The 70,445-nt window shown below is 34.9% G+C and overlaps 1 protein-coding gene across 1 annotated transcript; it reads right to left on the bottom strand.

The window, feature by feature from the left end:
- Nucleotides 1-7,902: 7,902 nt before the first annotated feature.
- LOC121415138 (scavenger receptor class B member 1-like) lies at nt 7,903-60,058 on the bottom strand. Its single transcript, XM_041608272.1, has 9 exons — nt 59,854-60,058; nt 54,020-54,167; nt 49,306-49,463; nt 39,919-40,060; nt 38,910-39,113; nt 15,394-15,535; nt 11,295-11,364; nt 10,191-10,372; nt 7,903-8,357 (listed from the first exon to the last, which is right to left on the bottom strand). The coding sequence occupies exons 2-9, from the start codon at nt 54,137-54,139 to the stop codon at nt 8,197-8,199; spliced, it is 1,179 nt and encodes a 392-aa protein (XP_041464206.1). The 5' UTR covers nt 54,140-54,167; nt 59,854-60,058; the 3' UTR covers nt 7,903-8,196.
- Between the last annotated feature and the right edge of the window lie 10,387 nt (nt 60,059-70,445).

Here is a 70,445-nt window from a genome sequence, read left to right on the forward strand (position 1 = left end):
AGAGAAAAAATATCAAATAAAGTACACTACAAAAGAAAATAAATTTCTAAATCGATTTTTGACAATTTTTTATGCGAGAAATCTCCAAAACTAATGATATGCAAATTTCATTACGTAATTTGCATATGTAAACAATAATTTCTGTTCGTGAAATTTTGCATATCTCTTGTGCACTACTCGAACAATACATTGTGAAAGTTTCATACAAAACAAGCATGATTTGGCTGAGATATTCTCCCTTGACTTCATGCTATGTGTACAATGTCTGAAAAATGGTGAAATAGGGCCATTTTGTAGTGACGTCATATATTACGTCATTTCGGAGGGAAGACCACGCATAGAACCCGGCAGCAATGCATTTTTGTAAACTTCAAGGTCCATGCCATCCAGCTATGGGGTCATTTGCTTGTCGGCTTTCGGTTGAATAAACCTCCTGGGCTGCCGGACCATTAGCGCATTAAGCTAATTAAGCAATAATTACAACAATAACATTGCTTTAAGGAAAAAGATACTGTCACAAAAGAATTCCTTATCATCGAAAAACTATAGGATAGCTGTATTATTCATTTTTTGGGGAATTCTCACTCAGTATAAATTGACAAAGGAATATATATATTGCACGTATATGTTAATTAGCGCATTATGCTTATTATACTAATTACGACAATTACATTGGTAAAAAGGGAAAAAAATAATGTTAGAAATTAATTCCTCGTCATAGAAAACCATGGGATAGCTGTTTTATTTATGTATTCGGCATTTTCGATATAAAATGACAAAGGAATGTATATATTGCACATATATGGTAATTAGCGCATTATGCTATTTATAATTACGACAATTACATTGGTAAGAAGGGAAATATATATATATAATATTTATATATATATATATATATACTCATAAATGAGTTCCTCGCTATAGAAAACCCTAAAAGGGATGCATTATCTACGTATTGGGATTTTTTGGATAGACATCCGCAAATACGTATGTATTACACTTATGCTAATTATCTCATTATGCTAATTAGGCTGATAACGATAATTGCATAACTTAAATGTTTAAATTATTGCTATAAATCCATTCCTCGTCACAGGACCTTTTAGTAAAATGACATTATTTATGTTTTTAATCTTTCTGGTTTAAGAGAAGTAGCATATTAGATGATTATGCTAATTAGGCTAATTAAAAAAATTTCTCAAGGTTGCCAAGGTGGCAACCAAGCTGAATTTACTTCAATACCCATCTAGAACACAAATCAACAACAAAAAAACCTTGTACTTTTCCAGGTATGAAAAAATTCTACTGGACTAGATTGGGTTATTTTTGGACTTATCAAAGGCTATTGATACTTTTAATCATCGCATATTGTTAAATAAACTGAATGTATATGGGATAAGGGGAATAACACTAAAACTTTTTGAAAGCTATCTTTCAAATCGGAAGCAAATGATAACAATTAACAATGAACAGTCTTGTTTTCAACACATCAGATGTGGTGTACCGCAAGGTTCCATATTGGGCCCGCTTTTATTTCTATTATATATTAATATTTCAAATGTTTCTAATTCTTTACAATGTATACTTTTTGCTAATGATACCAGTATTTTTCTTTCAAACAAAGACCTACAGACGCTTCAGTCAAGATTCAACAAAGAAATAAATGTAATTCTCAATGGTTATATGAAAATAAGTTAACAATTAATAGTAAAAAAACTAGTTTTATAGTCTTTTTAAATAAAAAGTGTAATACTGACGATATCGTTATAAACCTTTGTAAATCTCAAATCAACCAGGTGTTTTCTTTAAAATTTCTTGGTGTAATAATTGATAATAAATTGAAATGGACTGATTACGTTAACCTTATTTGTAATACTCTAAAAATAATAATCTAAAAATATCGGTGTCATGTATAAACTTAAAAACTTTCCTAAGACCATCTTAAAGATGATATATCATTCAATTATACTTCCATATTTATATTATAATATCATTGTATGGGGCATTTCATCTGCTGCCTCCATAGATAGGATTATTAAATTACAAAAACGTCCAGTCAGAATTATCGACCATGCCACATTTCTTGCCCATGCTCCATTTTTATTTTCTTCACTCAAAATAATGCGATTCAATGATTTGTATGTGTATCAGATTGGAATTTTAATGTATCTATGTCATAAAAAAATTCTCCCTGACTCATTATTTACATATTTTGATTGAAATTGTGATATTCATAAACATAGTACTAGGAGTGCTTCTGATTTTCATCCTCCTCTCATACGTACATCTTTTTCTAAAAAATCTGTCATTTATCAAGGACCAGTCATTTGGAATTCTCTACCATCTCCACTCAAGGAGGTTCAATCTTTTAATTTATTTAAGAAGAGATCCAAAGAAATCATTCTTGCTAATTATCATGTGCTGTGAGTTATTTTTTTTTAAATTTGTTTCATTTAGCTTTTACTCCCTGTTGCACCCACAAATGTAATAACGCCCACAAATGTAATAACGCCCACAAATGTAATAACACTTTACCCACAAATGTAATAACGCCCACAAATGTAATAACACTTTACCCACAAATGTAATAATTTTTGATCGCCCACAAATGTAATAATGACTTTACCCACAAATGTAATAAATTTGAAGGGATTTTTGGCGAATCCGTTCTAAACTAAAATCCTATAGTAATGCGTTCATATAGCACAAAAGTGCAGTCTTTTTTTCAGACCGGGTTAATAAAACATCAAAGTACAAGTCCAAAGTCTTTCTTCCAGACCCGGTTGTTTCAAAAATTATAATATAAATCCAAAGTCTTTTTTCCAGACCCGGATGTTTTAAAAAATATAATAAAAGTCCAAAGTCTTTCTTCCAGACCCAGTTATTCAAAATATATAATATAAGTCCAAACTAAGATACGATAATGATATTCCTGTGGAAAAAAGGGGTATAGAGCTTAGTCTTTTCTCCAGACCCAGTTAATTAAAACTGGTGGAATTAATGTCTTTGTTCTTGTTTCAACTTATACGGTGTATATTGTGAATGTATGCACTAAGAGTAAATTGAGAATCAAGCGTAGTCTTTTCTCCAGACCCGGTTACCTGTTATTTAAACATTATGAATAACAGTTTAAAAACAGTATAAAGACCCCATAATCTTATTAATGCTGGATATAGCGTAGTCTTTCAGCCCGACCATTTTTTCTTTAAAAAAAAACGCTAATAGTAAGAATTAAAAAAAAATCAAAGTCTAAGACCAAACAAGCCTTCAACCTAAGAACCTGTTTTAAAAGAGGTTTAGAGTGTTGTCTTTATTCCAGACCTAAAACAGTTACGAAAAAAAAACTTCTAACATAAGACCTTATATTCTTATTCTCGTGGAATAACACGAGTTTTAAAACGTACTCTTTCCTCCAGACCCGGCTATTAAAAAAAAGTAACTGAAAAACTTCGAATCTAAGACCAAATTTCCAAAGTTTCACCCAGTAAAAATATGTTTTTTTTTTAAATAATACTACTACCCCTACAAAACATTGTAATAACGCGTAGGTAAAGCAGACATCCTCTCTCCAGACTTGGTTACTATTTGAAAAATAAAATAGTTTTCACAAATATTCTAAAACGAATACCCAATAATCTAATTACTGTGGAACAATATGAAGACCGATTGTCGAAGATCGACTTTCCTCCAGACACAATTATTTCAGGAATAAAAAATCAATAAAACTCAACCCCTAACAACGAATCTAAGAACCAACAATCCTCCAAATTAAGACCATGCATGTAGAAAAGCACATGTTTAGAGCGTTGTCTTTATTCCAGACCCGGTGATTTAAAAATTATTTAAACAATCCTAAAAACAAAAGACTCATATTCTTATTCTTGTGGAATAACACGAGTATTATGCTTAGTCTTTCGTCTGGACCCGGTTATCTAAAAGATAAAAAAATATTGAAAAAAAATGACAGCTGAGACCAATCTTCAAAATTAAACCCACTTAAAATGCATGGGCTTAGAGTGTTGTCTTTACCCCTCACCGACGTATATTATAACTTTTGAAACGACCGGGTCTGAAAAAAACTTTGGACTTGCATTATAATTTTTGAATTAACCGGGTCTGGAAAAAAGACTTTGGACTTATATTATAATTTTGAAACAACCGGGTCTGGTAAAAAGACTTTGGACGTATATTATAATTTTGAAAAACAGGGTCTGGAAAAAGACTTGGACTTGTACTGTAATATTTCATTAACCGGGTCTGGAAAAAAGACTTTGAACTTTTGTGCTATATGAACGCATTACTATAGGATATTAGTTTAGAACGAATTCGCCAAAAATCACTTCAAATTTATTACATTTGTAGGTAAAGTCACTATTACATTTGTGGGTAAAGTGCATTATTACATTTGTGGGTAAAGTGTTATTACATTTGTGGGCGTTATTACATTTGTGGGTAAAGTGTTATTACATTTGTGGGCGATCAAAAATTATTACATTTGTGGGTAAAGTGTTATTACATTTGTGGGCGTTATTACTTTTGTGGGTAAAGTGTTATTACATTTGTGGGCGTTATTACATTTGTGGGCGATTATTACATTTGTGGGTGTAACACTCCCCCCATTTGTTTTGTTTTGTATTCTATTGTATTATTTTTTTACATTATATTTTTACAACATTTATGATACATTGTAAGGTCGGCCGTTATAAGGGTCTTTTCCTTTCTGGCTGCTTCCTGCCAAGCTTTTTATTTATTGTACCAATGTAAATATTGTATTTTATGTATGTGTATTATGTTATTGTATTTTAATGCTTTGGTCAAATAAATTGAATTAAATTGAATTTATTTTTACCATCTTTGTTTTTTGTTTTTGGTACGATGCTTCACAAACCTCACATTGGCATGATAAGTGAGCATCTAATTTACCCATAATTCTTTTGAAGCACATTCTTTAAAACACATTCTCTATATAAAATTAGTCTCTGTGCCTATTTTTGGCCACTCTTTAACAATTTACGGCAAGTTTTCCACTTTCAGCTTTACCAATCATGCCAATATGAGGTTTGTGAAACATTATACAAAATGGCAAAGGTAATAAAAATGCATCATGGTCAAATCTATTCGTGAAATTCACTTTGACCAATTGCTTTGTAATGACGCACCTTTGAATTGAGGATTAGTGGCTTCCTCTAGAACATAGTTATCTGTATAATTTGAATTAAACTCAATGACCACACAATGACCAATTGGGCCACATTAGACAATGGTGAAGTATTTGGCACATTTTTTTACTCAAGGTGAGCTTGTAATATTTCCACTTGAAAAGGATTGAACGCATTTCCACAATTGCTCCTGTCATGTTTATTTACAAAAGTCTTATATGCGATAAATAGTCAAAATGGCCAAAATGGTTACAATATTTTATGTACTATTAGTCATATCATATTGAAATCAATAATTGATATAACATATCTTATTAACAATATGGAGCGACAACAAAATTTGAATCCTTTTTGATAATGCAAATGTGATTGGTCATTGTCGGGACCAAAATGAACACTAGCTCATAAATAGTCATTAAGACTAATATATTTGGAATCATTAATCTACATTAATCTACAAAAATGTCTTAACATAACATGTAATCGATGCTAAAATGTCTCATTCCTGAATTTACTACTGCCCATATTTGTGAGGTTTCCATAAACATTTACTGTGTGGTCAAGATGGCTAAAATCATGTAAATGACCACAGTGCATGGTCAAACAACCTTATGTATGCTCGATGTAAAGGATTTTATCACAATTATCAACACTCTTCACCGAATATTGCCCTTGGTAGCTCATGCTGATAATGATACTCACCAACATTTGAGCCCTTTTTTGAATCACCAAAGCATAACTTGTGGTCTGTCTCTTAGCTGATCCCTCCACTATTTGGAGATTCCTAGGGACCATGGTCACTGGTCAATATTGAGGGAAACGTGGTCAAAATGACCACAGGGTCCAATAGTTGGCCAATAACACTGGTCTGTGTGGAATCATTTCATTGATTTCCACCAAGAAGCTTTCAAACTTTCCCCATTTAACAATTGATGCTAATATTAACGCAATCCAAAATTTCTCCTCACCGTCTTCGATATAACCTGAATTAACATACACAATGAGCAGGGCTGGCCGGGGGGTCAAGGTGGCCAAAATGACCAAGGTAGTCAACTTTGGGGATGCTCAATTTCAAGGATTCATTCACCAGTGTTGGGTTTCACAGCACACCCTTGTTAAGAATCTGGTAACATTCGAAGTATTTTTTGATAAATTGAACTGATATTATTGGCCATTAGAAGGGTAATAAGTGGCCAAATGACCTTAACCTGTTGGATAGGGTCATAAAGACTGATATATTTGGAATCAGAATCAAATTTTACAAGATGGACTTTTGAATGCATTTTCATTTTATATGGGAAGAAGATAAAACACGCTGAAGACCTCAAATTCCTATACATATATATTTTTATGCAGTTTATTATGCAAAACTGCGTGAATGGTCAGTTATGTCTAAAGTACGCCAAATGGCCTCATAGGTCAAAACTGATGGAATAAATTGCATGAGGTCAAAATACGTTGGAGATGTTTAATTTAAAGGATTAATACACAAATATTAGGTGTCACAGTATGCCCTTGTATCGATTCTGGTAACATTCAAAGTATTTTTGGATAAATTGAACTGATGTCATTGGTCATTTTAACGGCAATAAGTGGCCAAAATGACATAAAGCTGTTAAATAGGGTCATTAAAATTGATATATTTGGAACCAGCATCACATTTTACATAAGATGGACTTTTGAATGCATTTCCATTTTATAAGGTAAGAAGATCACGCTGATGACCTCAAATTCCTGCCTATGTGCAGTTTGTTATGCAAACTGCATGAATGGTCATTTATGTCTAAAGTACCCCCAAATGACCCTCATAGGTAAAAACTTATGGAATAAGTTACATAAGGTCAAAATACTTTTGAGATGTTCAATTCAAAGGATTAATACGCCAACGTTAGGTGTCAAAGCATGCCCTTGTAACGATTCTGGTGACATTCAAAGTATTTTTGGATAAATTGAACTGATGGCATTGGTCATTTTGAGGGCCATAGATGACAAAAATTACAATAATCTATTAAATAGTGTCATTAAGACTGGTATATTTGGAATCAGCATAAAATTCTACACAAGAAGGACTTTTAAATGCATTCTCATTTTACAAGGGAAGAAGATAAAACATGCTGAAGACCTCAATTTCCTGCCTATTTGAACAGTTAATAATGCAAAACTGCGCGAATGGTCAGTTATGTCTAAAGTACCCAAAATGACCCTCATAGGTCAAAACTGACGTAATAAATTACATGAGGTTGATAATTATGATCGAGCGCATATTTTGAAAATAAATGTGGATTTCCAAAAATATCCAATCGTAGCTCTGATCAATATTTGTAACCATTTCGGACAAAAAAATCATGAAAATTGTCATTTTTGGCCAAAATGACCACTGCTATTGTGATTTGGCAAATGAAACCACTTTTTCTGGAATCTGGGTGGATTTTTACTTTTGATAGACCCTTTTATTTGCATGTGGCTACAAAAGCAGTTTGCTAAGAGACCATAAAGAGTGGTCAAAATGGTCATTTTTGGTCAAAAATTTGCCAAAATGGCCAAAATGGCGTCAGTACGGTCAATAAGAGTGACATTTTTGGAATAAGCGCACAATTTTACCCCGGATAAGCTTGTCAAACCTTCCCCACCAAAAATTCTGAATAAACCCCCCTATCTCCTAGAATATATCTATTGTCTCTTTGAAGATAGGAAGCACTTGGATACTTCTGGCACGCTTCTATGGAATGGTGCGACATAAACACCAAAATGTAGGCCTAAGTGTAATTATTTTGGTTATTGCATCATGCAGTTGCATCATGGGAACGGCAACATTGTAACGTCTAAGCGATCGAAAATACGTAAATTGAATATATTATATAAATAGGCGACAGATATTACCCTTGTGCCTTTTTTATCAAAGTGGAGACAATGGGAGAGTGGGTATTCGAATTCACAACCTTGCACAACCTTGCGATTATGAGTCCAATGCTCTAACCACTGGACCACACGACCCGTGTACGGGTTTGCCTTAATAGCAAACAAATCGATACTCCTATCAAACACAAAAGGGAAGATATATGAAATAAAACGTTTTTACCGGTTCAATTTCGGCCTCCAGTCCATGGATGTTAAAGTTTGGTTTCATACCAATGACGTCATCAAATAACATGTCGTCTCCGTAGAGAAAATGTGGTGATGATAGGTAGATGGGTGCTTCTGTTGACCAACAACATGTGAATAATCTTCAGTAACAACATGTTTCGAAAAAGTTTTTCCAAAGAATCTTTAAATACCATCTGGTATCTAAAGCATGCACATGACACGAATCGACAAAGGTGCGGTTCAAATTAATACTATGTCCATTCACCCAAAATGACCTTTGACGGTGATCATGTGACCTAAGACAAGTGCAAAATATTCATTCATACTTGCTTACCCTTATGCCAATGTTTTATGAGCTAGACCCATATTTTTTTTAAAGTCATGATGCCAATTCACCACATACTCCCAATACTGCCAGAGGTCATTAACCTTTCAATAACCTTTGATCTTTGCCATGTTCCTGAAATGCGCACAGGGTATTCAGGGATACATTGCTGTTTTATGTCCTAGCTTCATGTACTAGATCCATGAACTTTCAAAGTTATGATGACAATTCCACAAATACCCCAACATTACCAAAGTTTTTTTTACCCTAAATGACCTTTGACCTTGGTCATGAGACCTGAAACTTGCACAGGATGCTCAAGAATACTTGATTGCTCTCATGTCCAAATTTCATTAACTAGATCTATAAAATTGTTAAGTTATGATGACAATTCCACAAATGCATGTACCAGCAACATGGCTAAAGTTCGTTGACCCTAAGTGACCTTTGACCTCAGCCATGATATTCAGGGAAACTTGGTTGCTCTAATGTCCAAGTTTCATGAACTAGATCCATAAACATTTTAAGTTAAGATGACAATTCCTTAAAAAAAACAACATGGCCAAAGTTTGTTGACCCTAAGTGACCTTTGACCTTAATCATGTGACGTGAAACTCAAGCAGGATGTTCAGTAATACTTGATTAACCTTATGTTTAAGTTTTATGAACTAGGTCCATATACTTTCGAAGTTAATAACATTTCAAAAACTTAGCCTTGGTTAAGTTTTCGATATTGATTTTCCCAATATGGTTTTAGTTCATTGACCCTAAATGACCTTTGACCTTGGTCATGTGACCTGAAACTCAGGCAGAATGTTTAGTAATACATGATTACCCTTATGCTCAGGTTTCATGAACAAGGTATATATACTTTTATGATGACATATCAAAAACTTTAACTTGGTTAAGATTTCAATGATGACGCCGTCGCCGCCATCGGAAAAAGCAGCGCCTATATAGTCTCGCTCTGCTATGCAGGCGAGTCAAAAATCTAGATTTTTCATATAATTGAGCCAAACTTGACAAATAATTAAATTGAAAGTTTGCCTCTAAAACACAGTAAAAAAAATCAACTTTTTGCAGTGTACTTCCTTAATAAAGTGATATCATTATTATCACCAATTGATTAATTATTGATCAGTCATTGTCGTTTGCATTGACAGATTAAACAATAAAAAGAAACTACCATTCAACAATGACAGTACATGAGAGAAGACGAATTTCAAGTTTGTACATTGATTAAACTTCATATTTCAAGTCATCTTCTTCTTCGTAGATTTAAGATCTGGTTGTCATACAAAATATATAATATTTGTTAGAATATAACAAAAAGTCTTGTAATTTGTGTTTCAGCAAATTATAGACTTTGAATGAAATCTGTTTTTTTTTCATATGGTCAGATGAAATTAGAAAGAAATATAAATAATCATTTCTAGTGACTTTTTAGGTCTTTCATGATTGTCTTTTTATGCATTGTTTTTTCCCTACGTTCTTGTCTACATGTTTAAGGCTTTCGTTTGTAAATTCATGCACAGACCTCTTGGAAACAAGTTTTCTATTTCTATAGAAAAAACTAAGAAAAGTGCGAGCTTAGGTTATTTGAAAATGATTCGTTTACTTACGGAAATAACATACACTGACGTTAATCAATCCAGAAGGGGGACAAGTGGTTTGGTCAGGAGTGCAAAAATCAATATTAGGTGGGTGTATACTGGCGTTCGCATACAGATATTCAGGTGCGCTAAAATAATAGAGCCATACACCACGAAACTCTCTGTAGCCTTCAAACAGCAATAGACCAGACCTAGTAAATACATCGATGACGGAATGAACATGTAGGCTATATGATGATAATAATAATGATAACACCAATAATAATAACAATAATATTGATTCATAATAATAATAATAAAATTTATTATGATAATAATGATGATAAGTGAACCCCCACCCCCCCCCCACACACACAAGCACACCCATGAGGGTAACGGATGTGGGTATGGACATGGCGAGCTATGCACACCATATGAATCGAGTGTGTAAACTGAAGGGAAGTTGAACTGTTTAATACGCAAGATTTCACTGAGTGTCTGATGTATCAGACCCGATATTAATGGAATGATTTTATTATTGTTACTGTATTGATTATATTTTCATAACGATAATAATGATAAGAAGGAGAATCATAATAATAATGACAATAATAATAGTTATCATTATCATTATTATTGTTGTTATAATCAAATTATTATTTTTACGATAATGTAATATAATATAACTCAGACACTCGGGGAAATCTGGTGTATAAAACAGTTCAACTTCCATTAGTTTACACACTCGAGTCATAGGGTGTGCATAGCTCGCCATGTCCATACCCACATCCGTTACCCACAAGGGTGCGCTTATGTGTGTGTGTGTGTGTTTGTGAGGGGGGGGGGGGGTCACATGAGCACCTCTAAACGATATTTCATGTATTTCAATGGCGTAATTACTATTTCATTAGAGGGGGGAGACCGAAGAGAAAGCAGTTTTTAAAGATTAAAAAGAAAACTAAATTATATAATCGAGAAAAATGGGTTGTAAAGTGATTGCCCCCTTCCCCCTTCTTTCGCATTTTTCTCTTCACCGAAAGAGTTATTAATATTACGCATAGGGGTCCATAGTAATTTCATCATGTTAATTGGTGGATCATCAATCCATGGGGGGGGGTACATAACTCTACTTACCGACACACATATGTGGAGTAGACATACACTTCTTCGTCTTTATCTACGAATGGATGCATTATCGTTCCATCTGGAATGTATGGCATTTATTAAATTATGCATCGCAATTATAGATACTGAATTACACCTGGATATACATGTACAATATTGATAAAGGTGTGCAATTTCGAACAATGGTATTATTTCCATGATTAAAAGTAACAGGTATACATCAATATTTTTAGTGAACGTACCATGCTGAACTGAATTAAAACAAAGATTTACATGGGGGGGGGGGCTGAAACCTGGGGTGGGTGGAAAAAGGCAAGAAAAGGGGTAAGAAGATGGGAACGAAGTGGCAGACCTTTTAGCAAAAAAAAGAAAACAAAAGAAAGGAGCATCAATAGAACGAATTGAATAAAAAAAAAGGAATGGAAAAAACACATGCCTTTGATTGATAAAGAAATCTGGCAGGCTCAATGGGTATCGTCGTCTAAAGGAAGACATGTATTTGGGTCTCATTCGATATGAAGAGACTATGATGCAGCGGTTAAGACTTGGAAAATGTAAATTGAATTATTTTCTGTATATATGTAATCAACATGAAAATGGTTTATGTTCCCATTGTCAGGTTTCTGAGACAACAAAACATGTTTTATACTACAATGCAAGAAATATGAAAGAGAAAGAAGAACTATGCAAAAAAAAAAACCTGAAACGGAACAAGCAAATATCAGATCTAGCACTATTCTTGGGAAGATTTAAGTCATCCTGAATTATGTGAAAAAACAAAGAGATTCGAATAAGAATATATTCTAATCATCTCTCTCCACCTCTAACTCCCTCTCTCTCTTCCGTTAGTTCTGATGATTATTATTGATATTTTCATTAGTGATGTTAATTCTTACTTAGACTACTAAAATTGAGCTTCGACCTAGCTTCCTTTATAAAATTGCATACTATGAAGGACAAAAACGCACAATTTAATGGTGGAGGTAGCTAATCATAATTATATTGCACCTCGCTCTATGACAGGTCAGACTAGTTTAGCGCCGATGACATTGACACGGGAATTAAGCACCTGAAACGACCTGGCGCAGAAAATCTCTGTAGATATTGGACAGCGCCAACCCAACTCTAACACAACCAACCAACGAGGATTGAAGACTAAGACCGACAAAGATACAAATATTGAGATGAAGGGAAAAAACGAAGAGGAAGGAAGGAGAAGAGAAGAAAAAGAAGAAATAGAAGACGAATAAAAACATGAAGGACAATTGACAGAATAAGAAAATAAGAAACGGAAGAAGTAGAAGAAGAAGGGGTGAGAGAAGAGGAAGGAATAAAAAGTAGAAAAAGAGAAGGGAAGAAGAATAAGAAGAAGAAAAGATGGTAGAAGGAGAACGGGTAGAAAAAAGGGGGAAAGAGATGAAGAAGTAGAAGAAGAAGAAGAAAAAAAGAAAAAGAAAACAAGTTGATGAAGAAGAAAGTCAAGTTGAAGAAGAATAATGTCAAATGAGATTGTATGGAATCAAGCAGGCCTTGGTCTTACTTGGCCTTGAAGATTTTGAGCCTTAAAATTTCAATGCATTTTCAAGACGCTTTGTATTTTGTACCTTCCATTGTATTTAATGTACTAATTTGAATGTTTTAATAGTTGCGTATGTTTAATGAAAAATGACGGTCAATATTTCCACTCAACATCAGGAGTAGAAGTAGTAAGTTTAAGAGTAATGCCACATATCTTATTATGATATTATCATAATTATCACCATATCCAGGATTATCATCATTAGATAGCCAACACCAATGATGAAAAATAACATTAGTAATCATAACAATGAAAATGACACTGACTTGTAATGCCATGATGAAATATGATTTAATGAAAGGTCAATTTATAATAATGATGATGGTGATGATAATGATATTAATCATAATCATTATCATTAGAATGATGATCATCGATTTTGTTTGTCACGTAATTTTTTTTATGTTTTATTGTAATCAAATGAAACCATACCTTTCGGATACTGCTAGAAACAGAAGGATGGGAAAACATCCATGATGATAAAGAATAAAATGATTATGTTAATGTTTCGTATATGAAATAATCTATTCAAAATTTACCCATCCCCGCAACTAAGCCAGTGGTGTAAAGAGCCAAAGAAATTGAGGGCCCCAGATATGGTGAATCAGCATTTTTGTAAGGTTGTGAACGAGTGATCGATAAATTGATTTTATTCGTCAAGAATATCGTAGGATATAATATACAATGAAAGGTAGGAATACCTTGACAGGATGCACCTAAAAAATATTTGGTAACTTCTTTATTACCACGAGGGTAACTATATGTCCAACCAGGTCCATGGTCCAACCAATTTGGGGCAGTATTTTATTGCAGGTAGCATATCGTCAAGTTAGGATTAAAAACAAGCAGCATTTACTTTAGAATGGGCAAAAATTTCATCGCATTGCATCAATAAATAAAAATGCCCCAAAAGAAATGCCAGATGTTGGATGGACAGTCATAATTACCCTCATGGAAAACTTTCACCAAATATATCAAATAACAAGAAAATGTATTAACTACGACAAGTACAAGTACTGTTCGAGTAGATTCCAGTTTTAGGTATTTATTTATGCACCCTTAACGTGAGGAAGTTTTTAACAGCTTTAACTTGATTGTAGGAAGAAAATTCTAAAATTTAATGTCATCGAAGTAAAAACTGTTCTCTATACGACCTTCAAGTTCTGGCAATAATATGAATTAAGTAAGCAAAAGTATTGTCAAACATCAAAATGAATAAATAAGTAAAATTCGTGAACAATCCAATTAATTGACATTTCAAATAAGATCATTCAATTAATTAATTAATCATTAATTACTCATTTTAAATAAAATCATTAATAAAATCATTAAATTAACAAATAAAATTGTTAAATGAATAAATGATAAATAAACAACGAGTGGAATGCCTCTGGCCGCCTCAACTGCATCACGCAGTTCAGTATAGCAGCAGTGCTGACTTTGAAAACTACTCTAACTCGCACAAGATGTTCAGTGATACATGGTTACTCTTATGTCCACTTTTTATGAACTAGATCAATAAACTTACAGAGATATGACGGTTATTCAACAAAAAAAATCCAACATGGCCAAAGTTCATTGACTTTACATGACCTTTGACCTTGATCATGTGACCTGAAACTCGCACAGGATGTTCAGTGATACTTGATTACTCTTATGTCCAAGTTTCATGAATCAGATCCATAAACTTTCAAAGTTATGATGGTAATTCAACAGATACGACCGATTCGGCCAAAGTTCATTGACCTTTGACCTTGGTCATGTGACCTGAAATGCGCACAGGATGTTCAGTGATACTTGATTACTCTAATGTCCAAGTTTAACGAACTAGACCAATAAACTTTCAAAGTTATGATGGTAATTCAACAGATACGACCGATTCGGCCAAAGTTCATTGACCTTTGACCTTGGTCATGTGACCTGAAATGCGCACAGGATGTTCAGTGATACTTGATTACTCTAATGTCCAAGTTTAACGAACTAGACCAATAAACTTTCAAAGTTATGATGGGAATCAAACAGATACCCCCAATTCGGCCAAAGTTCATTGACCCTAAATGACCTTTGACCTTGGTCATGTGACATAAAACTCATGCAGGATGTTCAGTGATACTTGATTAACCTTATGTCCAAGTTTCATAAACTAGGTCCATATATTTTCTAAGTTATGATGACATTTCAAAAACTTAACCTCAGGTTAAGATTTTGATGTTGATTCCTCCAACATGGTCTAAGTTCATTGACCCTAAATGACCTTTGACCTTGGTCATGTGACATGAAACTCTAATAGGATGTTTAATAATACTTGATAACCTTATGGCCAAGTTTCATGAACTAGGCCCATATACTTTCTAAGTTATGATGTCATTTCAAAAACTTAACCTCAGGTTAAGATTTGATGTTGACGCCGCCGCCGCCGTCGGAAAAGCGGCGCCTATAGTCTCACTCTGCTATGCAGGTGAGACAAAAATGAAAATTAATGGATGAATTGATGTTAAAAAAAAGAATGCATCTAAGGAAGAAACGTACCAGTGCCATTTAAGGCATTAGCATAGTCTGTAGTCCACCATGATAGTAACCTCTCTCTATTCCACATATCCATCTGATTAAGCTTCATGAGATCGTCTTGACCAGTATACACAGACCATATACCATCATCACTGTTATTATACTACAGATAAGCAGACAAAAAGAAAAGGAGAGAGGGAATAGTGATAGAGAAAAATATAATTAGGGATTTAGATAGGAGAAGATCCGGAAGACAGACAGTGCAAATTTTCCCTAAAAATTTGATAGGGAAAAAGATTTGAAGAAAATTGCTCACCGTTGAAAGGGTTAATAACCCTTTTTTCAAGGTGAAGTAATGAATATTTCGGTTCTTTTAAATGATGTTGCAATACGTTGTCATCATGCAGAATGTTATCACGATAAATGATCTATACATAAATAATAATGATAATGATAACAACAACAGCAACTCTAATTTACCCAGGGCCGCCACTTCATTTGTAAGCTGTTCTTCCCATGTGCCCTGCATGCATAACATGTTCTTATTACCATTCTCCAATCGAAATGCTGAGCACCTAGCAAGAAGGCAGAAGGTCCCATTTTTATAAGTCTTTGATAAGTATGACTCGGCCTGGGATCGAACCCACTACCCCCCGTTCATATATACATGTATATATATATATATATATATATATATATATGCACACCATTGTTCTCTTCATCCATTTCTGTCACACAATATTTAAATAAAAGAGTTGCCAAAGCTGTTGTACATGTATAACTTCACGCATTTATACATAAATATATATATAATCAAGAAAGGACCCTGAAGAGTGCTCTACAATGAAGGAGCTGGTATAATCCGAGGTAGGATGGTTAAATCAACACGGCAACTGCCAGTTTCATGCTTAAGAAGCAATCATCAGGCCGTCGATGAAGAAGCATGTATATATATATATATATATATATATATATATATATATAAATGTGTGAAGCTATACATGTACAACAGCTTTGGCAACTCTTTTATTTAAATATTGTAAAGAAATTGATGAAGAGAACAATGGTAGACGTAGCTTAAATCAAGGTTCCCCAGAGCTATCTACCCTTTGGAAAAATTGGTTATGCCGAAAAAATGTCTCTGCCGGGAATCGAACCCGGGCCCCCAGCTTTGATCCAGCTGAGGCATGACGGCTTGTCATTGTTCAAAACCCACCTTCACCCTACAAAGGTAATTGGTATAGTGTCGAAAATCTGTCTTTCTGACGGTCAATCGGATCTCGTTCGGCCTAGCCACTAGACCGTCTCTGTGGTCTAGTGGTAAAGGCACCGGCGTTCAAAGCTGGGGGCCCGGGTTCGATTCCCGGCAGAGACATTTTTTCGGCATAACCAATTTTTCCAAAGGGTAGATAGCTCTGGGGAACCTTGATTTAAGCTACGTCTCTCTCTCTCTCTCTCTCTCTCTCTCTCTCTATATATATATATATATATATATATATAAATTGTGAAGAGCAAGGACCTATACAATTCGAGGTGCTTTCTATTGTATATTTGAGAAGATGCTACATATAGATACAGCGAATAAAGCAAACGTCGCAGCCGGGTATAGTTCATCAAGTTTATTTACAGCAAGCTTTCGGCCTTAACTTGGCCTTCTTCAGGCATCTGAAGTACAAGAGAAACAATGTATAAACAACTGTACAAACAACTTAAGAATAAGGCTAACTTAGGTTGTAATTTAAGTTGTTGAATAAGAATGGCAGCCGCCTTATGAAAATCTATAAAGGATATGCTGTATATCATCATATATATGTGTGGTTATAGACTCGTATTATACAAAAAATAGGTTTGTTTTCGAAAGATTTTGGTTTTAAATATGTGCATAAAATTCACATGAGTTAGCACAAGTTTGTAAGCACGTAATAATTCTCGAGGTCGATCACATACACTTATTATTCTTCCGCATCCTTTCACACACGCGCTTAAGATACGTATCAAACTTAAAGTTGGAATACTTAGTAGAGCTAATAATAATACAAACATGACAAAGTATGTTCACAACGTGTAATAGTAATGTAAATATATATATTTGGGCTGTGGTAAATTGTATATAATATAATAAACATAAGCTTCTTACCTTGATTTTATGGTGAGTTTCTTTACTGTTCAGGTGTCTCTATATAGGTGTATATTATATGAATGTAAAGAATGCATTGACACTGGAAGGGGAAACGGAAGTGGGTCATAGGGGAGCGGGTGCGGGTTGGGAGGCTGGGGATCTATTGTTCGACATTAATGCCATTTGGTTGCAAAGTTTTGAGTTTGGATATCCAGAAGGATTCTCGGTGGAGTTAGTCCAGTCAATATAGGGTTTGACCCACCACTAATTGCAACACGAGATATTCCACTGCAATGCTTTCAAGGAAGGTCCCCTAAACAAGATACTAAAAGTCCCAAGAAATCCAAGCAATGGGAATTTATGAAATTTGCATATTATGCAAATTAGCTATAAAAAGTTAGAAAAATAAGGAAAATAGCCCAAAGATTACAAATTGAGTGTCCAAAACAATTTAATTTGAGCGGAAGTTCATGATAAATACCTGTACTCAATGTTTTTTTGTCAAAAAAGCAAAATAAAAACTACCTCATTTGCATAATATGCAAATAAGCATCCTTATATGGAAAATGTCAAGATATTGTGATTTTTCTCTCATTAACTGCTTGAAAATTTCATTAATGTTGAAATTTTTATGCTGCTATCACTAAGGACGTTAAATTCATTTGTATTCAGATTAGTGTTTGTAGTGTAATTTGCATATTATGCAAATAAAAGCATCTAACATGTTATGAACATTCAAGAAAACACACTGGTGACACATCCCTCAAAAATTGCAAAAATTGAAATTGGAATATGACAATACCTTACAGGAAGGTTTCCTAAACACCATATTAAAAGTCCTTGAATATACAAGCATATAGGAAAATCACAAAATTTGCATTTTATGTAAATTACCATTTTATGCAAATTACCCATAATAAATCACAAATAAGGAAAATAATCCAAATATTGGAAACCAAGTGCAGAAAACAAGTAGGAATATTGAAGCCCATAAGTTTATACAAATTTATTTATTTTCTAAATAAAAAATCGTAATTAAATCTGCTTTATTTGCATATATATGAGTATCTTTGTATGAAAAAATCCATAAATTTTTATTTTTCTCATAAAAAACAGTTATAAAAACATTTCAGTCTAGATCAATATGATGTGATCACTAAGAATGGCAAATACATTAATAATCAGCTTAATATCTGAAGTGTAATTTACATATTATGCAAATAAGCATCCAACATGTTATAAATATTCAAGGAACAACTACGTAATTCTTTCTTCGAAAATTCTATGTAGATTATGTTCATTAACCATGATGACCATCCCTACACTTCTTGCTTGGTTGGACCAAACGGGTCGTGTGGTCCAGTGGTTAGAGTATTGGACTCATAATCGCAGGGTTGAGAGTTCGAATCCCTACTCTGCCATTGTCTCTACTTTGATGAAAAGGCCCGAGAGTAATGTCTGTCGTCTATAAGATCAGCCACTATCACTGATTAACCAAGACGTAAAGTGTTACCTAGGAAATTGGTTATATACCAGCTTGGCGTTTACCAGCAAAAATGCTGTCCTGCCGAGTTCCTACGGGAGTTACCATATTGACATTTGTCACGAGCAGTTACCCCACTCATATTGTACAATGATGAGTCCATTTTGCATGGACCCACTTCATTATTTCCATCCAAGTCTTGCTCTGTTCTTGACTTTGTAGAGACTTTAGCGTTTCTTGCAAGTATAGTCCACGCTAGCAAGCTCCTGGATTGCCAAGTGATCAGCACAAGATGTCACACCTGTACAAATAATAGCCCATTAGCTTCGAATATTTGGTCCTTGTAGCACACCACTTAGCTTATAAACTTGGGGTCCTAGTATTTAAAGCGCTTAACGATAAATCTCCACCCTACATATCAGAGCTCTTATCTCAACATAGACCAACACGCAGTCTCAGATCAGTAGATCAAGCATTGCTGAGGGAATCTCTCAGCCACACAACCTGGGGTGACAGAGCCTTCTACATCTCTGGGCCAAAGCTGTGGAATAGCCTTCCCCAATTTATCAGGGGAGCAGGACCCAATCAACTTTTGAGTCTTACCTGAAGACCTTCTGTTCCCCACTCCAACATTAATTATCCCAAGAATAACTCAATTGTAGCATTACTAGGACAGTACTTGAACTGAATGATAGACCTATGCACTGTTTGAAGACCATGAAGACACTGAAATTTTTGAGATATTTCCTATTTTTGAGCAAGCGCCACGAGCGCCCAGCTGAGGCGGATACTGACGCTTTATTTGAACCCATCATCATCATCACTTGTCTTGGTGGTGAATATGAGTACTTGCGTGGATCACAAGATCTCTGGGCATGTTTAATGGGCATTTGCCTATACGAGCGACGTGAAAGTCATTCATAAATTCATGATGAAGGCTTAAAGTGCATTATAGGCATCTTTCTCAGATACAGACAGGAATCGTGATTAGACGTTCTTGCTGAATCTTGTTGCTGCTTCATGATGAAGCATCCATTTTCTGTTCCTTCCTCTTTGATAAATCTCATATGGCAACCATCTCCAAATATTAAAGCTATAGTTTCTAGGTAAGTCGTATGCAAATAATAATATTAATTTCCTGATATTTATGGTAATCAGAAATTCCTCAGTGAGACAATGAACAAAACCAGATGGAGGACTAAGCCAGATTATTGCCTTTCCAACAAGAGGACACAACATAATGGAACACCCTTAACGTCATCAAATACAATCCAACATTGATTAGACAGTTTGTACCACTTCCGGGATTTATTTGCCACAATGTACTCATGGGTATACTGTGAGGTTATCCAGAGGAATAAACCTTTTAGTAATTATGGTACGACTATGGATGTTCTTCTGGAGGAATGCTGACTTTAAAAGTGTCATGCAGATGTACATGGACAATCATACGACTCTCTGTACTGAAATCCGACAAGTCGAGCATAGGAGACTCGATGCCAATCAAGAGGACTTTAACAAGAACACACCGTTAACCTCGTCTTCTTCCGACACAATTTGCCTCAATGAGTCAATGGATATAAGTCGTGGCGGAAGATTGAGTCTTAGAGAAAAGATTGAAAGGCTTGCACATTTTAAAGCTCCAAAAGCATCAGTAAGGTAAAACTCAGAATTGCTGCAATGCATTAAAGAGGACCTTAAGAGGGTTTGTAGACAAGCATATAGTACATAATTTGTTGACCGGATTGACAATGATCCAGGCTGTAACAATCAGCATATTGGGAGCCTGTGGAGCCGTGATATGTGCAAACGCCGGGATATGTGCAAACAACGGTATATGTGCAAAATTTCGCCGGGATTTGTGCAAACAACGGAATTTGTGCAAACGCCAAGCCGGGAAATGTGCAAATCACTGCATTCATCCATATAAAGGCTATTTCTCATGAAATGTTTCATAAAATTGCTGTTTAAAATGAGAAACATGCCCGCATAAGGGAGAAGCTACAGCTAGTGTCATCGGCAATGAAACGATTTTCAGAGAAGCAGGGGGGGGGGCACCAACCTTAAATTGAAGACCCACACTATCGTTTGGAATAACATGGATGTAGAGTGTAGTCTTTTAAATGCTCCAGACCCGGTTATTTAATAATTTGAAGATCCTTCTGATCTAAGATCCTGTACTAAAGCATACGTAAGGAGCAGAGCCATTCAAAAATAATTAACAAATCTGCAACACCTCACTGTCTACCAAATTAAGACCTTGTAGAAATGAATATAGAATGTAGTCTTTACCCTAGACCTTGTTGTATCAATAAAAAAAATCAAATTTAATACCTCACCGTCTAATTCCTATGGAATAATTTGTTGTTGTTGTTTTAGCTTATACGGCGCGTGTCATTCAGTAGTGAATATTTGCGCCAAAAGACCCACATCAACCGAGGCGGATTCGAACCAGCGACACAGGGTTAACAGTTGTCAATCAACTTCAGTCCTCCGCTCTACCAACTGAGATATCGGTGGTTACTGGGTTTAAAGTGTAGTCTTTACTCCAGACCGGGTGATTAAACAAATTCAAAGCTATTTAAGCCCCGCCATCTTCCACTACTAAGACTCTGGTGGTGTCACGCGCGTAAAACATTCCCCATAGACTTGTGTGTTAAAATGGCACTTTTGAAAAATTCATGAAAAACAAATGTGAAATTAGAGGGTATAATGTTTACTACCATTGGATAGGATATATATGTGACATTCCAAATCTGATCAGGAGAGGGTACCGTAGCCAGCTCATTTTAAAAATAAATCGCCATATATGAAGACAACTATGAATGGATCAAATTCATCAACTGAAACAGTAAACTAGCCCTAATTATTCCGCAAGTCGAAAAATAGTTCCAAGTCACTTATTCATCTTCCCAATTTGGGCGAAGGAAGTTCAGCAGTTACCATTTCTAGAATCGGTGTTAATTTTGAATCATATTCATACATTTTTGTCAATCAGCAATATCAAATTGACAAAAATTCGAATGGGTTGGGTCGAAGGAATATCTTTAGCTCCCCTGATGCATGGACTTATTAGGCTCGTGGCACCTGTTATAAAGAACGTGTTTATAACGTGTTCTCAATTCTCCAGACCCGTTTATTTAAACAAATTATCAAGACCCCACAGTCTCATTCCTGTGAAAAAAAGATGGATATAAAGTGTTGTCTTTTCTCCAGACCTTTGATTAAAAAACCTTCAAAATTAAGACCCACGACTAATACTCCGTTAAAAGCAAGGGTACATATCGTAGTCTTTACTCCAGACCCGTTTTAAAAAATTATGTTATAATCTTCAAAAATAAGACCCTGTAAGAAAGCATGGATACAAGAGCACAGTCTTTACCCCAGACGCTGTTATTAAAAAAAATTAGGAGATCTTCAATTTGACGACCCCACCGTCTCATCTCTGTGGGAAAAATGGATATAGAGTGTAGTCTTTACTCCAAACCAGGTGAAAAAATTAAATACTAAGACCCCATCATGTTCCAAAGTAATAGTCTACAACAAAGCACAGGTACCTATAGCATAGCCTTTACTCCATACCTATTTATTAAAAAACTACACTGTACACCCACTGTATAATTACGCTGTATACCCATGTGCTACATTACAGGGTCTTAGTATTGAAGATGACGGATTGTAGTTTCGAAGATTCTTGATTTTTTTCTTCAAATGACTGGGTCTGGAGAAAATAATAGCTCTATATCCAAATGCTTGGTTACATGGCAATGGTTTAGAAGATGGTAAGGTCTAAGTTTTAAAGTTTATTTATCGTTTAAACCACCGGGATTTGAGTAAAGGCTACGCTTAGCTAGTCCAGGTATAGCGTTAATCCTGTTGTTTGGAAGAATATATGGCCAAGACTGAGTATTAAAAAGTAGACTAATAACCTTCATCTTGTAGGGTAAGGTCGCATTGGGTCTGGAAAAGTAGACTACCAGCATGGGTCGGCAGAGCAAAATTGATAGGGGAGGGGAGGGCACAGCGAAAAAGGGCACTTCCTCTTTTGAAAAGGGCACTTGAAACAAAAAACTTTATTTAAAAACAAAATAGCATATGTACCCTAGTAGGGTAATGAGCAAAATGATTAAGGGGGGCAACCATGGCGTATGGGGCAAAATTTCTTTAAAGCTGCGAGCGAGCGAGCAAAATTTTGAAACTTTTAATGAAAAAAAATATTTGTGATAGATTTTGACATAGAGAACACTATCATATTTCACCACTTTCCTTTCCTTTTCTTCTTTTCTTTTTCTTGGTCTTGAAAACTTTTGGGGTCCATGGAACGAGGTCCATTTGTTAAGGGGGCAAGTGCCCCCCTCCCTCGGCTCAGATGCCCCTGCATAAAAGAAACGAGGCTAATCGCAAATATATATACCTTATAATAGCAAATTGGACATTTGAACAAACCAGAAGAGAAGGGCATTTATCAGAATATTCATATGGGGCACTTAATCAAAGGTGAAAATGTACACACTACAGAAGAAGAATTTCACTCTGAAAAGGGGCAACTTAACCCTATCTAGGCCGGTGTATTTTGGAGTTCATATGGCCGGGGGGTGGGGCTCCCAGCCCCCCCCCCCTTGAGATCCCGGCCGTCGATCGCGTGATCGCACCGAAAATTGGCACGCATGTTGTCTGGGAAATAATCTACAAAATTGTATCGTAATTTATTTCATGCAAATCGTTATTACGTAATTATGCTACAATAAATATGCTACAAGGAGTAAAGATGCTGATCAATTATATCTCCCAATATGCAGAACCACACAGGGCCAGTTTTCAATTACTTTCATGGGATCAAAAATTTGGAATTGTTTATCAGATTATATAAAGGAAAAGAGATCAAGGAACACTTTCAGAGAGGAATTATTTGCTTACCTAAATACAACCAACCCTCTAATTTAATTCTGACAAGAGAATAGGAAATATTTCAATAGAATAAAGAGTATTCTATATAATTCTCTAATTCTAATTATATGTTTTATATAACATTGTGATTTTTCAAACAACATTTATAGCATTATTCCCTGTTCACACGTATTTCTTTTATGTAAAATATCAAAGATTTGAAGGAATCAGTCTCGACTAGCACTTGTGCTACCTTCTGGTTCCTTCTTAACAACACCATTCAACCATATAGTGTGGTACGGTATGTCACTGACACAGCTCCCGTAGGACTAGCGTGCCAAAATTGATTTTTATGTTGTTTTGGCTTCAATAGGGTCCCCTTAGACCAAAAACGATGGGGGTCAAATTTTCAGACCCCTCCTTCCCTTTGTGGGGGGTCCTTTTTGGCGCCATAATGGCCTGTACAAAGCCCAATAGGATAATCCATTGTTTTCAACCTTATTTCTCACTTTTCTTTGCCAATTATATTTTAAAGTTGTCTGAGGTGTATGAGAATGAATATTTGATGATGTTGTGATGTCAATGTTTTTTAACTTTTACCATACGGGGGCGGACTTTATGAAAAATGCCCAAAAATTTTAAAATATTGCCCCCAAAATATTATTTTTCCTTTTTTGGCACTAAAATTAGGACAAAAGGATTACAAAATGAAATGAATATGTCTTGTTATACAATCCAACAACAGAGGAATATATCACATGTAATATATATCATTATTTTTGGTCAATTGATGTAAAAATCATCCCCATTTCAGGATTTTATGCAGTGAAAAACCCTACTACAACACTAGAGGGCGCCATAACTTATGATAAGCACTTCCCTAAAAAAATCAAATTCTAGGCACTGTAATTTTATCAATAAATTTGAAAGCTGACACATTTCAAGAGCAATTATTTCCAATGCCGATTCATAGTATGGGCATCTAATTTGTTTTGATTCTCGCCCCCCCCACGTGGGGGGGGGGCAAAATGGCTGCATTGGGCTAAAATAAAAAATCATGGATTTTTTTTACTTATAAAGTGACCTTAATTTGGTTTCTATTCAAAGACTTTTAAGGGTGAAGAAGTATATCGGGAAAAGTTACGAGGACCCAGAAATCCAAGATGGCTTCCAAAAATGGAGTTTAAAATGGCTGTTGATACTTTAAATGGACATAGCACATTTTATATACCTGAGATAGATGGAATCGGACAAGAATACCGTTTCCTTTCTTTATTTATTTAACTTTTGGAGGCCATCTTGGACTCAACATACCGGGACAGTCGGTGGTCCGGTATGTTGAAAAAATCCAAGATGGCTTCCAAAAATGGAGTTTGACATTGCTGTTGCTGCTTGAAAAACCGATAAAGTTTGTAAAATATCCGGGAATATGAATGTGTGTGACTACCATGGAAAAGTGAGTCTAATAATACATTAGAATAAGTTACAAGGAGAGTCGTTGGTCGAGTATGTTAAACAATAGAGTATAAAATAGCCACCGTTATTTACAAGTGGACATGTAATATCCATCAAGAATATGGTTTCATGTTTAAACCATGATTTTTAAAGTCAGAAAATTAGTTAAAACCGTTCGAGTGTTGTGGCCCCAGTGGATTGGTCTTTTGACTTTGAAAGGGTCGTGGGTTCGAATCCCAGCCATGGCATAGTTTCATTCTGCAAGAAATTTATCAACATTGTGATGCACTCAACCCAGGTGTGGTAAATGGGTACCCGGTAGAAATTCCCTGAATGCGCGAAGGAATTCAATGAATGCTAAAGCGCCTAAGCAGCCCATCTAAGGCAGGGGTAATAATAATGGCAAGGCCTGCTGGGAGAACAGTTTTTAGAACTGAAGTGGCTTCCCTAGGTAAATATACCTATATTATTAATATTACCATATCATAACAAGGACAGTCATTGGTCTATGTCGGAAAATCCAAGATATCGTGAAGAAATCTGAGTCTAAAGTGAATGCTGTTACTTAAAAATGGACATCGTTCATTTAAAATTCACCAAGGACATATGATTTTGGTGTCCACTCAATGGTTTCATGATAATAATAATAATTTCGATTAGTTACAAAGATATGCACTTGTCCATTTTGCCTAAAAATCCAAGAATGTTTTCAAAATGGCATCTAAAATGATTCTTAAAACTTATCAATAATGTTCAGAGTTTATACAATATTAATATGTGAGGAATAATTTGGATGTCTACATGGTGGTATAAAGGGTTAGATATTACATTCAACAAATAACAAGGATATTTAGTTTTCCATTTTGTCTAAAATCCATGGTATATTAAAAAAAATCATCAAGTGGGTGCTATTAAAATCTCATGAATCAATATGATAACTTATCCCATACATATAAGTGTAGGCACCAAAATATTTCTCACAGGTTGGTATTGTCTGAATAATGTCTCCACTTTTAAGTAACAGTAGTCATTTTGGAACACATTTTTTTAAAGCCCACTTGGATTTTAAGGCAAAATGGATAACTGCATAGTCATTGTAGCTAGTCCTTAATATGTATTTTTAATTTCAACTCTTGAAATACTAGTGTAGACACCAAAATAATATCCCCAGGTGTATGTTTAATGTTCTATATCCACTTTTAAAGTAATAGCAGTCATTAAGCAATCTTGGATTTTTGATAAACTTGACATCCGACTGTTCTTTCAACTTGAAACAATACTTGATCCTTTAAACTCTAGTGTAGACACCAAAATCAAATCCACGATGTGCATTTCTAATGAACTATGTCTACTTTTAAGAACCACAGTCAATTTAGACCCTGCATTTTGGAGGCCATATCGCATTTTTTGACATAGCAGACCACTGACAGCCCTTATTTACTTATCCAAATGTTTTATTTGACCATTGAAACCATTGGTTTAGACACCAAACTGGGGGCCGTTTCATAAAGCTGTTCGTAAGTTAAGAGTGACTTTAAGAACGATGGTGATCCTTTCTTACGCGCTAAACCATCCCCTATGGTGTATACCATTTACCAAAAGAAAGGATCACCAGTCGTTCTTAAAGTCGTCTTATCTTATAACAGCTTTATGAAACACCCACCTGTATCTCCTAGGCCGATATGAAATGAACTTTGTCCGCTTTAAGTATCAGCAGCCATTTTAAGATCATTTTTTGGAATTCATCTTTGATTTTTGGACATACCAGACCACTGACTGTCCTTGTAACTTATCCTATATTACACTCTAAAAAATGAAGTGCTAATTTGGCTCTTAAAGAGCGTGTATAGTGACTGCACTTCCGACTAGACAAATCGGCACTCCGAAGTGCAGTCACTATACACGCTCTTTAAGAGCTAACTTAGCACTTCATTTTTTAGAGTGTACTTAACCCAAACTAGTGGTTTAAAATTGAACATCGAAATCACATTTCCATGGACGATATGAAATCAGCTATATCTGCTTTAATTTTAGCAGCCATTTCAGAATAATTTTTTTGAAGCCATCATGGATTTTTGGACCAACCAGACCACTCACTGTCCTTGTAACTTTTTTCCAATTTACTACTTCACCCTTAAAATCATTGAATCAAAACCAAATTGCGGATTTTTAGCACACTGCAGGCTTTTTTGATGTCATCTTATATTTCCCAGGTATGCTGGGGTCCTCATATTCACTCTACCCTGTGTCAACAGATTATTTTAACTCCTCGACCATGGAGTATGAAACTAACTAGGATTCTAGGGTGGATAATGAGTGAGTCGTATTCATTAATTTTAAGGGAATGGTGGCCTCTTGGATACTATCTTGAAAATAACCACTTTGCCTGATGCAGATTTTGGTAGATTTTTAGTATATTATTCCTGAGGTCAATTAGTACTAACAACTGCTGAAAAACAATGTAAGTTCGGAAGTTCTCTAAACATCACATGTTATTTCAATAATGAATATGTGCATATGTGCGCGCGTGTGTGTGTGTGTGTGGGGGGGCTAAAATTATATTTTATGTGTTTTTTTCTGTCTATCAGTAATTGGAAATTAGCCGAGAAGTACATAATTGACAATTCGAATAGAAGTCCTTTAATCGTAAATTCTACTCTAAAACGAGTGGCCAAATGGTGAAAGTTGTATGCCAGTCAGTTGGGGGGGGGGGGGGAGTAGGGAATATGGTTGGTAGGATGCTTGTCCAACTTGAAGCCTTCAGATATAGGCATTTTAGCTGTCTAGGGATGATAAAATACCATAAAATAATTAATTGTTTAACCGGGCGCAAAATTACTAATACTCCTGATTTTAGTGGGTCTCGATATAGGTGACCCCACCCTCAGGCAGTGGGTGAGGGTGGGGAAAATTGGAACCCTATCATTTCGTGATAGATTGGACCCAAGTGAATAAAAAAAAAACTGTGTCATGATATACCGTACCACACTAATATCATCATGATAAGTTATGGCGCCCTCTAGTGTTGTAGTTAGGTTTTCACTGCATAAAATCCTGAAATGGGGGTGACTTTTACATTAATTTACCAATAATAATCATATAAATTACATGTGATGTATTCCTCTGTTATTGGACTGTACAACAAGACATATGCACTTCATTTTGTAATCTTTTTGTCCTAATTCTAGTGCCAAAAAGGGGGAAAATTACATTTTTGGGGTAATAGTTTACAGTTTTGGGGCATTTTTCGCAAAATCCGCCCCCCGTATGGCAAAAGTGAAAAAATATTGACTTCACAACATCATCAAATATTCATTCTTGTACACCTCAGACAACTTAAAAATAAAATTGGCGAAGAAAAGTGAGAAATAAGGTTGAAAACAATGGATTATCCTATTGGGCTTTGTACAGGCCAATATGGCGCCAAAAAGGACCCCCACAAAGGGAAGGAGGGGTCTGAAAATTTGACCCCCATCGTTTTTGGTCTAAGGGGACCCTATTGAAGCCAAAACAACCAAAAAATCAATTTTGGCACGCTAGTCCTACGGGATGACACACCATACCACACTAATAGGCCTATACCATATATACGTAAAGCGTAATTAGTATGCGAACTCATACTTTTTCCTCTAACTCCATAAATAAAGCTCCGAATGTTCTAATTTTGGCCTAGAAACCCTTCGTGATGTTCTTAGAAAGTGTACATGAAAAAAATTGTGATATCAGATCAATTTCTTATGTATTATATTGTTTTTTGCAATTTCTTATGTATTTCTTTGTTTTTTTACCTTTTATTTTCCTTGTTTTTTCAATGAAATTCGTCGGGGACTCTTCTTAGATCATAAACAGCATAAAATACATACATTAAGGCCAGCAAAACTAAAAATAATCATACATTTATGATTTTTGGTTGAAAACATAATTTACATTGACTTTGTACACGAAATCACGTTTTTGAGCAATTTTTGGTCCTACACGCACTTACATAACATTGCGTAACTTCGGAACCGCGTACCCGGGTGACGCAAAATTGGTCTCAAAAATTGCGCAAGACTTGAAAGTAAAAAGTGAGCGAGCAGCGCGGTCAAAAAAATTTGCGCGACAAAAATATCTCGCGACTCGTTGAGGGGGGGGGAGGGGGCCTCCGAGGGCCCCCGGCCAAGATAGGGTTAAAGGGCGAGAGAAACATTTTAAATATGCACTCTTAGAAGGAATAAGAACGCGAAAAAAGGAAAACGGGCAATGATAGGGCATGAAAAGAGCGGTTTTAAGGAATGGAAACTTATCTCATACGAGCATGGGCACTTATACTTATAAAAGGTAAAGGGGCACACTTTAACACATAAAACGGGTCCTTCTAAGATGAAAGGGGCAAAGTTCTTGGGTTAAAAGGGAAAACTATTTAGTGCTTCAAAAAGTGGTGGCACTGTGAACCCCTGCCCCCCCCCCCGAGATTGCAGCCCCTGCATTCATATCATATGGAACATTCGTTGTAAAATCGAGGAGGTGTATGAATTGCAACCTAAAAAAAATTGCATTTAGAGAGTAAAGTGCATCGCATTTGTGGGTATATAGTTCAAAATTAATGCCTCTTGTTGGTAAAGTGCGCTAGTATGACATGATTGTGTTGGAAATACTTTTATATACGTTAGTGGTTACAGTGTTTTTACACATGTGGCTGATATTACACAAGCTGGCGTCGGTACATCACTTTGGGTGTGTTAAAAGAGATAGGAAACAATGTCTTATTTGACTATTCATAGATTCATAAAAATTGATATAAAATGCCATAAAATCTCGAAATTTTGTGTTTGTAATTAAATTTCAAAGAAATTCGACAACTTCTGATGAAATCTGGAAATGAAATCAACAGATCAAGTTCAATGTGTGAATCAGTGGAAATCATGCTTGCCTCTCCCATTCCCTTCAATTGCCCCATGCAGTGTTCGAAACAGTACTAAATGTCCCTTAAAGGTGACACGACATCAACTCCTCCGACAATTGCTCCGGTCTTAATATCTCAGAAGGCATAGGATTAGTGTTAGGATTGTGATAGAGTTTTTGGTTCAGAATATTTACAGGATTACGATTAGGGTGTATTTAGTTTTGGAGGTTAGCTTTTATGTTTCGGTTCATCTATAGATTTTCCATCGGAGCAATTGTCGCCGGAGCAAATGTCCACTAAGCCTGGTGAACCCCCCCCCACTGCCTCTCGATCTGAAAAGCGTTTCATTGCCGATGACACAAGCTGTAGCTTATCCCTTATGCAGGCATGTTTCTCATTTTTAACGACAAAGCCAACCAAAATTAATTTAGACAATTGGTCAGCATATTTCCTTTCTGTTATTCAATTTCTTACCTTTTAATGCAGTGTATTTATTGCTACTTGTTTGTATGATTTTATGTTTTGATTCTGAGTAATTGAACATTTTGTTATATTATGTAACTTTGAACGAAATTTTATGCTATGTTTATTTCGCATGAAAATACTACAGTGGATTCACCTGGATGGGGTATGGGTTAGGGCGGTCCGCGGACTATAGTTATTTGGTTAACTTTGCCCAATGCCTGGCAGCTTATCCAGGGGAATCCAGTGTTTTATTATTTTTGTGTTACTGTATTATTGTAACAATTATTTTTTATCATTGTATTTGACTTGTTTGATATTCTGCCAAATAAGATAATAATAATGATAATAATAATGTTATAAAACATTTCATGAGACATATCCTTAATATGGATAAAAACAGTGATTTGCACATATCCCTGAGGTTTGCACTTTTCCCGTGAAAACTGTTCATTTGCACATATCCCGTCGTTACGTTTGCACAGATGCCGTTGATAAATTTTGTCAGATTTGCACATTTCCCGGCGTGGCGTTTGCAGAAATTCCGTTGTTTGCACAAATCCCGGCGAAATTTTGCACATATACCATTGTTTGCACATATCCCTGCGTTTGCACATATCACGGCTCCACAGAGCCATAGCTATGACTACATTGGAATAGCATTATTAGAGGAAGGCAAAGATATTTAGTCTTAGTATTCACCACTGATCATGATGATGATGACACTGATCTACAAGTCCTGGGACCCAGTCCTGACCCAGATATGGCCAGATAACATATTGTTTAGTCAAGCAGGTGTAGTCAGACTACTGAAGAAATTGTTAAAGTAAAAAAAAAAAAAAACCTGCATGAAGCTACTAGGCCAGACGGAATCTCTGCTACACTTCTTAATGAGACTACTTATCAGATCTTAACTGCCATAAGTTTGCTTTTCCTGGCCTCCCTTTATTTTTTTATACGGTGAAATTTCAAGAAAGTCTAAGTCGTTCCCATCCATATAAGAAAGGGTTGTCAACTGTAACAAACTACGCCCCAGTTCAAATACTGTGCTTTGTCATGCCAAACCCATCATCTTGTCAGACTAACAACGCGGCTTATTAGGAAGCGAAGAACATATTTCCAGTATTTTCCTTGAATATAAATCATACTTGTATTAGGATTTGAATGCTTAGTGATAGCAGCATATTAAATTGAAAAACTGAAATGTTTTCACTGCAATCAAAGTGATAAAAATCAAAATATCTCGACATTTTCCATATAAGGATACTTAGTTGCATAACATGCAAAAGAGGAAGATATGCTAGTTTTTTTTTGAATAAAGACATTGAACCTACTTATTCATCATGAACTTTTGTTCAAAATTACTTGCTGTGGACATTTAATTTGTAATCTTTGGATTAATTTCCTCATTTTCTATTTTCTTAAATGGCTAATTTGCATAATATGCAAATTAATTTTCAGGCATGGGGATGAATTCTCATGCTTAGTGATATAGTAGCATATCAATGTCAACATTAATTTAATGAAATGTTTTCAAGCAGTCTATATGAGAAAAATCACAATATCTTGACACTTTTTCCATATAAGGATGCTTATTTGCATAATATGCAAATGAGGTAGAAATTTTTGCGCTTTTGATTAAAAACATTGAATTCAGTTATTTATCATGAATTTCTATTCAAATTAAATTTTTTTAGACATTCAATTTGTAATCTTTGGATTGTTTCCCTTTTTTTTCTAATTTTTCATGGCTAATTTGCATAATATGCAAATTTCATACATTTCCACTGCTTGGATTTCTTGGGACTCTTAGTATGTAAATAGGGGACCTTCCTGGAAAGCATTTCAGTGGAATATCTCGTGTTGCAATTAGTGGTGGGTTACCCCCCTATTCTGGCTAGATTAACTGAACTATACATTTCGTAAGCAGAATCTTTGTCGTCACTAAATAACGCTATTTATTATGTTGGCATTTTTCATTTTTGGGGGAAAATATGGATACAACACTTAATGGTTTAACTTACATATCACTGACTTGAAATTAAAAAAGTTGAAACTGATTACAAAAAAAATGTTTTTTATTATATGTCACGTGATTAATGACGTTTTTTGACCCCTGTACCATAATACGTTCGGGGGGAGCCACTTCCTTTCAAAGATGCACAACATGATTGTCCAAGAAAACTCGTAAAGCCGGTTTAAGTTTCATCGTCGGGCGATATCTGTGCGTACAAAAGAATGGGTATCAATAGCAACTAATTTATTATTCTTTATTTTCAATGAATACACAGGCGTTGTTGTTTTTAGTAGGTTTTCTCATAGTGTAAACAACGTCCCCCGGGTACAGTGGCTTTGTTGCTCTCGGATACTTTCCGATTTGAGAATTATCTTGTTCGTTTTAATCATCGTACACGTTTTTATTCGGAAATATTCGAAAAGAAAACGCAGCTATATTTAGTGCATGCATGCATCACATGTGCACACTGGATATCGCATATGCACGGGCGCCGGGTGCGCTAGCGTAGAGGCAATGGTCGGACAGAGCTCAGCGGCCGCTTTTCACCAAAAATGCGGCTTATTGTAGCAGATCCATGCGGACGGAGCGGCGTAAAGGAAAATATGCGAAGATTTGGAGTGGATTTTTTTTTTCATTTGTCTCGATAAGAAGAAAATGCTATGCTTTGGAGCAGCTTTCTTTGTTCTTTTGCTCGATAAGACAAAAATGCTATGCCTTGAAACGGAAATTTTCGTTACCTTCATGTATTCCTTTACGTATATTTCAATATTCCTTGTATCTATTTTTTGAGGGGTCCACATTCTACAAGCTTTGCTTTTCAGTGGACCCCTCCACTCTTCTTATGATATATAATTGTATTGATTTAATTATATTTAATGATATTGATTATATTGATTTAAACTTGACATGTATGTTAATTATATTTAAATCACTTTCGAATATGTATATCATTTTTTTCAAGTTTGTTCATGCTATTATTTAAAGGTCAAGTCCACCTCAGAAAAATGTTGATTTAAATCAATAGAGAGAAATCAGACAAGCACAATGCTGAAAATTTCATCAAAATCGGATGTTAAATAAGAAAGTTATGACATTTCAAAGTTTCGCTTATTTTCAACAAAATAGTTATATGAACGAGCCAGTTACATCCAAATGAGAGAGTCGATGACGTCACTCACTCACTATTTCTTTGGTTTTTTATTGTTTGAATTATACAATATTTCAATTTTTACAAATTTGATTATTAGGACCTCATTGCCTGAAGCACAAAATGTTAAAATACTGGAATTTCCACGTGTTCAGGGAGGAATGAAACTTCATTTCACATGACAATGATGAGAAAATCAAAATATTTCATATTTCATAAGGCCTTAAGCAAGAGGGGAGAATGCTTAAAAGGATGGTCCGGGCTGAAAATATTTATATCTAAATAAATAGAGTAAAATTCTAATTTTATCAATATTTCGTGAAAACAATTATGCACATTGCCATGAATGTTCGTTAGGTGGGCTGATGATGTCACATCCCAACTTTCTTTTTTTCTGTTACTAGAGGCCTATGAAATCATAATTGTTTCATTTACATTTGTAAATGATGTGTCTCTATATGATGATGAAATAAGTTGCGGTATGAATAACTAATGCACTTAATCATTTGTCAATCCAATTATTTTATAATGGTAGAATTTTTTTAATAAACCTATTTTCATACAATAAAATACAAAAGAACATGTGGGGATACTCATCAGCCCACCTAATGAATATTCATGAAGACATGCCTAGAACTGATAATGCAAATCATTTAAAATTCAATAACTCTGTTATTTATGGCGATTTTGATAAACTTTTCAGCATTTTGCTCAGGCTGTGAATTTTACTCTATTTATTGAGATATGAATATCTTCTGCCTGGACCACCCCTTTCGAAGGAGACACTTTCCAAGCAGAAAAATCAGATTAACAAAAAAAAAAGTTTGAGGAATATTGGACACTAAAGAAAGTTATGAAATTTTAATCATATGAAAAAAATGGGGAAATCACAAGACAATTGCAGATGTTGTGAAGTCATGGATGCACCACTAACCCAGAAGCGGATCTAGAGGGGGGGGGGGAGTTCTAACCCCCCCAAAAAAAAATCTTATCTTTTTTTAACTTGTAAATTTATTTTATTCTATTTCTATATATGTATTTCATTTATTATTATTATTGTTTTAGATGCAAGAAAACGCCATTTTCACACACAGATTTTCAAAAATTTTCCCTACTGTGGAAGGGGGGACACCCCCTCCCACACCCTCCCCCTCGCTCGCTCTGCTCGCTTGGACTCGGTCGCTACACTCCCTCGCATACCACCCCACCCCCCTTTATAAAAAGCTGGATCAGCCCCTGTAACCACTTAATTTATTTACAAATGTATTTATACTAAAGATTCATTATTTGACAAAAATTAATCACATTATTTTTCAGAACTCGAATCAAGTTTACATTTTATTATATTGTTATGTAGGCCTTCTTAAAACATAATGAACTAAAAATATTGAGCTTGACTATATTTTTATACCTTTAATCACTCAATTACTATAAATATTGAATCATAAATTCATATTTTCGAGGTTGTTAAAGAGGCTAAGTCTGTATCCGAATCATGAAAAAATATCAATCATCAAGATATCCTGGTTAAAGGTTTTGAGGATATCAAAATTTCGGAAAAGGTAAAATTTTGTAGTAATGATCCTAGTAGATAAAATAAATGGTTATCCGAGTAGTGCACCTGAATATGATTAAAAATTCATAACGTTCTTATAAGTTTTCCGATTTTCCTCAAACTTTTTAGTTCTGCCAATCTGATTTTTCTGGTCCTGTTGAAAAAAAAATATTTTTGGGTAGACTTTCTTTTAAAAAAAATGAGAAAGAAAGACAGAATAGAGGGGTATAGAGAGATCTTATCTGCCAAATGAAAATAATGATAACATAAAATCATATTTCTATATTATAGCGCAAATCAATGCAGAAGCAGTCCCCATGTACTTTGTAAATAGCTCGAGAAAAGAAGGTGTTCATCACTAGCGTACCTACGGGGGCGGGGCACTCTGTCCTCCCCTGACGAGCCACAACCCATGCAAAGGACGTATACCTGCCCCCCCTGACGAGCTTGAAGACCTTTTTTTGCTTGTCAATTTTTTGTCTGGTACGAACTCCTTTATTTGTGATAATGCCCCCCCCTGTGGAAAATCCTAGGTACGCCATTGGTGTTTATACAAACAAAATTCATGAATGTGCCTAATTTAACAACAAAATAAAGGTCTTTTGAGTCGGGCAAAAAGCAAGAGAGCAATGCAGAGGCCTCTGCACTGTCGCCCGAATACAGAAAGGAGAATGCCGGAGAGAGCGAGGATGAGTGCTGAAAAGACCCGGTGAAGAGAGGGGAAAACTTAAGACGAAGAAAAGAAAAAAAGGAGTCTGCAGCTATAAGAACCCTAGGGTTTTTTTTCATGGATCTGCATGAATATCTGGAGGTGCCATAACTGCGAAAAAGGTTCCTTCACATTGTGAAATTAATAAATAATGCAAGCAGATTAGGGATTAGGTCCCAACAAACTCAACGCTTTTTAAAAGCTATATATCTTATTCATTATCGAAATAAGGTTTGTTATAAAGAAGTGCGCGGCACGACAAAACGTGTGGTTAACGTGTTAGACTCCTGCGCGAGCCGTTTCTGAAGGGGTTTTCAATGTTGTGGCGGAGCAGTGGTGTAATTAAAAAATACGCGTCCCGTCAGGTGTTGTCTTTGTAAATGCTGATTTATTTTAAAATGAACCGGTCGAGGTACCCTTTTTCTGGTCAGATATGGAATGTCAGACATTTATCCTATCCACTGGTAGTAAACATTCAACCCTCGAATTTCCTCCTTATTTTTTATGAATTCTTTTTAAGTGCCACTTTAACACACGAGTCTATAGGAAATGAATTAGGCCTGTGAGCCCCTGACAAGGAGGTTGTGTAGGGTGCGCCCTCTGCGGTAGGAGGTGGTTGGGTGGTTCGGGAAGATGTTGGCCGTTGTTGTCGATTGTTGTAAGATAGGGAAATGTTTTTTTTAATAATTTGGGGTACCTTGGCTGTTACGGGAGAGAAGGTCACGGGAAAGGAAATTTTTTTTTTCTTGATCCGTCTGATATGTGAGGAGCTGTTCTCTAGATTTTTCTTTTGCCATTTCGATTTGCTCGTTAACCATTTATGGATTGTATTCTCGGACTTCAAAATGTTTTTGAAGCCGACCAAGATGATATTCTTCTCGGTCATCTTCAGAACAAATCTCTTCTTCCTCTGAGAGCTTGGCTATAGGGGAAGTTTTGAGACAATGTTTGGGATGGCACGAGGAAGGTAGGAGGTAGGCATGTTAGTCGATTGTTTTCGTCTAAAGTTCTGTTTGTGTTTGATTATTGTGTAAGGTTAGTGATACATCCAGGAAGTGTGTTTGGTGGTGGGATGAGATGAACGTGAATTTAATGGACTGATGTATGCTGTTCATTTTTCCTTTGAATTTTTCGAGTGTACGTGGTGAGCCGTTCCACAGGAAAAAGATATCGTCTATATATCCGTCTATCGTTTCCATGATTTTGAGAGCGTGGGGAATTAATTTGATTTATTAGTTTTCTTTCTATGTGGCCCATGAATATATTTGAATATGATGGGGCGACAGGGGTCCCCATGGCTGTGCCTTCGACTTGGATTTAATGTTTGCCATTAAATTTGAAGTTATTAAGCTTGAGGATTAATTCTAGCAATCTAATTAGTTGACTAGTGGGTGGATTTTGGTTTTCTCTTGAGTTTAGTGCTTCTTTACAAGCTTCCATTCCTTCATTATGGGGTATGTTAGTGCATAGAAATGTAACATCAGCAGTTGCTAGGATTGTTCTGGTGGAAATTATGTTGGAGTCTCTGTTCAGTTGTTTGATGTGGTTCTGGAAGTGAGCAGTGTCTTTAAAGTGGGAGGGGAGTTTTTCGGTAAGTGGGCGTTGTCAACGTTGTCAACATACTTTGTCATGTTTGTATTATTATTAGCTCTACTAAGTATTCCAACTTTAAGTTTGATACGTATCTTAAGCGCATGTGTGAAAGGACAGATTTTCATAAGGCGGCTGCCATTCTTATTGACTTCAACGACTTAAATTACAACCTAAATTAGCCTTACTTAAGTTGTTTGTACATTTGTTTATACATTGTTTCTCGTGTACTTCAGATGCCTGAAGAAGGCCAAGTTAAGGCCGAAAGCTTGCTGTAAATAAACTTGATGAACTAAACCCCGGCTACGTCGTTTGCTTTATTCGCTGTATCTGAATATAGCATCTTCTCATATATATATATATATATATATATATATATATATATATATATATATATATATATATATATATATATATATCCCTGAAGAAGGTCTATGACCGAAAATTCGGAAGATTATGTCCCCTCACGGCGTTTGTATTAAGTCCTCTTTTGTTTATACATTATGACGCCGACGCAGAATATTTTGATTTATATATATATATATGTATATATATATATATATATATATATACACACACACACACACACACACACACATATATATATGTATCTTTATATACTATTATTATTATTATTATTTGTTTGGCTTCACCTGTGCCTGGGAGGCGAAAAGTGAACTGAATCACTATGACCCGCAGGTCTCTCCTCCTATATAAGCATTTACAGACACAGAATTAATTTATCAACATTATACCTTATATATGAGACATTATACGCGTATGCAACAGTTTTTGCAACTCTTTTTATTTTCATAATGAATAAAGGAGAACAATGGTAGGTGTAGCTCAAATCATAGTTCCCCCATAGCTCCCTCCCTCCAAAGTTCCCTCCATTTTAACAACTCTGGTGAGGAAGAAAAAACATGTCTCTGCCGGGAATCGAATCCAGGCCCTAAGGCGAGATGCCGTGGTCGAGCGGTATTTAAGGCGCCTGACTATACATGGAAAGTCCGGGGTTCGATCCCCGGCCGTGACACCTATGACCGTGAGCAAGGCATTTAATCGATAATTCTCTTTTATCCTGCATTCAAGTAAATGGAAATGCTGTAAGAATTCTTGCTAACTTGTTCCAAAAAAATAAATAATTAAAAAGATGAATAACAAAAAGTTTAGTAACTATAAGGCGAACCCGATCCGATTGACTGTCAGATAAACAGATTTCACTTACCCCCATCAGGATGCCAAAGTTTGTGAAAGGAACGATGTCTTCACCAAGGATCCTTTGTGCTAATTCTAAATACTTTTCTGGATAGCCCCATATGAAGCCTCCAACTGACAGTTCTATTATGACATCAGCTTTAGATAACTCGTGAATTAGTTGCCAAGCTTTCTGGATCAGGTCAGGGGCGTTCTTGAGCCAATTAGCAATAGTCTATTTGAGCCAATAAAAAATTATTGTGGTTTGCATTTTAATCACTAAACTCCTTAGAATAATATTTTATCTTTGTTTGAATATTCTATATGGGGGCAGATTGATTTCAAGAATAAGAACAAATTATGTCTAGGATTTTAGGATGTGTAAAATAGTTATTTGGGGGTATAAGTGAGAGAAAGACTCTTGTTGTAACCCAGTAAAAATATGATTAAGAGATTTTTATTCTAAATCTAATGATATGTACTGGGGCTAATTATGTTCACCCTCGTTTAAATTTTATCCAACTTTATGAGCGGGGTACAAAAACCAAAATTCTATAAAATACTTTAATATAAACTTAGTTCACGCATTAATATTTGAATATTTAAGAGAAATCACGAGGTTACAAGGATCACATTTTACTCTGAAGAGTCGATACTCGTTTGTGCTAGTTTGCGCATTGAATGTGTTTTGCATAGATAAAAGCTCGAAGTATTTAGCACACAATTATCTTCTCCAAGTACGAGCTCTGATATACAGTTCCACTATAAATGTGGCAGTCCTATCAATAATAAAATACTGTTTACTTGAGGATCCTTTATACATAAGAATAAAACAAAATTCAAGCATAGTTTAAAAAGCTATAAACCCCTCTACGCAGAGGGGACATCGTATCAACATCAACATCATCACCATCCACCACCATCATCATTATCATGATCCCCATCATCATCATCATCATCACCACTGCCCACCACCACCATCATCATCACCACCACCACCACCATCATCACCATCATCAGCAAAAAAATCTGATACTTACAAAAACAGGGCTGTTAACTGCAATGAAGGTATCTGATTCAGGACCGACAGACATGTCAAGATCAAAGACAAAACTTTTCTTGTTCAGGTAGCTGACTGTCCCATTATCATAGTGGGTTATGTTAACCTTTGGACGATACTCTCTGCAAAAAAATGTTTTTAATTAGATTCTCTGTCATTTCACACCATAATAACACATATCTCTTCCTTTCATCTTCACATTGTTTCAAATACTTTGAGGTCAAAAGTCAATGGCATGTTGTTTTTGTTTTAATTATAATGTTTGGCACTTGGGATTGCTGATAGATTTGTTTTCTTCTTCTTTTTCAATTTGATTTCTTCTCGGGACCTAAAATATCTGTTTTATCTATTTTATTCTCATAATGATGCATTAGCATGAAATTATTGTAGTACTTATTAAGTGAGTGGTTGCTTTAAAACCCGTCCAAAATTGGTAAATGCATGGTAAGTATCAAATAATGAATCATACTCGAGTGTGATTGGACATTTTTTTTCAGCAATTACAATTCAAATTTGACATCTTATACCCTCTCTCAGTAGTATCTTTATTAAAAAATAGCATTTAACACTTACTTTACATTTTTCTTGACTTGTATATTAGAGAGCTACAGCCTACAGACAAAGATTGTGTCCTGAATTTATATATTTCACAGCATCAATGCTATGAATTGGATATAGTGACATTAACATTATCGGGGATAAACTACAAATTAACATAGCTTTTATACAGGGGCGGATTCATGGGGGGGGGGGCGACCACAGGCCGTATGGGTCAAAACTTTCTTTAGATGAGGGTAAGAAAAAGGGTAACATATATTTAGATTTGAGCTAACAGCATGGGTGGCTATGACAATAGTTGTGTTTTGTATCCACTTGAACATGTGCTGAGTAAATTCAATCATTATCAGTAGTAGAAGTAGAAGTTGTAGTAGTAGTTGTAGTAGTAGAAGTAGTAGTAGTAGTAGTAGTAATAGTAAAAGTAGTAGTAGTAGAAGTAGGAGTAGTAGTAGTAGCAGCAGTAGTAGTAATAGAAATAGTAGTTTTAGTATTAGTAGTAGTAGTTGTAGTATTAGTAGTAGTAGTAGTAGTAGTAATAGAAATAGTAGTTTTAGTATTAGTAGTAGTAGTTGTAGTATTAGTAGTAGTAGTAGTAGTAGTAGTAGTAGTTAGTAGTAGTAGTAGTAGTAGTGGTGGTGGTGGTAGTGGTAGTAGTAGTAGTAGTAGTAGTAGTAGTAGTAGTAGTAGAAGTAGTAGTAGTAGAAGTAGTAGCAGCAGCAGTAGTAGTAGTAGTAGTAGTAGTAGTAGTAGAAGTAGTAGTATTAGTATTAGAAGTAGTAGTAGTAGTAGTAGTAGTAGTAGTAGTAGTAGTAGTAGTAGTAGTAGTAGTTAGTAGTAGTAGTAGTAATAGTAGAAGTGGTGGTGGTAGTAGTAGTAGTAGTTTGTAGTAGTAATAGTAGTAGTAATTAGTAGTAGTAGTAGTAGTAGTAGTAGTAGTAGTAGTAGTAGTAGTAGTAGTAGTAGACGTTAGTAGTAGTAGTTGTAGTTAGTAGTAGTAGTAGTAGTAGAAGTAGTAGAAGTAGAAGTAGTAGTAGTAGTAGTAGAAGTAGAAGTAGTAGTAGTAGTAGCAGTAGTAGGAGTAGTTAGTAGTAGTTGTAGTAGTAGTGGTAGTAGTAGTAGTAGTAGTAGTGGTAGAGGTTGCGGTAGTGGTGGTGGTAGTAGTAGCAGAAGTAGTAGTAGTAGTGGTAGAGGTTGTGGTAGTGGTGGTAGTAGTAGCAGAAGTAGTAATAGTGGTGGTGGTAGTAGTAGTAGTAGTATTAGTAGTGGTATTAGTAGTGGTAGTAGTAGTGGTAGAGGTGGTGGTAGTTCTGGTGGTAGAAGTTGCAGAAGTAGTAGTAGTAGTAGTGGTGGTGGTAGTAGTAGTAGTAGTAGTGGTAGTAGCAGCAGCAGCAGCAGTAGTAGTAGTAGTAGTACGTTGTAGCAGTGGTGGTGGTTGTGGTGGTGGTGGTAGTAGTAGTAGTAGTAGTTTTTGTTCAATTTGTTTCCCCTCCCCAGGGATTTTATTATTATTCAAACATAACAAAATATCTTTTCAATGACAAATCAAATTAATAACAACGAAATACAATACAACAGTAATTGCAACAAATATATAAATTGAACTGTCAGGTTCACATAATAGTAAACAATTTAAGAAACAAGCGAGGAGTAAATGAACAATAATATTCATATGTATAATTGTACATGGAAAGGGAACTGAACAGATCACCTCATGTAAACATGGCACGTAATTGAAACCATTTCTTTGTAAACATTACCATTTTACAATATGACTCTGCGATTTATTTTTCATTCTTGAAATAATTCTGAAGTGCAAATTTGATATTTTCAAAAACAGGTAATTGATGTTTTACTCTGAAAGTGTAAATCATTAGCCGTATCACTATCAATAAAAAATTCAATGCATGATTACTTGAACCTCTTAAGCCAAGTAATTTTTCTTTATTAGAGAAAAATATTCTATTTCCAGTTTTAAGAAATATCCATTGCTCAAACCTGTCCCATATATGTTTAATACATGTACATTCACAAGGTAGATGAGTGACTGTTTCACGGTGTACATTTCAAAAAGTACATTCTTTTTGTTGAGCTAAATTAATTTTAAACAATATTTCATTTGTATATAAAATGCGTTGCATTATTTTGAACTGAAACCAACGTAAATTCACATCGGTAGTACAACTGAATCCAATAGAGCAATACGACTGCCATTGCTTGTCATTCATATCGAATATGCACTTCCACTTAAGAAAACTTTTACACTCCACTTTTCTTTTCTTTTTAAGAATCGTATAGATATGTGAACAACCTTTATCATATTTTATAACAAGTGCTATTGTATCAGGGATAATAGGTTCTTGGAACTTGCTAAAGTGTGTGCCATTGCTAAAACCGTCTCTTATAGCATCACATAATCCACGGTAAAAAAGAAAATTTATTTGAACATTGTATTTTTCCTGAAGGTCATTCAAAGAGAGGAAATTGCCATGTAAATCTAAAATATCAATAACAAAACGAACACCCCTTTTATTTAGAGATCTACTATGAATTGAGCTATTTCCTATTTTGATAAAATCATTGTTCCATAAGGGTTGGCAAGGTATATCATTACAGTGCATAGATAACAGTGTGCTATACGCTAAGAACATTTCTTTCCAAAAAGTATTTTTAATTTCGTGTGCCAGTCTAAAAAAATAGCTATTTCCCATATAAAGATCCAAGTTTTGAGTTTTATGCAAAAAAGACTGGAGAAGACAAATAATATTACCGTCAATGGAACCGTTTATCATTTTTTTCATCCAAGAAATTTTCAATGACTGGCAATGCAGATTTATGTCTATCATTTTTACTCCACCTTCAGAGTAACTCTGAGACATTTGATTTCTACTTACTTTATCTGGTTTCTCTCCCCATATGAATCTATGAAATTGGGTAGTAGTAGTAGTATAGCTACACATTGTATCACCGGACAGTATCATGATTCCGGACGCGCATATTATCGCGTACTACAGTAATTTTTTACGCGTAGGACTACCCAGCTGAATTCCACAGATCGATACATGGAACAAGACAGCAGAAGTGAGGCGAAAAAATGTTAGTTTCACCTTATTTATCGATAAAATGACAGAAAATGCTAAAAATTTCATACTGCATACCGTTTTCACTCACAATTGATATATTTTCTGACGAAAAATGAGCCTGGTTTTGCCGAATTTCGTCTGCTCCGAATGTTGACGTGCGGTGTATTGTGGGTATGTGTGGTGATTCTAGTGCACGTACGTATGATTGTACGACATTCGTCGATTTTCCAACAGACGGCGAAAGAGAATACGAGAAACACGTGTGATAACAAAGAGCACAATAATGAATGACGAGAATATTAATCTATAGAGTGTCTATGATTATTGAGAGTGTTAAGTTGAAGCAATTATCTTTCACAAGATTTAAATCACACAAAAAAGGTTAACAATAAGAAAGAAGAATTTGATTTTTTTTAACAAGACACAAATGAATCCTAGAAATTATTACAAAAAATCGACACACTGATGAGAATTTGAACAAGTCATCCGTTTATCCATATTCTTTATCTATTGATCTTTTAATTAACTATGTCATGACTGATAAAAGACATGAGAGAAATGACTAATAGCATGCTATTCATCTTTCTAATTATAGCCGGTTCCTAAGAAAACGTTTCGGCAGTCTCGTCCTAGTCGAGGTCGACATCATGACTACTCTGCAGTCAACTTTGAAACTGCTCTTAACCTCGTGAACGAAGGCTCATCAATAAGATCTGCAGCTTTTCAGTGTGGAATTCCTAGGTCAACACTCCATGATCGAGTCAGAGAGAAATATGGTGCCAATCCCACGAATACCGGACCGGCGCCGATCCTCAGCCATGATGAGGAGCAGGAGCTCGTCGATCACATCAATTATTTAGCAGACCATGGCTATGGTCTCTCGAGAAGAGATGTGAATGAAAATTTATTACATTCTTGCCCCACCCCCCCCCAAAAAAAAACACGGATCATTGCCACAGTATCATCGTTATCATGAAGCGTCATGAAGATTAATCGTAATTTAGAATGTAGAAATATATTCTTAACTATTTAGACTGCTGATGAATTAAGTCAAGTTTATTGAAGCTGATAATAAACCAAACCAATCAGGGGACTTACAGTGCATTGCATTAGAGTAGAGTTTAGGGTTTTCACAATGTTATTATTGTTAACAATCTCTTATTATTTTTATATTCACTATCACAACTATAGGTTATTCGCCTAGGAAGTGACCATGCCAATCACTTTGGCCGTCTTCTCCATCGATCCCCAGACGAGCGACTGCTCACATTCAACTGGCTTCTGTCATTTATAAAGCGATGGCCCTCCCTTCGATTGGTGAAGCCGCAGTCACTTAGTATGGCACGTGCCAAAGCGTCAAAGCCCAATTTGGTTACGAGTTACTTTAATGAACTCAGCGCCATTCTAAAGAAATACGACTTGGCGGGCAAAGGAGAAAGAATTTACAACGTCGACGAAGTCGGGGTTAATTGTGAACACAAGCCCGTCAAGACTGTGGCAAGGAAGACACTAACTAGGCCGCAATTCATAGTCACTCCACGTTCTTTCCTTGACAACTTTGATAGCTTGCGGTAATGCAGCTGGGGAATGCCTCCTACCTTTCCTTGTTTTCAAAGGGAAGAAAAACCTGGACAAGTTCAAAGACGGTGCAATTCCAGGAGCGAGAGTGCAAATGAGCGACAGTGGGTGGAGTAACTCAATCATCTTTGAGGACTTCTTCAAGAGTCATTTCACGCTCTTTGTGGATGCCAGAAGGGAGAAGGGAGAAAAGGTCATTTCGATTTATGACGGACATAAATCACATGTGCCCATCAACGTAATCAAATATGCACGAGAACACAACACCGTCTTGTTTCTTCTCCCGGCACACACTAGCCACTTTCTCCATCCCTTGGATGTAGGTGTATTTAGCCCGCTCAAGTCTTACTACAATATCACCTGTAGTAGGTATTTCCGTGAACATCCTGGCAAGGTGATCACGAGGGACCTCCTCACCAAGTTGATTGGAGAATCCTATCTACGAACCGTGAACAAGTCTAACTTGTAAGCTGGATGCCGGGCAACAGGAATTCACCCATTCATCCAGACAAGATTAATGCAGAGGAAATGTGTTGTCCAGCCAGCCTTGCCAATCCATCAAATGAACCTGAGGTAGGCCTAACTAGGGACACTGCATCTGATGTAGAGGCAGCTGCATTTCTGATCAATCGACGACCAACTCCCCCAAGCGAGGATTCTGCCATCAAAAGGAAGCGGAAGTTTCAACCTGCCGGGGTAGCGATCACAGAAACAGATGCGATCACAGAAACAGATGTCTACCACAAAATACTTGAGGCAAATGGTGTTGATCCTGATGATGATGATACTTTCCAAGTTCCGGAAGAGATCCAACCTTCAAAGAAAGGGAAATACAAGAAGAAGGACAAAAACATTATGCCAGCGAGTCCAAAGGAGTTTCCTACACCCACTGCCGCCCCTGCTCAGTCAGAAATCCCAGGCACATCTCGTATGAATGATTCGTCACAAACGCGACGGAAGCTCGTCTTTCGCGAAGACGCACAGAGTGAGGATGAACTCGAGGAAGATGATGAATCTTCAAACTGCTGTGTGTGTCAAGCAGGTGTGCCCAAACAGGTGGACAGAACCCACGTCTTCATCCTTGATTGGGTAAAGTGTGACCATTGCAATCACTGGGTCCATCCGCGGTACTGCTGTCGCTGGTTCAGAGCACCCAAGTCCTTTGACTGCCCATGCTGCGATGAGAGTTAAAGTTTTTCAAATGTCTCCGTTCCACATTTCACTATATTTTGCTGTATTCTCTTTCTTGAAACATATTTTTTTTATGTCAATATTTGTGACTGTTTAAAGTTTATTCTCTTTAACAAAATGCAACCGTCTTATCCTCAATTATTATTTATTGTTAGGTTCTAGATATATCATTAAATACTGATTGTACTCGTATTATGAATTGTATTGTTATGAATAATTACTTTAGATATTGCTCATCCTCATTGTCATAATTGTTATCATTATTGATATTGTTTTCTTCCCATCGTTTTTGTAATTATTGAATATCTTTGTTACCCTCAGTATTCTATTTGCCAGAAGATTCCAGTCATCTCATTCATGTTGTTAATTGAAAGATATACGAGCTGTTATTATTATTTCATGTTTATGTCTTCTGTGCATTCATAATATTATTTCATTTAAGTTTTGTTCGTGTGCAAACGAAAAAATGGAAAAAGAAAAGGAAAAAGAAAACGAAAAAAGTGAATATAAAATGCTTCTTATAGAAGCCTTCAGTAAAACTGAAGATTTTGTCTCTATTGCATGTTTTTCTACCGTCAAAACTAGTGTTGAGATGGAGTTTGTGATTGTTGATTGATTGGCTGTTTGATTGATTGAATCGTTAATTGATTGAATGGATATTTGATTGATTGATTGAATTTTTGATTGATTGAATGGATATTTGATTGATTGAATGATTGAGAGGATGAGTCAGTATTTGCTTATTGTTAAATCACTTAATCATGATAACATGTATGTTTGATGATCACTCAAGAATGATGACAACTATTTTCAATTATCGCATACAAATCTTGTAAACATATGAATGGAACGATGTCGATATAAATCAGCAAATACAAATTTATTTTCAACATCTGATCAGATTCAATATTGAATAAAAGAAAAAAAATCAGAAAAATTGCATTGTATATGCTATATGAAGAAAAAAATCTCACCAATTCCCTTTTAAATCATTAAACAAGAATATCGTCACCCGATCTTCATCCATCTCGTCACCCGACGCGTCTCGTCAACATGTGTGTGTGTGTGTATTTGAGTTTTGTCAGACGTGTATCAATCAGATAAGATTATATACGTCTGGGACCGACCTTTAACGTCACCATCCGAAAGACGTGACCAGGGCTCGAACCTCTGCATCAATTTGTAACTTCCCCACAACTTGGATTACAGGCGCACGCCACAACGCCCAGTTTGATGTTTGATATAATGTTGCATCCCAGAGAGGGCGCGCGCCCGGAATCATGATGCAATTTGTCACGCACGAAAATAATAGTTTTTCGTGGAGGGGTATGCGGCAAGTGCGGTACGAAGAAATCGGCCGGTAAATATCTAAGAATTTTGCCATATTCATAATTTTCATAATATTTGGAATGGCCAGTGCAATTTTTTCTTGAATTTATTGTCTCTAAATGCCCTATTTAAAGCACTGAAATAAAGGTGTCCGGCAATACGATATACTACCATAGTAGTAGTAGTAGTGGTAGTAGTAGTAGTGGTAGAGGTGGTGGTAGTGGTGGTGGTAGTAGTAGCAGAAGTAGTATTATTATTAGTAGTAATGAACAATGCAATGAATAGCAACGAGAAACACGCTAATCAATAACGTCGATGGTTAATATTTTTTTTAACTCATGAAAATACTGGTCTATCAATTGAAATAAATTTTTTTTTTTTTCCATTTTCAATTTTTTTTCATATTTAGAAATATTATGCAGTTGAATATAATAGTATATCATCACATTTTACGTACTGTTACGATACTGCAACAAATAACAATAAAATAATTTGAAATTGATTTCCCTTTTTTATTACAGGAAATAATTAACCATATGCAATCATAAATAAAACATAAATAAATAATGATCTTACGTCTCTTGAGATTGCGATAATAATCCAAAGTAAAGTCCAGTATTTAATCCAAGTCGACTGGCGAAGATAAGTTCACAATGATGGCGATGATGAAACTGATGTTGAAGCACGATGAATAACAAGAGTTACTGTAACAAGTTGAAATGTCTGTGAAGACGATGTTGATGATGATTAACAGTCAATTTCAGCAATCCATGGGTTGAAAAGCGTTCATTAAACAGGATGATGATCTCGATGAGAACTAAAAATTTCTCAAAATAACTGCAAACAGTTCATTGCTGGCGGATAAATAATTCCACAGAAGATAGATATTCCAGGTGGAAATACATGTAAACTATATGTTCTGACATAAAGGCTGGCGTGAAACTCTTAGCTCTGATCTGATATGATGAAGTGATCTGGTATGATATGATGATCCTTGAAGAAACTGCCACCTTATATATATACACATTTTAACTATTCTAGAACCTTCTAGTATTCACTACTATAGAAGGTTCTAGTATTGTCTACATTTTGTAATTAAGAACATTCTTCCCATGTCTAGAGCTGTCTACATTTGAAACACTCTTGAATGACCTCATTGAAATAAACAATGTCAATGAAATAGCTAAGCCTATTGTTCACTTACACTACCAATACAAATCTATTGTACGGCAATCTATATTAAAAAATCCTTGGCCTTTAAATAGGCAGAGGCCTGCTTAACAAAAACTTTTACAAAGATATTCTGGAATGTTCTTTATCTATGCTATGAATATCTTTAAAGAGAAGATAAATAAATGAATGTATGTAATTGCTCTTACAATTCTTCTTATATATAACAGTACATAATATTGCTATCCTTGTAAAACCTTACATGAAATAAATTCATATAGAAATAATGAAAAGACAAATCTTGAAAGACATCGCACAATACTTCATTAGCAATGAATGCGAGAGAGACTGAAGTGTGGAGCAAATTAAAGAACGTGAAAATACAAGCCGATGAACTAGAGGGTAGGATAAATAACCCAATTGTGTTAGGATCTCCACATCACTGCCTTGATTTGACTTACCTATATGTATAAGGTCCAAGTTCTTCTAGTCTCGCTGGTCCTCCTTTCAAGAATTCCTCAGGATTGGTGAGATTCCAGAACCAGAACTGAAAATATATTGGAATAGGGACCTCTTCCCATAGAGGATAGGCAAGAGAACTGGGGACTAGGGTTCCTTCCTGTGAGATTAATTAACAATATTTGTTTCAATGTTATGATATGAATACAAAAATCATGCTCTTTAAAGCATACACGAACCAGTAGATACAATTGAAATCCCCGAATTAGCTGAGAATGACAGAAATTTTTTTTAGAACAACCAATTTCTAATGAGGAAGTTTATGAAACCAAAATGTCAATGAAGCGTAACAAATCTCCTGGTTTTGATCGATGGCCAATAGAATTTTATATGACATTTTGGTCTGATATTTGTGACATACTTAAAAATTCATTTAATTATTCAATGGAGAGTGGTGTGATGTCTAATTCTCAAAGTAATGGTGAAATAACGTCGATTCCTAAGAAAGATAAAGATGTTAATTATTTGGAAAACTATAGACCAATTTCGCTGTTAACTGTTGACAAGAAAATTTTCACCAAAACCCTGGCAAACCACTTGAAAAAATGTCTAAATCCCTTAATCCACCAAAATCAGTCTGGTTTTCTAAAAGGAAGAAATATTTGGTTTAAAATTAGGTTGATTTTAGATTTGATTTAATATGCTGAGGCAAACAATATCCCTGGAGCAATTTTATTTCTCGATATTCATAAAGTATTTGACGGTGTGAACCATGATTTTTTAATCGAAGTCTTGAATCGCTTTAATATGGCGACAAAATTCATTAAGTGGGTAAAAACCATATATTGCAATAGGAAAAGCAATGTTTTGAATAATTGATTTTTAACTAAGGTAATTGTTATGGAAAGAGGCATATTCCAAGGGTGCCCTATTTCTCCTTGTATTTTTTTTTTACTTGTAATTGAATCAGTGGCATTGGCTGTGAGACAAAATGACAATATTAAAGGTATTCCAATCCAAAATGAAGTGAAAATTTCATTGATGGCGGATGATTCAACTTGTTTTTTAAATGGATCCTTGGAATAATTTAATGTTTATTTCAATTGCTTGATAAAGTTGATTGTAGTTCAGGGTGTAAGCTTAACTCGAAGTCAGAAGCTATGTGGATAGGAAGGAAAAAAGGTTGTCGAGATTTCCCATTTGCTGGAAGATGTCTAACAAGGAGAGATAATTTTTTCAAAACATTAGGTATTCAATCTTCGGTGAATTTTAATTTACTGTATAGTCTTAACTATGTTCCTAAAGTCTCATTTTAGACAAATTTAATGCAATGAGGGACATTTTGTGGAATGCTCATGCACCATAATTGTTTTGGAATAATTCAAATTGCTTCCTACTTGCAGACTCAATCCGAACCTGGTATTGTTTAGACATAAGCTTCCAGAAAAGAATCTGGATATGATTATTTGTATTTGGGTTACTCGCATTGTATTTGCTTAAATAAAAGTGTCAGATCCAAATCTAAACATTTTTTTAAAATGAAAGTTGGTTTGATAAAGGCATAGTTTTTATAAGTGATCTCTTTAATCCACCCCATCCCGGTTACAAGTTATTTGACGAGTTAGTTCTTGACTTTGAAATTTCAGCAAAAGATAGAAGATACATTTTTTTAAATTAAAAAAACATTGCTGGTCAATGGTTAGGTTGGTAAAATAATCCAGAAATAAATATCCATTCCGAAGTTGTAAAGAAATTATTAGAGAAAAGGAAAGTCAGCAGTTATGCATACTCAATATCTTTTTATCATTGTCTTCCTGAGAACTGTGTTTCCTTTTGGCATGTTTGGGAAGAATCTTGCCTTTCTGACGACAAAGTAGACTGGGAGAAAATACATTTGCTGAAGTTTTAGAGTACTATTGATAGCCGCCTCAGATCATTTCATTACGTTCACAAGACAATCGCCCTGAATGCATTTTTATTAAAAAATCAATAGGAAAGATTCCCCAAACTGTTCATTCTGTAAAAGAGACCATGACACAATTCTACATATTTTTTGTGATAGTCCAGTTGTTAACATTTTGTGGGACGATATTTTATCTATAATAAACCAAAAAAACAACAGTCGAATATTACCATTTCCCCCTTTGTAAAGATATTTGGCATTCAAGGTGATAATTTTCGCATACATTCGTAATTCGTTATTTCGAAGGTTCGTTAGTCCCAAAACAAAATGAAGTTCGTAATTCTGAAGGTTCGTTAGTCCGAAAACAAAGTGAAGTTTGTAATTCCAAAGGTTCGTTAATACGAAAACGAAATGTGGTTTGTAAATCCGAAGGCTCGTTCGTCCGAAAACGTAATGATTAACGAACGTTATTTCATTTTCGGACTAACGAATCTTCGGAACAACGAACCTTATTTCGTTTTCGGATTAACGAACCTTTGGAACAACGAACCTTATTTCGTTTTCGGACTAACGAACCTTCGGAACATCGAACCTTATTTCGTTTTCGGATTATCGAACCTTCGGAATAACGATCCTTCAGAATAACGCCACAAATGTTCGGATTAACGAACCATGTTACGTTTTCGGATTAACGAACATCGAGGTATAGGCAATTTAGGTGTTTCGGAATTACGAACCTTCGGAATTACGAAGTGTAACCATAATTTTTTAACATTCATTTTTCTTGCTTTCAAAAACTATGTTCACTTTGTAAATTTAATAACAAAACCCCCAATATTGTGGAATTCAATGCCCATATCAAAGGCTTTAAGGATATTGAACAATTTTTGGCGAGGAAAAATGCTAAATAACCAGTAGACTTAAAACAAGTGGAACGCCTCTGGCAGTCTCGCCTGCTTTATGCAATTTGTTGTAGCAGCAGTACTGCCTTTGGTAAACAGCTAATGAATAATTATTCATAGAAGAAAACACTACTACGATAATAAGATATGTCCATTGACCGAAAATGACCTAGTGACCATAACCATGTGACCTAAGACATGTGCAAAACAATAATTCATACTTGATTACCCTTATGTCGATGTTTCAGCGCTAGAGCCATAAACTTTCTAAGTCATGATGCCAATGCAACACATATTCCCAACACGGCCAAAGTTCATTGACCTTCAAATTACATTTGATTGATTGATAACGAATTTATTTCATTCCAAAATTTCAACAAGGTTACAAAGTAAAGCCAAATATAATATAACGTTATGAAATGAAATAGAAACCTTCTGAAAAGCAAAGCTTGTTATTGAAGGTCATTTGACCTTGGTCATGTGACCTGAAACTCGCACAGGGTGTTTAAGGATACATGGTTGCTTTTATGTCTACCTTTCATGAACTCAATCCATAAAATGTCAAAGTTATGATGACAATTCCTCAAATTCCCCCAACATGGCCAAAGTTCGTTGATCCTAAGTAACCTTTGACCTTGGTTATTATGACCTAAAACTCCACATGATATTCAGGGATACATGGTTGCTCTTATGTCCAAGTTTCATGAAATAGATCTATAAACTTTTAAAGTTATGATGACAATTCCTCAAATAACCCCAACATGGCCAAAGATCATTGACCTTTAAATGAACTCTGACCTTAATCATGTGACCTGAAACTCAGGCAGGATCTCTAGTGATACACTATTACCCTTGTGTCTATGTTTTATGAACTAGGTCTATATACTTTTTAAGTTATGATGACATTTCAAAAACTTAACCTTGGTTAAGATTTCGATATAGACTCCCCCAATCCGGGCCGCCAACATGGCCAAAGTACTTTGAATCTAAATGAACTTTGACCTTAATCATGTGACCTAAAACTCAACATGATATTCAGGGATACACGGTTGCTCGTATGTCCAAGTTTCATGAACTAGATCCACAAACTTTTAAAGTTATGATGACAATTCCTCAAATAACCCCAACATGGCCAAAGTTCATTGACATTTAAATGACCTGAAAGTCAGGCGAGGATCTTTAGTGATACACTATTACCCTATTGTCTAAGTTTCATGAACTCGGTCTATATACTTTCTAAGTTATGATGACATTTCGAAAACTAAACTTTGGTTAAGATTTCAATGTTGACGACGCCGCCGCCGCCGTCGAGAATGCGGCGCCTTCTTGTGTATCTGACATACTTAAGTGCTGCTCTGTTTAATCATGTAAATAGCTTGTTGATTTGTTTGATTTATACTGTAATTTATACTTTGATCAATAAAGATTGAAATAAAAAATCTCTTCTTAATAATCAAAGGCACTCAAGGGATTTAAAAGTGAGGTAAGTAAAACATACAGTATGCTACACATTAAGGATTGTAAAAAAAAACATCAGGCATAATAATAATAATAATCAAAGGCACTCAAGGGATTTAAAAGTGAGGTAAGTAAAACATACAGTATGCTACACATTAAGGATTGTAAAAAAAACATCAGGCATGGTCAAGTAAGCATATAAGATTCCCGGTCAAAGACCTGTATTTATTTTTAGCAAAGGTAACGATGGCTGTTTGATGACATATTAGAGTAATTAAGATCAATCATTGACTTTGAAGTATGTGTTCTTCCTCTTCACGTGTACTCTTTCATTAATCATTTATTATTTATAGTCATTATTTATTTTAATCTATTCAAAATTAGTTCAAATAAATCAAATTATCGTAATTAAGTCAAATAATTGATATCTTTTCCCGATAACTGTTAACTAACCTGCTCCATGATCTTTAAAATGACGACATCTGTGATAGGAATAAGAACGATACCGATACATGCCATGATCGTTCCTGTCACACCACAACAAATCAGTTTATTGGATCGTACCTCGCTCATCTTTATACTACTAATAATGGTAATTTTCCTGCAAAGTAGAACATAAAATATCAAATCATGAAAAACATGTAAACAATCGGTTTAGTTACTCAGGAATCAAATATGCGACAATGAACGTTCTAAATATTAAAACAAAGGTGAGTGAGAGAGAGAGAGAGAAAGAAAGTGTGGGAGGGGTGGTGTTGTCGAAATGAGCTTGTGTTCTAAATTGAAACTTTTCGGTAGGTTCTAATTCGAAAAGGCCCGGTCCCACAGCATCTGCGGATGCAAAGCGGATGTAAAACGGAAAAAAATCTTGCCATCCGTTGGAATACGCTATCCGTTGAGTACCTATTGCATAGTGTTTTATACGCTTTATCCTTCGAGCGTCCGTCCTCTGTTATTTCGTCTGCGCAAAAGGTTTTGAGCTGCACACATTTTCAGAACGGATGAACTTTCCGCCGTGTGCAATATATATACGTACATAAACGTTCTATGTCCGTTTTTATCCGTTAAACGTCCACTCTATCAATTCAATTCAATCTTTATTTCGCAAAATAGGATAAAAATACAAAGAAACATCAAATAATGTGATTAGATAATATAATACATTGCGTGGCTTTCCATGAAGGTTATCAGAAACCTGTAAGGCTGGATCGCCAAAACATAGTAAAAAGACAACAATATTAATAAAAAAGAAAAACCAGAATATCATATCATTGTAGTAAATACAATGTAGGAAAAGGGACAGAGAAAAAAAAGTATACAAAAGACACGAATCAAAGGGGGGGGGGGTAGATAGGGTACAAGTAATGCATTGATATCAACTGCGAAAATTAATAATCGTTCACTAGAAATTTTTTGTACTGTTTTCTAAAGGAAGATATAAATTGTGAATTAGATATTATTTGGGGAATCTCATTCCATTGTTTGGGACCTACATAACTTAATGATTTAGCTTCGTGACAAGACTTGATAGACCATAGATGAAATTTATTGGAAGAACGGGTATTATGGTTATGAATTTGATTATTATATTGAAAAAGATCTGAAAAAGGGGTGGGTAACAACCTCTTCTTGTACTTATACATAAATATTGCGAGTTCTTGCTTATTGATATCATATATATTGAGTAAAGACAATTTCTTGAATAAAGGTGCGGATGGTGCTAGGTAATGTGAATTAGTAATTATTCTTAAACATTTCTTTTGAATTTTGAATATTGAGTCCAATTCATATGAGGTTACATTGGTAGACCAGACAATATTGCAATATTTTAATTAAGGGAAAATTATGGAATGGTATAGAGTTATCAGATTTTTATGAAGCAAACTATGGTTAAGTTTATAAAGTAAACCAGTATTCCTACTTATCTTATGTAATACATTTATCATATGGTACTTAAAACTCAAAAGATTATCCGATGTGACACCTAAAAACTTAATGGAATTACTTTATTCGATACGTTTATTGTCGATATAAATGTGAATACGATCGTTGTCAATTGAATTATTATTATTAGATTTGTCAGTATGGGTTCGTGTTAAAGATTTGTTTTTTTTTTTAAATAGATGCATCTAGTTTTATTTATATTCAGGGACAACTTATTTGCTTTTAACCAGTCGGAAACATTTTGGAGTTCATTGTTCAGGATGGTATTATTCAAATCTTTAGAAGAATAAAAAAATACTTGTGTCATCAGCAAATTGATAAAAGGTTAAGATTAGATGATTTACAAAGGTCGTTTATATATAAAAGAAATAACAAGGGGCCTAAAATTGATCCTTGCGGTACCCCCAACGGAAACATTTAATGAAGAAGATAAGACACCGTGGACAAGTGTATGTTGAACCCTATTTAAAAGATAATCCCTAAACCAGTCTAACGCGATCCCTCGAATTCCAAATTGATTAAGTTTAAATAAAAGTAATGAGTGGTCCATAGAATCGAAAGCTTTAGATAGATCTAAGAAAACTCCAATTATGTGTTCGTCAGCAATAAATGATTCCATTATTTTTTGTTTAACTTTTAAAAGAACATGCTCACAGGAAAAAGTGGGTCGAAATCCGTATTGAGAATCACTTAAGATATCATTACTGTTTAAAAACTTATGTAATCGATTATATACTATTCGTTCAAGCAATTTAGAGAAACATGGTAAGAGGGATATTGGTCTATAATTTACAAATTTATCGGGGTCATCTTTTTTAAAAACAGGAATTACTTTAGATTCTTTGAGTTTTGAAGGTACTTTCCCAGTTACAAAAGACAGATTAAATACATGAGTTAAAGGCAAGGCAATGGCATAAATGACACGCTTAACAACTTTACAATTTACGTTATCAATTCCACAACTTGCACTACTATCCTCTCTGCATCCTCTGGGCAACTCAGATCCAATGAAGCTGAACAGCGGAAAAAGGGAGGAAAGATATTACGCAGAACTCTTTTTTAATTCACCGCCCCAAATTTTGGAATTCCTTTCCTCTGAATATTTAAACTAAAAGATATTTAAACTTAAAGTATCTTTCACTTTGTGAGCAGCTGATTTTAAAAATTCCCAAGCAAAGGTGAAACATGTGCATGAGTGCTTGCATTTGTCATTAGAAACCCGGAAACAGACCACAATATAAAATGAAAAACTTTAATTTAGACAATTAGCCTGATTTTAAGAACCCGTTTGCAAAACGCGCATTCAGCTTATGCCCAAATGCAGTTTTCTCAAATTCAGTAAGTCTGTTAGCTGTGTTGACTGCCTTCTGCTGTGTGTATCTTCCACACACACTAATGTAAGCTGCACTTCTATTCAATGTGTGCCTTGTTGCATTAGATGTAGGCCATACTGGGTTTATCTAGATTTTATGTGTTGTATACACACAGTCATTGAAACCAACTCCCAAATATCTTCAAACTTTGGTTTACATATCCAAAGTTTTAAAATAGTTTCTGTTGGTATACTTTGAAAATTTTGGGATGGTATTTTTGCACCATAACGCTAATAAGTTAGTCCATTTTCAAGAACCAAAATAAGATATTTTTAAATCAGATCAAAGTGAAATGATCACTAAATATTTGAAAGATCAATATTGTCTCCTACCCAAAAAAGAAACCCTCGATTTTGTTATGGTCATTCAGATCCCACCTCATAATTGCTCCCTATTCCCACTCTTTTTTAATTCATTGCTTTCACTCATCACTCTGTTATTCTGTCTTCGTGGAGCCCCCAAGGCAGATCCAGGGGCGAATTGGCGGCGCGAAAAAAAGAAGAAAGGGGGAGGGAAGAAGAAAGGGAGGAGAGACTAAAGGATAAGAGGAGGAAGAAGAAAAGTTAAAGAAACAAGGGGAGGTGAATAGTTGGAAAATGGGGAAATCACGTTTGCATTGCTTTGTTTGAGTGAGATAATAGTCTACTCAAGTCGAAATATATGTACAAATTAATTATCTTGCAATTCGAGATTCCATTATTTTGTTACGGTGAGATACCGTTCGTGATTACAGCAAAGTACTGAATATATCATGAAAAGTTAATAGAATGCCCCGTTTAGCTTTAATTAATAAACATGTACATTGTACTGCCATCTATCAAAAAAAAATTTATTTGTGATGGCTGTTCTTTTGATTTTTTTCGTCACAACTAAATATTACGAGCGAGCAAAGCGAGCAAGCAAATTTCTGTAGGTGGGGGACAGAATGGTGTCCAAAAACGTCTCTGAAGTGGTGTTAAGTATATGGGAGAGACCTTGTGCTGAGTACGTTGGACCTTGAAATCTAAGTTGAACCTAGTATGGAGTGGATTAAAACTAAACGCGGAGGAAGAAAACTTGCCATGAATGGGTATTGATATAAAAAAAAAAAACACGTAACCTTGCACTTGCCATAAAAGTCGCGAATATAGACCATTTAGAGCAAGTAAGTGCAAGCTGGTATTTTTCATATACTCACCCCCCCCCCTCCCCTAAAGAAAGGGAAAAATCAATACAATTATAAATATATATAGATAGATAGATTTAGCCCTATAAATGGGATATTCTAAGCACTTTTTATAATGCAACAAATGCAAATGCATTCGCGCACTGCAAGTGAACTGAAAATTGAAGATTGTAGAAAGTGTTTATGAGAATTTATGAATATATATTTATTGCCAGGGAATATGTCCAATGGTATTTTCTCCAACATGATGGGTAATGATTGGGGAAAAAAGAAGAGTGAAATTTGTTTATATTTTAACGGGAACAAAAGGATTTCAATGAATAATACGTAATAAAGCGAAGGACCGTTTTAGCAAAAGGGATAAACCCCCGTTAACCATTCCATTGCCGCTGTCATCCATTATCATCGTTGATACTAGAACAGTTCCGGAGACCCCTAATTTAAGACCAAAGTTAATTCTAGAGCCCCCGATTTTCGTTTTTTTTAATGCGACACATGGGTATCATTTTATAATTCGAGTATCCCCCCTCGGGAGGGAAATCTACGCTCTCAACAAAAAAGCAGTCAAAATTACCAATTAATTTGGCCAGCTGGATGCAACGTTTATTCCAGTCAAATTTGCTCATAGGTATCATTTTATAATTCGAGTGTCCCCCCCTCCTCCACGGGAAGGAAATCTACACTCTCAACAAAACAATACAAAAATAGTCAAACTGACTCGTTAATTGGGTCAGTTTGATGCAACGGTTATTCTAGACAAATTTGATTATTTTCTAGTCTTATCTTACTAGATATTTCTGAGTAAAATATAGGTCAGAAATATGACTAGACATATCAGTTACACCCAGCTAACTAACTGATCTAGTCAATTTGACTAATTTATTCTAAGAGTGTAAAATGAGTCGAGATGCCCTTCGGGAATGTTGTCCTGCAGGGGAGTTATCAGGTAGGAGTTGTCCCCGGAGAAGTTGTCCTAGAAACGTCTCACATGCACGTTGATGAATGTTGAAGAGTTTCTCTAAATCATCATCGCTTGACAAATGATAATCTGTTTGTATACTACTTGGCAAAATTAAAGCTGGTTATGGAGAACAGTTTAAGCTCAAGTCCACCTTAGAAACGTGTTGATTTGAATCAATTGGGAAAAATCATACAAGAATAACGCTGAAAATATCGTTAAAATCCGATGTAAAATAAGAGAGTTATGGCATTTTAAAGTATGTAATAAAATGCATATAAATTGTGAGTGAGTGACGTCATCAGTACCCTCATTTGCATACCGAAAAGGATGTGCGTATAACTGTTTTGTGAAATAAGGCAAAACTGAAAAATATATATTTATGTTTTACATCCGATTTTGATGAAATTTTAATTGTTATGCTTGTTGGACTTTTGTTGATATGGACTTGTTCTTTAAGCGTTCAATCGAAATCAGAATTTGTTTTATTCTTGAATGGCGTTGCAACTCGGGGCTAAAAAAAATTATGACATGATATACCATTTTCATTTCCCCTTGGTTCACATGAATTTCTGAATAACAAATCATTGTAGTATGAGTGATAATAGCAGAAAGTTTGAACATAGCATACACTTTCAACACATAGCATTGATATTCAAAGTAATTGACAAAATAACTTTATTTCGTGGACATAGATTTTCAGAAGAGTTTGTCTTCGAGATTCCAAAAGAAGTAATAAACCGTACACGGTTCCCTTTTTTCTATTCAGATATCATTAAGTGGATAAAGTGAAAATTATATATAAAATGACACGATAACAAAAAAAGACAATCATTGCATTACTTACAAGATATGACAGTATACACGCTATGCGATGCCCATACTGTTTTTTAGAGAAATTGTAGTCCCATGTCGGTCTGTACGAAATAACGTTCTATGACAATCTTTTAAAGCAGAGTAGTTTCTATATTGATGAATATTGAAGTGTGATTTAGTCTTTTGCAATCATCGGTGTACGGCAAGAACAAAATGATGATGTCATCAATATTCTATAACACAGTCTGTTTGTTTCATTTAGCTTTGTAATGCAAGCACTAATTAGTGAACTTCTGTAATTATCTAACATGTCTAAAAGGGCAAACAAACCAAAGTCCTATAAAATCAAATCGTGTTCACCTTTGTGTTACTGATAAGATTAAAACAAAATCAAACACAAGTACAACCTTAAAGCACTCGTGGAAAAGACACTATAAAAATATTAATTGTAAGTATATGACGATCTCACAAAAGTCATTTATTGGTTAATATTGATGTGTGATTCTGTTCCTTGCCATATGCCATAAGGGCATATCGGCGTAAATGAACTTCTTAACTTAAAATGAAAAATAAATTATAAATTCATTAGAATTATCAACATCCTACCACTGCTGAATAGCCAACAATTTCACAGGAATCTCAACGTTTAAACCATCCGATAAAACTAATTACTATTCATTAGACAAAATAAATAGTCATGGTTAAGACCATCACTTCAATCATTTATATGTATATTGGCTTCGGAATATCTGCTGATTATTCTATTATCATGATTATTTCATTTACTAAAACTACAAAGAAATTGAGTAACAATACAAACAAGAAGGTTAGTGCACAGGGGAACGTAGGGGAACATGGTGAATACAAACTTTTTTTCAAGTGAAACTGCCAAAATATTGATCTTTTTAAATAGTCTTTCCATGACATATGTGATTCCATGCACGTAGACAGACCAATATCAAGGTTATTTTGGATGACCTATCTAGATTCGATAATCTCTCTCACAAGTTTTTTCCAAACAAATCATCTTAGTTTAATGGCTCACAGTTCCCTATCTTTTTTCTTCTTTATTGAACGTTTCAGTCCGTTGTCAATAACTCAATTTCAATTTATTCAACCATAAAATAGGTATGTACGAATCATACAGTGGACATAATTATGCAATAAATAATACAAAACATGGTAAGGACCATAAAAAGGCAAACTGCTTGTAGAGAATGGCCCCCCCCAAAAAAAAATAGCATTTGACAATAGCAAAATTTGCGATTAGAAACAGAAAACTAACAAACCACAAATAAACTTTGTCAGCAGACATAAACGCAAACACACTTATATACACACTCACGCTCACGAAACCCCGTCAGTAATATAGATTTTCCATTAAGTAGGCCCTACACAATATTTTGAAACGGGGCGATCTAATAGGAAAGTTAGAAGTTAATTCCATTTTTTATACCGATAAAAGCTATAGCGTGAATTTAATGAGAAAGAAAGTCTCACTTTAGGAACATGAAAATTATTTTTTTGTGTCGAGTAGCATAATTGAAAACATATTGCAATATTTTTCAATGAAAATATCTGAATTTTAAGTGAAGGCATTAAGATTAAGGTATTCAAAGTAATTTATTCATGTAAAAGCAAAGTATTGTTCTTTTTGAAAATGAGTTTACTTGCACTTTGCATAATTATGGGACTTTGTAATTAATCGGATTGATCTTTTCTGTAAGATATGTGGTTTTAGAAAGCGTGATTTGTAAGTATTACCCCAAATATAGTACAATTATTCAGATGTGGCAAAATAAAGGATATTTAAAACATAAGAAGGTGATATGAATTTCCATTTATCTTGGATACCAACATATTTATATAAATATTTAAAAAAATCTGATATGTGTATGCTCCATGCAGTCTATGATCTCATTAAATGTAACTCCAAGAAATTTGATATTGTATAATTTAGAAATTATAAGATTATCAATTAAGATGTAATAAGTCATGGGGACACCCTCTTGTCCTTTGATCGTTCGTTTTAGGCTACATCTTTATCTACAGAGATAATTTATTGGCTATGAACCAGTAGAGGCTTTTGCTATTTCCCTGTTTACCGACAAGATAAGTGTCTTTATGTTACTGTTGCTCATAAGTGCACAAGTATCGTCGGAAAACTGGGAAAACTTAAAAAGAGAAGAAAAGTTGATAATATCGTTGACATATATAAGGCACAAGACAGATCCTTGAGGTACACTACAGCTGAGATGCTGTATTGAGGATCATCACATACTGACTTTGTTAGATACTCTTCAAACCATGTAAGGGCAAGCAAGACCTCTGACACCACAAGAATCAAGTTTCTTTTAGCAGTATATGATGGTCAACGGTGTCAAATACCATTGACAAGTCCATAGAAAGTCCAATGCAAAAATTATCCTTTTGAAGTTCATTTTGAATATAAGTACATGAATAAGAAACAGCTATTGAAGTCGAATTTTTTTCGGAAACCCAAAAAATATTTATCTGTAAAAATTATATAAACGTTCATTAATTATTTTTCTAGAATCTTTGCAAATAAAGGACGGATAGCAATGCAATGATCTTTAATTAGTTTAATCATTTGCAACCTTTTTAACCTTTATCAACAGGTTATACAGTGCATTTAAAAAGATAATTACACTATGAAATCATTCTATAAGATGATATATGTCTGATATTATGAAGGGCTTTTTTAAACACATTTACACATTGTTATACGTCTCTTTAAGTAAATGACGATATATTTCGGCATCTTTTCTGCTTGAGTAATCACGTTTTACTTTAAAAAAATTCGTAAAAATTATTTGCGCAGAACTTAAAAAAGGTTATATTGATAAAATAGACGTTAGTCATTAAAAGTACGTGGGCACTAGCTAGGAGGTTGAATTGAATATATCTTCGACCTGTTTATTTTGTTTCCTTGCCCCAAAACACCCCTTGAGCGCCATTATATAGCCTTTTCGCACACCTAGACCATCGTAATGATATCTAGCGCCAACCCCCCCCCCCCTCAGTGTAATTTAGGCTACGTCTATGCTCGTTCTCTCCCTTTGAAAGCAATCCCCTATCGAAGGTCTGCCAAAATTTCTGAACCCCTCCCCTCCCCCTCTTCGAGGACTTTTCGCAGGCTTTCCTGCCTCGGAGACCCCTTAATTCGGAACGCTGCTCAATGCAGGCGCGGATCCAGGATTTCGTAGGGAGGGGGGGCCCAAATTCGACCTAATTTTGGCGCCCCTGTGTACTTTTCGGAAAAATGGCGGCCCCTCCCTCCCCCAGGCAATCATAAGTGCCTTAAATGCATGTTAAATTATCTTATTTCATAGGCACATGAATCAGGGGCGGATCCAGCCTTCTGAATTTTTTTCAGCCATATTTTCCCCGATCGGCCGCTCGAAGATGTTTTTTTTTTCGTTTGTTTCTTTGAAGGGGATAGTCATATAAGTCACTTCTCAGCTTTATTCTTTAAATCAACATAAATGTATACTATCATAATCCTTATTTTATAATGCCTGCGCGAAGCGCGAGCAATTTTTTTTGAAATTGTATTTATTTTTTCTTAAAATTTGAACATTCTGAAAAAAGATATGCCTGCAATAATTACTGCGAACGCGAAGCGCGAGTAGAAATTTTTGATAAACGTTTTGAACTGATCGGAAAGCTAGGCCTAACAGTCATATTAAAGATTCCATACAGTTAGCCATGAAGACGTTATATATTTCAACAATCAAATAATGCGAGCGCGAAGCGCGAGCTGAAAATTTTTGACATTTCTACATAAAGAATGGAAAACTTTAATCAGTTTTTGTAATCATGAACAGGATAGCTATACAGTATAACTAAACAATTTTATGCGAGCGCAAAGTGCGAGCGGAAAAATTCTAGATTTAGACCTAGAACGGGACACTCAATCCATGTTTCCTAAATCATGAAAAAGAGGGGATCTTCCCACATTAATAATGCGAGCGCAAAGCGCGAACAGAAAATGTTTGTATACGTTTTAACTGATCGAAAAGTGCCCTTTAAGGACTGTTTGCAGTTACCCATGAAGACATGACATATTTCATCAATCAAATAATGCGAGCGCGAAGCGCGAGCTGAAAATTTTTGACATTTCTACATAAAGAATGGAAAAATTTAATCAGTTTTTGTAATCATGAACAGGATAGCTATACAGTATAACTAAACAATTTTATGCGAGCGCAAAGTGCAAGCGGAAAAATTCTAGATTTAGACCTAGAACGGGACACTCTATCCATTTTTCCTAAATCATGAAAAAAAGGGGATCTTCCCACATTAATAATGCGAGCGCAAAGCGCGAAAAAAAAATGTTTGTATACGTTTTAACTGATCGAAAAGTGCCTGTTAAGGACTGCTTGCATTTAGCCATGAAGACATTACATTATCATTGATAAAGTAAAGAGAAAGGTTGTTTGTAAGCAATGTGATCTAGGTGGACTCAAAATGGTAGATTTGAATATGTTACTCCAAAGCTTTTTATTGAAGTGGATTTTGTATTACTATAATAACAAAGAATCGAAATTTAGTACAATTATTGATAGTTATCTTTCTCAATATGGAGGATTCGATTTTGTATTACATAGTAATTGTACAGAAAAAGAAATTAAAGTACATATAGACAAAATAAAAATGTCATATTATTATAAAGCGATCATTTACGCTTGGTTTAATTTTAAGCAAACTGTTCAAGATAAATCAGGTTTTAAGAATATCCAGATCGAGAAGGAAAATCTGTGGTTTAATTCGAAAATAAAAGATCACAATGGAAATGTATTGTTTTTTAAAAGTTGGTTCGATATTGGAATTCTTAAGGTAAAAGACATTATTTTATATTCCAAATTCAAATCATTAAAGGAAATGGAAGGTTTATTTGGAAAAAAGCATGCAAGTCTTTTTCAAGAGTATAACATTGTAATGAATGCCATACCAAATGTTTGGAAAAGGAATAAGTTAGAGTTATATTTTGAGATTCTGCAAACTAAGAGTGAAGATATTACACAGAATGTTTTGATGAATGTAAATAGGAAAAGAGGTTCAAAGTTATTTTACACCATGATTTTAAATAAGATAAGTATTAAACCGAAAGCTGAAGAAAGATGGGAAAATATTTTACAAGAAGAGATTGATTGGAAATCTGTATGGTCATTTAATTTACAAACTGTCAAAGAAAATAGAACAACAGAGTTTGATTATAAGTTATTACACAATATTTTACCCCATAGATATAATTTGTATAAATGGAAGTTAATAGATAATCCTTTATGTTCACATGACAATGAAATTCAAGACAGCGTACATTTATTTGTTACTTGTAAAAAACACAATTATTCTGGAAACAATTTAGTAGCATTGTGTATAAAGTTGTAGGCATTAATTTTGATTTTAATGTTGCTACTCTGATAAAAGGATATGAGTTACGAAACAAAAAGCATAGATTTTTGAATCTTCTAATCATGTATGCAAGGTATGCTATTTATTCAATTTTTATTCGAACAGAAAGTCGGAATTGTAGAATTCATGATTTTGGAATACTTTGTTTATTCAAAAGGTTGATTTGTAATCGTTTAGAAAAAGAGAAGCGTTGTAAAAGTAAACATTTGTGTATTTTTGAAAACAGTATTGTTGAAGAAAATATTTCATGCTTTGTATGACATTGTTTACATTTTATGTAACTATTACATGTGATTTTTTATTAATAAAATTATTTTAAAAGAAAAAAAAATGAAGACATTACATATTTCACAATCAAATTATGCGAGCGCGAAGCAAGAGCGTAAAAAAAATCGAGATTTCGACCTTAAACGGGATACTCTATTCATGTTTTGTAAATCGTGAAAGGGATGAGAAAGGGGATCTTCCTACATTAATAATACGAGCACAAAGGGCGAGCAGAATTTTTTGATATTGTGATCTGAAACTGGATAACTGAATGAAAATGCGCGCTCGTGTTTCAGATTTAGACCTAGAATCTAGGCATTCTAAACAATCTTTTATCATGAAAATAAAAGCGAGCGCGAAGCGCGAGCTTAAAATATTTGATATTCCGATCTGATATTTCAAACACTTTGTAGGAAACTTGTAAGGTGTATATAAATCGCACTTGATAAAGAGCTGATATGTTTCATTATTACTTTAATTTTGAGACATAGGACCTTGACATCCTTAGGACATGTTATCATATGAATATGATGACTATATATCTTCCTATTCATCTTGCTAAGCGCGAGATAAAACAAAAGTGACAATTTAATTATTAAATTGATATATTAATGCATAATGAAGGCGCGGAATCTGATGATATTATGGCCTGAACACTGAACATTTCAAGCACCTTTTTATTTATGAGTAGGATGCATCATTAATCAGTTGATTTTTAACCATTAATGCGAGCGCAAATCGCGAGCCGAAATTTTTGATAAACTGTCATGAAAAGGGGATTTTAAGTAGTTTGTTATACAATCAATATTGAGACATACATAACCCGCCAATAAAAAATGCAAGCATAGCAGCGCTAGCTGATGCGTTTTGACAATCAGACCTGAAAAGGGATATTTTGAAAACTTTATGGAATACATGAAAATAATAAGTACCTGATACATCACAATTCGCGAACGCGGAGCGCAATTGGAAAATGTTAATATTCAGACCATAAAACTGACACTTTTACAGAGCACTTTTTAAAAATCAATACCGTATGGGCACTAGTATTCAACCCGGCATATTTCAAAGATTTTGAAATATTCCTGAAAATATTTAGAAATAGGGAATTTATCTTAATTTCATACCTTTGTTATTTCCAGGGTAATCTGTTGTCAATTTTTTCTTTATCAATCTGTCGACTGTATGTGCGGAGAATCGAATTATGCGCCGATGGCCTTTTGCACTGAATTGCACTAGTATTCAACCTAGTGAGGATAGATAGCAAATCTCATAAGGGTTTAGATTGCTAAATTAGATCTAGATCTATGTAAGTCTCTGGCTTTGATTAATTCCCTTTTTGGTCTCATCTCAAATGGTGTAGTCCAAAGTCGGATGGGACAAGGGCAGATTGAGAGACAGGGCCATTTTAAATCACTAGGTTGAATACTAGTGCAGACGGGTTGAATACTAGTGCAAAAACCCGTCGCCATGTAATTCGATCGCCCGCGCACACAGTCGAATGGTTGAAGAAAAAAATAACGGAAAAAGAAGCACCAGCATTTGCACTTGGAAATAAGACAGGTCTGAAATTCAGGTGAATTCCATATTTCTATATATTTGAAGAAACTCTCAAAACGGGTTGAATACTAGTGCCCTTACGGTATATAAATCACAAAAATTAATGAAAGTTCGATTTCCAAGGAGAAATATGTTTTGTATACTGACTTCCAAACTTGATATTTAAGCTCCTTGTTGAACAAGATATGTGGATAACTTAACAGGCAATGCGAGCGCTAAGCGCGAGCGAAAATTTTATATAGTGACATAAAATGTTTTGTCCAAGTCTTCCTCTCATCTTATTTTATTAATTCGTCTTCCTCCTTTCCTTTTTTCTCTTTTCTTTTCCTTCCTTTTCTTTCTTTCAGACCTTTTTTTGCTCTACCCATAGGGGGGGTCTGTTGCGCCCACAAATGTACTAACACTTTACCCACAAATGTAATAACGCCCACAAATGTAATAACACTTTACCCACAAATGTAATAATTTCACCCACAAATGTAATAATGCACTTTACCGAAAATGTAATAATTTTTGATCGCCCACAAATGTAATAATGACTTTACCCACAAATGTAATAAATTTGAAGGGATTTTGGCAAATCCGTTCTGAACTAAAATCGTATAGTAATGCGTTCATATAGCACAAAAGTGCAAAGTCTCTTTTCCTGACCCGGTTAATTAACAAATTATAATATAAGTCTAAAGTCTTTATTCCAAACCCGGTTTTTCAAAAATTATAATATAAATCCAAAGTCTTTATTCCAGACCCGGTTGTTTCAAAAATAATAATATAAGTCCAAAGTCTTTATTCCAGACCTGGTTGTTTCAAAAATTATAATATAAATCCAAAGTCTTTATTCCAGACACGATTGTTTAAAAGAATAATAATATAGTCAAAAGTCTTTTCTCCAGACCCGGTTGTTTAAAAAAATTATAATATAAGTCCAAAGTCACTTTCCAGACCCGATTATTTCAAATATTATGATATAAGTCCAAACTAAGATACGATAATGATGTTCTGGTGGAATAAAAATGAGAATCGAGCCTAGTCTTCTCTCCAGACCCAGTTAATTAAAACTGGTGGAATCAAAGTCTTTGTTGTTGTTTTAAATTATGCTGAACGTATTGTGAATATACGCGCTATGAGTAAATTGAGAATCAAGCATAGTCTTTTCTCCAGACCCGGTTATTTAAAACTAAAAACTAAAACCCTATAGTAATGCCTTCATATAGCACAAAAGTCCAAAGTTTTTTTCCAGACGCAGTAGTTTCAAAAATTATAATGTAAGTCCAAAGTCTTTTTTCCAGACCCAGTTATTTCAAAAATTATAATATAAGTCCAAACTAAGATACCATAATGATATTCCAGTGGAAAAAAAGAAAATCGAGCTTAGCCTTTTCTCCAAACCCTGTTATTCAAAAATTGTAAATAACAATACAACAACAACAACAAAACCGTATAAAGACCCCATAATCTTATTAATGCTGGATAACATGAACATATAGCGTAGTCTTTCAGCCAGACCCAGTCATTTGTTTTTAAAAATAAGGCTAATAGTAAAAATATAAGTAACTCAAAATCTAATACCAAGCAATCCTTGAACCTAAGAACATGTTTTTAAAAAGAGGTTTAGAATGTTGTCTTTATTCCAGACCTAATCAACACAAAAATTACGAAAAAGAATTCTAACATAAGACCCTATCATATTCTCTTGGAATAACATGAGTTGTAAAACGTACTCTTTCCTCCAGACCAGGTTATCTAAGAAATAAATTTTTTAAAAAAATCAAATCTAAAACCAGTTTTCAAAAGTTACACCCAGTAAAAAATATGTCTGTACCCCACACCCAGATTTTTTTTTTATAATAATACTAAGACCCCTACAAAACATTGTAATTATGCATGGGCAAGGAAAACGTCCATTTTTCAGACTTGGTTATTATTTAATAATAAAATTGTCTAAAACCAATACCCAATAATCTAACTACTGTGGAATAACAAGGAAATCGATTGTAGACTTTCCTCCAGACACAATTATTTCAAGAATAAAAAAAAATAAACCCAACCCCCAACAACGAATCTAAGAACCAACAATCCTCCAAATTAAGACCAAGTACAAAAGCACATGTTTAGAGCGTTGTCTCTATTCCAGACCCAGTCATTTAGAAATTAATTCAAACAATCTTAAAAACACAAGACATTGTCATATTCTTATTCCTGTTGAATAACATTATTATTATGCTTAGACCTTCCTGTAGATCCAGCTATTTATTAGATAAACAAATATTGAAAAAAATCAAAGCTAAGACCAATCTTTAAAATTAAACCCAGTCAAAATGCTTGGGTTTAGAGAGTTGTCTTTACCCCACATCCAGTTCTCTTAAAATACAAATTAAGCAAAAGATTAATCTAAAAACTTAGACACCAGCATCTCCAAAACTATAAAACCCTGTGATAAGGCATACCACAAAAACGTCAAATTAATAAAAGGCGTAAATATTCAGATCTGAATGGTACGCGCCTTAAAAACCCAAAATAACGACAACAACAACGTTATTCTACATCAATGATGTTGTGGCGTCTTTGTTAATTATGTTTGTCTGTTTTTATCGTTTCTAATAATTTCCTTTTTTGGAATAACTGCATGGGTCTAGAGCATCGACTACACCATATTTAAAGACTGTAAGAAACGAAAAGAAGAAAAAAGAAAAGAAAGAAGAAAAAAAAGAAAAGAGAAGACAAAAAGAAAAGAAGAAAAAAAATAACATGAAAAAGAAAAGAGAAAAGAGAGAAAAAAAAGAGAAAATAACAGAAAAGAATAGGAAGAAAAAAAAATGAAAAAAAGAATTTGAGAGAGAAGGAAAAAAGGAATGGAAAAATATATAATAAGCTACTGAAAATGCACAAAAACTGTGGCAAAAATAGTCAATCCTGACTGGTTGCCAACCGAGGAAAGAAGAAGAACTGGGCGTTGTGGCGTGCGCCTGTAATCCAAGCTATGTGGGGAAGTTACAAATTGATGCAGAGGTTCGAGGTTCGAGCCCTGGTCACGTCTTTCGGATGGTGACGTTAAAGGTCGGTCCCAGCATATCAATTTGTTTGCGCTCCTTTTTTGCAGTGCGTAGCGTGTTAAATTATTTCCCTATGGAGAATAATAGAAAATACGCTGTTTTTGAGGGATTTGCTAAGATATCTCCCAAACGCGTCAACAAGGTGATCTATCAAAACAGAATAGAATAGAGCAGATTCTCACCTTGAACATGATATGATTTTCATTTAATATTAGTCAAATTAAGTTCTGTCACTTTTGAGGTTTTTGAAACCTTTCTTGATGATTTTGGAAATCCATTTGTACATGAGCCAATGGGCAAGTGC

The sequence above is a fragment of the Lytechinus variegatus genome, chromosome 1 (assembly GCF_018143015.1).
Source record: "Lytechinus variegatus isolate NC3 chromosome 1, Lvar_3.0, whole genome shotgun sequence".
In the NCBI taxonomy this organism is placed as follows: domain Eukaryota; kingdom Metazoa; phylum Echinodermata; class Echinoidea; order Temnopleuroida; family Toxopneustidae; genus Lytechinus; species Lytechinus variegatus.

What these genes read in the sequence shown, in the direction of transcription:
- LOC121415138 (XM_041608272.1), bottom strand. Translation starts at nt 54,139, where the DNA reads ATGAGCGAGGTACGATCCAATAAACTGATTTGTTGTGGTGTGACAGGA. An exon ending in TTTTAAAGATCATGGAGCAG is followed by an intron (nt 49,464 to 54,019) that starts GTTAGTTAACAG and finishes TTAATCTCACAG; the next exon opens with GAAGGAACCCTAGTCCCCAG. An exon ending in TACTCCACATATGTGTGTCG is followed by an intron (nt 10,373 to 11,294) that starts GTAAGTAGAGTT and finishes TGTATTTACTAG; the next exon opens with GTCTGGTCTATTGCTGTTTG.